The 71,689-nt window shown below is 42.0% G+C and overlaps 3 protein-coding genes, 1 long non-coding RNA gene and 1 pseudogene across 4 annotated transcripts; 1 reads left to right on the forward strand and 4 right to left on the reverse strand.

Moving 5' to 3' along the window:
* Positions 1-3,504: 3,504 nt before the first annotated feature.
* Positions 3,505-9,204, reverse strand: LOC115154683 (adenylosuccinate synthetase isozyme 2). Its single transcript, XM_029701163.1, has 13 exons — positions 8,941-9,204; positions 8,232-8,334; positions 8,066-8,134; positions 7,908-7,958; positions 7,741-7,807; positions 6,359-6,466; positions 6,172-6,253; positions 5,774-5,900; positions 5,519-5,673; positions 5,235-5,359; positions 4,980-5,077; positions 4,702-4,851; positions 3,505-4,596 (listed from the first exon to the last, which is right to left on the reverse strand). The coding sequence occupies exons 1-13, from the start codon at positions 9,163-9,165 to the stop codon at positions 4,544-4,546; spliced, it is 1,413 nt and encodes a 470-aa protein (XP_029557023.1). The 5' UTR covers positions 9,166-9,204; the 3' UTR covers positions 3,505-4,543.
* Positions 9,205-9,341: 137 nt separating this feature from the next.
* On the reverse strand, positions 9,342-26,962 carry LOC115154682 (EH domain-containing protein 1). The gene is made up of 5 exons (XM_029701162.1): positions 26,238-26,962; positions 17,843-17,940; positions 11,915-12,327; positions 11,612-11,776; positions 9,342-11,189 (listed from the first exon to the last, which is right to left on the reverse strand). The coding sequence occupies exons 1-5, from the start codon at positions 26,624-26,626 to the stop codon at positions 10,668-10,670; spliced, it is 1,587 nt and encodes a 528-aa protein (XP_029557022.1). The 5' UTR covers positions 26,627-26,962; the 3' UTR covers positions 9,342-10,667.
* A 13,515-nt stretch (positions 26,963-40,477) lies between these two features.
* LOC115154687 (uncharacterized) lies at positions 40,478-43,704 on the reverse strand. The gene is made up of 2 exons (XR_003867921.1): positions 43,655-43,704; positions 40,478-41,708 (listed from the first exon to the last, which is right to left on the reverse strand). It is a non-coding gene; the product is annotated as an uncharacterized LOC115154687 (long non-coding RNA).
* An 838-nt stretch (positions 43,705-44,542) lies between these two features.
* LOC115154684 (WD repeat-containing protein 74-like) lies at positions 44,543-50,606 on the reverse strand (annotated as a pseudogene).
* LOC115154686 (protein cornichon homolog 2) lies at positions 49,962-60,595 on the forward strand. The gene is made up of 8 exons (XM_029701164.1): positions 49,962-49,979; positions 51,948-52,117; positions 52,631-53,271; positions 55,623-55,691; positions 56,055-56,102; positions 58,108-58,220; positions 58,302-58,445; positions 58,651-60,595. Exons 3-8 carry the CDS (start codon positions 53,221-53,223, stop codon positions 58,676-58,678), a joined length of 453 nt encoding a protein of 150 aa, XP_029557024.1. The 5' UTR covers positions 49,962-49,979; positions 51,948-52,117; positions 52,631-53,220; the 3' UTR covers positions 58,679-60,595.
* The last annotated feature ends 11,094 nt before the right edge of the window (positions 60,596-71,689 follow it).

Consider the following 71,689-nt stretch of genomic DNA (forward strand, 5'->3'; position numbering starts at 1 on the left):
ATATGTCTTCATTTTTAACTCTACACTGTTAGAAATGGGCCTGTGAGTAAGCATTTCACTGTACTTCAAGTCAACATCTGTTGTATTTGACCCATGTGATCGCTACAATTTTATTTTGGTTTGATTCACCTGACTCCAGTAAGAATTGTGTTAAATGTTTCCATCAAAAACACTTGTAGAACCAAGATGACAAGTACATCAAACTGTCCCAGGAAGCACTGCATCTGAAATGAGACAGTAGCTGCTAGCTAGGCTGTCAACAAGGAGACCGTTTCACTTGTGTTGTTGAGGATAGAATAAAGCCACCCCAAACAACTATATACAGACACTCAGCAAATAAATAAAAATTAATGTTCTTCTTTAAGAACGTTCTGTGTTTGAGTGGTACAATCAATACATGCTAGACTAGTCTACAACAGTGTTGCCCAACCCTGGTCCTGGAGTACCCCCCAACAGTACACATTTTTATTGTAACCTTGGACAAGCACACCTGATTCAACCTGTCAACTAATCACCAAGCCCTCAATTAGTTGAATGAGGTGTGTTTGTCAAGGGCTACTACGAAACTGTGTACTGTTGGGAGTACTCCAAGACTATTCTCGAAGAGTGACTTATTTCCTAAAAGATAAAATAACAGAATAGTCAATGACAAAGTGAGAACCAATGTGCGAAGTAAGTGACTGTAAAAGTTATCCAGGCCCCCACCAAATCCTGATTCCCAGAATAAGGATAAAGTACTGTTACATAATGTGCCTGACATGCAAATAGCTAGAATGTCCCATAGCTTTATGCAATCATTAGGGTCAGGGTTATTAACCAAGTCAACCAAGAATCAGCTGGTAAATGTAAGTCTAAAAAGATCTACAAAACCCAGTAATGCAAAATAGAACAATCCAATGATGTAAAATCCAGATTACAACTTGTTGATTGACCTAATACTAGTTGAGGTACTAGCTGTCTATCCATTGAAGGCAGAGCACATGCTTGTTAGTTAATATAATGATTGGGGGCGTCAAGTAGCCTAGAGGTTAGAGCGTTGGACTAGTAACCAACGACATCAATATTCATAAATTGTAATATTCTCCTAGATGTATCTAGCTAACAGAAGATGGAATGGCTCTGTGTGGGTGGTGAGTGAATGGCAATATTCGCAAAACAAGCCTGCTGCTAGTTACCAAAACTGAATTAGCCTAGCTAGCTAGCTACTAGGTTAGGTAACAATTGAACGTTAGCTACTGTAGTAGGTAGCGTTACAGTAAAAACATTGGCACCACAAAAACGGTCTGGATACATAACTAAGCATGTGTTATACGGGTATCTTTTCGAACCATAGTGAGGTTTCAATACCAACAATATCTTACCGGTAAGTATATGGCTCGCTACTTATTTATCATTTTTATTTGATCACTCCACCAAATACAGTATAATACGAAGATAGGCTAAAACTGCTTCTCCAATATAATACCGCGTTCATAACAAATGGGAACTCGGAAATCTCCGACTTCAGTGCGTTCAAAACAATTAGTTTATTTTCACAGTTCCCATCTCCGACTGGGAAAATCGATTTTAACCGTGATCCAACTCAGGAACTCTATCTGGAGCTCCGACCTGAAGATCACCGACGTCATGATTTTACCTCGTATCTTTCCGAATACCCAGTTGTTTTGAGGGCGGCATTTTACCACAGATGGCACAATGAGACAGATATTTCACCGGATGTATAAATGTGAAGCATCCGCTTGGTGTTTCCACTCACTATCAAATATGGTAGTGAGAGGAAGCCCAGTGGTTGGCAGTGGGAGAAGATGGATTTTGGCCGACATTCTGCACATTTTCTCATCGATGAAACATTTGATCTCAATACAGTTCTGTTATTAAAAGTAAAATATGTTATGAACAGAGTGGACTAGGTTTTGTAAACTTTACTCTTTGCCACAGTTTTTAAAAAATCGCGTAGTTTAGAAGGATTGCACAGGCGAAGTTAGGTAATGCATACGCGCACTTCAGAGTAGGCGTTCCAGAGTAGGATCTTGCTAGCTCGTGTTTGGCTCTGCCCACCTCCTTGCTTGTTCTGCCCACTGTGACTAATTTGTTCCCATTGGAAACGACAGGCTAAAGTTTGTCTTGGATTAGTTATAAAGAGCCCAAATACAGTGCAGAGAATAGTCATGTGAATTCAGCCTAAATATATTCAAGGGATCAAATAATCTGTTCTGGATATTTTCTTTTCACATTGTCAAATGGTGGATCTTACCAGGACAGTGCAAGCAAAAACAATTCTAAGACTGTCAAAGACTGCACATGTAAAGTGTTGGTCCCATGTTTCATGAGCTGAAATAAAAGATCCCAGAAATGTTCCATATGCAGATGTTTATTTCTTTCAAATTTTTTGCACAAATGTGTTTACATCCCTGTTTGCGAGCATTTCTCCATTGCCAAGATAATACATCCACCTGACAGGTGTGGCATATCTAGAAGCTGATTAAACAGCATGATCATTACACAGGTGCACTTTGTGCTGGGGACAATAAAAGGCCACTCTAAAATATGCAGTTTTGTCACAACGCCACAGATGTCAAGTTGAGGGAGCATGGAATTGGCATGCTGACTGCAGGAATGTCCACCAGAATCATTGCCAGAGAATTGAATGTTAAGTTCTCTACCATAAGCCGCTTCCAACGTTATTTTAGAGGCGTGCATATTCACCAAACATGTTTGGGATGCTCTGGATTGACGTGTACGACAGCGTGTTCCAGTTCCCTACCAATATCCAGCAACTTTACACAGCTATTGAAGAGTGGGAAAACATTCCACAGGCCACAATCAACAACCTGTTCAACTCTGCGAAGGAGATGTGTCACGATGCATGAGGCAAATGGTCACACCAGATACTGACTGTGTTTCTGTGTCTGTATTCCCAATCATGTGAAATCCATAGATTAGGGCCTAATGAATTCATTTCAATTAACTGATTCTTATATGAACTGTAAATCTTTGAAATTGTTGCATGTTCCGTTTATAGTTTTGTTCAGTGTAGTTAACCAAATAGCTACCCAAACTATCTGCATTGACCCTTTTTGCACTAACTTTAACACATATGCTGCTGCTACTGTTTATTAGCGTTCCTGTTGACTAGTCACATGTACATATCTACCTCAATTAACTCGTACCCGTGCACATCGACTCAGTACTGGTACCCCATGTATATAGCCAAGTTATTGTTATTTACTGCTGCTCTTTAATTATTTGTTATTCTTATCTCTTTAGGTATTTTCTTATAACTGCATTGTTGGTTAAGGGCTTGTAAGTGTTTCACTGTTGTATTTGACGCATGTGACAAATAAAATGTTATTTGAATGCTCTGGAACACAGCCATAGTCTTGACAATTTACTTGTTTAGAGGCATATCATTGACTTATTGGATAGCAGGCCAATTACTCCAAATAGATTGAAAAGTAAACAAATACACATGATAGATACTATCGATGATAAAAAACAAACATAATAGCAATGACAGTATTTTATTGATAATTGTAGGGTTGTAACAGGTGAGAAGCATATACTGGTTCCTTTTTGAATTACACTGAATGAAATGTTATGGAAAATATTTGCAGTTTGTATATACATTATTAATGTGGAGTTCCATGGTTTTCTACATTTTCTAAATACCAGTGTGTGTTCGAGTGCAATCCCAAGTTCTTGATCTTGATGAATATGAAACTAAGGCTTTCAGACAGCATCTCAAATCATGCCTATAATTCATTCATACAACATGTCAGCTCATGGAAAGACCTAATTACGAGGCCTCTAAACATTGGTCTAGTATCAAGACCCTTAAAAGGGATACTTAGGGATTTTGGCAATGAGGCCCGTTATCTACTTCCCCAGAGTCAAATGAAGCAGATACCCATAGACTTCCTGTCACTGCGCTAATGCTAGTTAGCATTGGCTCGTGAAACTACCTCTAACACCCTTCATACCGGACAGAGACATAAAAATGGTATCCACTAGTTCATCAGACTCTGGGAAACTAGATAAAGGCCAAAATTCAGAAGTATACCTTAAAGCAAAGACTGTGCAAAACATTTACTACAAGGTGAGGTCATTTTAAAATTTAAAAGAAACCGAAAATGTATATATTACGAACTCCTACAGAGTTGTAAAAACATGTATTACTACAATAGTTCAATGAAATGGAATGAGAAGGTTGATGGAAGCCTGGGATGGTTACTAGCTACGGAGGATGAACACCATAATACACCAATAATGTCTTTCATATCAGAACTAAAGAAAGCTATGGAATGCAGGTTATGTATTACTGTTCATAAGAGTTGATGTGAAAGTGAACCTCAAAAGGTTACTTCACGTTTCATTAACAACGTTGCTGGTGATGCTTTTATTTTCTGCAGAACAGACTTTGGGACTTTAACCCAAGGTTTATAGTCATCTAAGTATTCATCAACAAAACATCATTATTGTCCGAAGCAGCTGTTGTGATGGCGAGAAACCCAAATGGACCATCAGTTACCAAACCCCCAACTGATCAGAACAGCTTGATCATACTCTCTCTGGATTTCCCAACTCCAACCCATTTCACTGAAAAGTGAAACAAAATTCACAGTGAATATATTATCAGCAATTATGAAAATAAGACTGTTTTAGAAAGGCTGCTTAATCCCCATACTTGATTTCTTGACTAACCTGGCACTTGCAAGAAGTCCTCGATGAAGCGGATGTAGCTTTGTGCCTGCGGGGGCAGCTCCTCAAAGCACCTCACATCCTCAGTGCTGCAGCACCATCCAGGTAACGTCTCATACTTCACAGACACCCGTGTCAGCACGTCCATATTGGCTACAGAGGGAGAGAGAGAATGAGATAGGAGTCTACCTAGCACACAGGTCAAGCCAAATCAAGTGTGTCTAATGGTAAAGCGAAAGGAACAAGATAAGATTAGTCCTCCCAGACAGGGAGAAATTTACCAGGAAAACTGGGAAGGGGCTCATCATCAACAGAGTAGGCTACACCGACTTTGATCTCTGGCAGCGTGTCCAGGATGTCAAGCTTGGTCAGAGCGATGCTGTGGGAGAGGAACAGTCGTGTCAAACATGATTATGGAATATGTAGACAGCAAATGAACATAGTGGAGGGTGAACACTGTGCTCCAATAATTACAATGCATACAGTATGGAACACATACAGAAAGAAGAACACAAGCAGGAGAGACTGAGCCTTACGCGGTGAAGCCGTTGACCATGTGGGCGTATCGGACCAGAATCAGGTCCAGCCAGCCACAGCGGCGCTGCCGGTCCGTCGTCACACCAAACTCCCTCCCTCTGGACTGCAACAAGTTGCCAACCTCCTGGACCAGAACAACAGCAGTCAGATCTGGGATTCACTAGAAAAAACTGAATGCAAATATGAAGTACTGGAAGAGATAGTATGTTTATGCCACAACAAATTCATACTGCAAGACTTAGCACACAACATTGATTCTGCACAACAAATTCTATCCACTCACATTGTCCTGCTCAGTGGGGAAAGCTCCTACGCCTACCCGGGTGGTATAGGCCTTGACCACACCATACACCCGCCCCACATAGGACGGGGGCACACCCAGGCCAGTGCACACTCCCCCAACAGTGCAGTTAGAGGACGTCACAAATGGGTAGGTGCCTGAAAAATACAAATTATTCCACTTCCTTCAAATTATATTCCAATGGCAAACAGCAGAGTAGCATAATAATTTTACCCTCTCAACCCCTTCTGTTCTCACCAAAGTCAATATCCAGGAGGGCTGCATTGGCTCCCTCCACCAGGATCTTCTTACTGGGCCCAGTGAGGGCCTTGTGCATGAAGTACACCCCATCTGTTACAAGCGGACGCAACCTCTCAGCATACTCCTGGAAAAGGACAATCAGTGACTAAACACATACTGGAGCACAGAGAAGCCTCTCAGCATCGTTTTACATTTTCTGTTCACTCCTGGAAGACTAACAAGAGCTGTGCTGCAAGGAATCAGCTCAATTGAGATGGTACCAACCTGCATAAAGAGACCCTTCAAAAACAAGACATAACTGGACTAGCATCCCTGACTGCATCCTGGGCAGGTGATGGATAAGTCTAATGTTTTATTTAAGTAAAGATATGTCATTCAAGCAATATTATTTTTACCTTCAGTTGCTGCAGCTCATTGTCAATGTCAACATTGAGGTTGGGGTACATAGTCAGGAAATGCTCTGCCAACACACGGAACCTGTGGAAGAAAAGGACATCCACTACCAATCAACATCAATGACTTAAATACAGTTAAGGCTTGAAAGTATCACCATGCATTCTTAAAAACAATTTTTATACTGACTTCTCCTCAAAGACGGTAAAATCAGACACAAGGTCACAGACTCTCAGTCCATTACGAGCAGCTTTGGAAGAATAGGCAGGTCCAATGCCCTTTTTGGTGGTTCCCAAACTGGAAAACAAACAAAAACAGATAGTGGACGTTCAGGAGTGGCACAGAAGGAATATACAATACTGCCTTGGCAGTAGCCCAGAAAGGCTACCATGACTTCATTTTTTAATAGCTGCAATCACAGACCATATTTATTTATTTGACATTTTGTAGGATCTCGTTTTCAAGTGTCCAAATGAAAAGAAAATAAACAATACTTTGTAACAAGAAAAATATACATTAACAGCATAAAACAGTTGCACTACATCTACTAATAGGCCTACAACTAATAAAAACGACCTACTTCTACAACTAATAAAGTACGCGGACGCACCTTCAAATGAGTGGATTTGGCTATTTCAGTCACACCCGTTGCTGACAGGTGTATAAATCAAGCACACAGCCATGCAATCTCCATAGACAAACATTGGCAGTAGAATGGCCTTACTGAAGAGCTCAGTGACTTTCAACATGGCACTATCATAGGATGCCACATTTCCAACAAGTCAGTTTGAGATACCCCAGTCAACTGTAAGTGCTGTTATTGTGAAGTGGAAACATCTAGGAGCAAAAATGGCTCAGCCGCGAAGTGGTAGGCCACACAAGCTCAATGAACAGGACCACAGAGTGCTGAAGCCGAGCAGCCGCATACAAGCCTAAGATCACCATGCGCAATGCCAAGCGTCAGCTGGAGTGGTGTAAAGCTTGCCGCCATTGGTCTCTGGAAACGCGTTCACTGGCGTGATGAATCACGCTTCATTTGGCAGTGCGACAGACAAATCAGGGTTTGGCGGATTCCAGGAGAACGCTACCTGCCCCAATGCATAGTGTCGACTGTGAAGTTTGGTGGAGAAGAAAATGGTTTGGGCTAGGCCCCTTAGTTACAGTGAAGAGAAATCTTAACATTACAGCATACAATGACATTCAAGACGATTCTGTGCTTCCAACTTTGTGGCAACAGTTTGGGGAATGTCCTTTCCTGTTTCAGCCCAACAATGCCCGCGTGCACAAAGTGAGGTCCATGGAGGCTGTTATAGCAGCAAAGGAGGGAGGGCAGCTCCATATTAATGCCCATGATCTTGGAATGAGATGCTTGATGAGCGGGTGTCCACATACTTTTGGTTATGTAGTGTATTTAAAAATCTCCACATGGTGATGTTTTTAATAGTATAGTAAAATTAAGAGGGCTCATCTTGACAAAAAGTCTCATAGATCAGCACTCATACTCGGACACGCTTTATAAATATGAGCCCAGATACTCATTATCACTTTCTCATACAGTAAAACCCACGCACTTCTTTCCCGCCTGTAGCTGTCTCTGTTGTTCCTGGATCCCATCAACAGCTTGGTGGAAGTTGAACACTATGAACAGATGAGGCAAAGAAAGAGAGTAAATTAATGGAATTACAAAACACTAAACCATAGGTTTGCAAAACATACAACCCGAGTCATACAGACTTACCAATGTGTGCACGGTCAGAAATCTTTAACCGCTCCTCCCATCCTTCCAGTCCTGGACAAAGACAACAACAAATTGCAGGTCTTGTTCCACTTCATTCATCCATCACCCTTTCATCCCTCTCATTGATCCTGCAAGCCTCTTCTTTTGCAAATACTTACCTTTGCCTTTCTGCAGGTTCTTTTCAGCCTCCTCAAAGAGCCCAGGCAGGTGTATCACAACCCCATTCCCTGTGAATAACCAGTTCAGTTAGGGATGACTTGAATAGCAATCCAAATAAGTGAAAGCAGCTTGGAGGCTGAAGTGCCAGTGAGAGGGTCAACCCACCAATAAATGAGACAGCTGTCTTGTTGAGCACGCCGCTGGGCAGCAGGTGAAAGTCATACTCCACAGAGTCCACCACCACTGTGTGGCCTGCGTTGTTGCCTCCCTGGATGAGACAATATTTACATAAAAACCAAGAGGCAGCACACAGCACAGTTCTGTTGATAATTAGCAGCCAACTGGTAGCGCATTATTTGAACGGCAACAAAACGGAAATGTAGTACAACATATGGACACGTAGCACACTACCATCCAACACATCCTAATGCCTTGGGCTTCTCTGTGTTGCAGCAGCCAGTGCCATTATCTATCTTGACTGCAAATAGGGCACTGATCACAAGGTCAAAGTTAGTCGAATGAAACCAATGTAGGTAGTGTTTTACTACGGGAGCCGAGAAGGATATCTCCAGTTCGTAACTACTATAGCTAGTAATCTCTAGATAACGACCCCCAACAAATGTGTTATCAGCTACCACACTAGATAGCAAGTTTAGCTATAGCGATCCACGGTACGGTTAGTTTGTAGGCTTGCATGATAATAGTGGCTAATAGGTAGATTACTAAATATTGTTATACACTAACTAGTGTTGGTTTTGTTTAGGCCTTGCTAACGCAGCCTAACGACTTCCGTATTTTTGTGAAGTTCAAATGCCTTGTGTGTTTGCTGGGTTAGCGAACATTAGGTTGCTAGTCAGAATAGCTAGCTACGTACCTGACACCTGCATACTAGGTCTGCGTCCATTGCTAGCAGGTCAACCACTTTCCCCTTTCCCTCGTCTCCCCATTGCGCACCGAGGACCACGGTTACTTTATTCCGAGGCTCCTTCGGAGTCCGCAGGGACTCGACCTGTCCATTCTCCCGAGGTCGCTTGAAAGCAGGCTCTCCGTTCAATGAGGCCGTTTCTTTGCCATTAGGCATTGTGCTGTCTGCTGCCATGCTGCTCTGTGCGATGCCGGAAGATGAAGTTAGCGGTTCTCTCTTAAAGGAAGTGTGCTTTTTCATACTGATCCTACTTCAATTGAAGCAGGCAGAAAGCTACTGAACTACGAATTTGGGCTTTTACTGGACAATGTTTGATCCAGTCTTATCAGAGCAGACAAAAATTGAAAATGTTTTATTTGAATAAACATTTTATTTCAAAAGAGACCAAAAACAATGTACATATTAACATTTGAGGGCTAGAGACACTTCTACATACAATACTTAAGCGACTTTGACATTGAAGGCTAGATGTGACTGCCAGGGATCAAACTGGGATTTTTAAGCTGGTACTGTCCCCCAAATCGTTAATGTGTTTATGGAAAATCAATTATCAGATATCTTGCCAATGCATACTGTACGCCCAACCCACCCCATTCCCTGGAACCAGTGAGTGGAAAGACAATATTTTGTTGTTGCAATCGAAAGCCCTATACTGGAAAGCCTCCGAATATGGGCTGGATATCTGAGATTAAAAAAAAACTGCACAAAGTTTAGCTTAAGCTAGATCACATACATGTTATTTTTTTTACATTATATATGGTTTACTGGAAAGTTCAGACAGATGTTCAAAAAGACACCAGGTAGTAGCTCGTCAAGGTCGTCCAAGACACTAGTCTGTCAGTGTTAAATCCGTGACAATATGAATGCATCTATAGTCCCCCTTCAAAAACTTGTTTTCAGACTAAGAATACTTTGCTTTATAATGGCGTTAGGAAAAGCTAAAGATACAAATGGTTTTGATTATAAATTATATCATATGATTATAAATCTGTAAGTAGAATAAACAATAAACAAACTTAAAGACTAGGTTTAAATAGAATGTTTATGAGTTACCCTTATTTCTTTGTAGTCGTTTGATTTGTTGAGTGACCTGTGACATGAGAAAAAAATGAAAAGTAATGGCCATACAATTAATTGAAGCACAATAAATTCAGCAGGTCCCAAAGTGGAGATTGAACTTGATACATGATAACTACAACAAAGGCATTTTGATAAAGATAATGGTAAGACAAATAAGTACTAAGGAAGATAAGGGATTAAGGTGAAGTTAAAGAGAAATTCCTATTTTTATCTTTGAATGGACTATGCTAATTATCATATAGTCAGTCTAACATTAATTTCACCTCAACACCATTCTCATAGCCCTACCCAGACCTCCTCCTTCATTGTCTCACATCAGATGGAATCGTTCTAACACGACATGAAGACGACTGTTGCGCCATTTGACGTAAGACTACACCCTAACCAGAATGATTCTTCTCAAAACACTCACTGTCACATTTACTTTGGCCAAAAATACACCTTTCCCTTTTAACTCATCCCTCTCACTCCGAAAAACCTCTAAGCCCCCATCTATTTATTCAGGCACATCCCTCCCACACACACAGGGATGTGCCTGAATAAATAGATAGGGGCTTAGAGAGAGATATATATATATATATGAAAGATTTCCAATTCTACAGTCCCCTTTTGGAGGGAGGGATAAGGTGTTCTGGCAGATCAGTGGGAAGCTCATGCCCCTCAAGCTTCACCTTGATCAAGTGATTGGCAAGGGCAAACTCTTCATCGTCCAGGTATCCATCCTTGTCTACATCGGCCAGCTTCCAGATCTTTCCCAGCACTGTGTTGGGCAGCTTGGACTTCACCATTTCCTTCTTGGCCAAGGCGCCTGACACTTTGCCGTTGACAGGAGACAGGGTGTAGAAGATCTCGTCGTAGGTGGGTTTGTCTCGTGCCACCACCCACTCCAGCTCATCAATGCCCTCGCCTGCACCCTCGCCGTAGCCGTGGCCGAAAGGCCCGTTCATGGTGCCCTCAAAGGCGCCACCCTGGACTGACTGGCTGGGCATGGCTGCCTCCTCCTGGCGGACGAGGGTCATGAGTTTGGCGATGTCGTTGGCTAGCATGTCCTCAACAGCCTCCAGCAGCTTGGGCTTCACCGCCTGGAACTTACTGAAGTCCTGGTTAGCCAAGATCTCCTGTGTATTTATAAAGGTGAAATGAGGTCAGGGGAGTTCTAGTCAAGGAAAGGTATCTGCAATGCTCATCACCACAACTACTGATATCACTACTTCGATGGCTACTTCGGTTAAAGGGATACTTCGGGATTGAACTCATGGACACCATTTTTATGTCTTTGCATCCAGTATGAAGGAAGTTAGAAGTAGTTTTGCAAGCCAAAGCTAACTAGCATTGGTGCAATGACTAAGTCTACGGTATCTACTAGCATGCTATCAGTCTCCATAGACTTCCAGTCATTGCACTAACACTAGTTAGCAACTTCTTTCAAACTGCACGCAGAGACATAAAAAAAGGTATCCACGAGTTCAGCTAACGCCGAAGTTCTCCTTTAACATAATTACTACCCCCACTGGAAAATAAAGAATGTATATTTGTGTACCTGCATCTTAGCTAGTTTGGGGAAGTCTCCGGGTGAGATCTGGTGCTCTTTCTCAATCCTCGTGTAGATCTCCCCCAGATTAGCAATCAGCTCCTTCTTCTTATTCTCCTTCCCAAACATGTTGGGCATCTCCTTCTTTAGAGAGCTGATAATGTAGGCGTGGACCTGGAGGGAGAAAGACTAAATTAATCATATCTGGACCTAAACACTGATACATTTTTGGCACAATGAGGGTTATACAGTAGAGTAATTGTTTCCAGAGATAAATATGAATAAACCCAACATTTAAGACCTAGGTCTCACCTTGGCGAGGCGAGCCCGCTTGATGAGGTCATTGAGCTTCCTCAGAGCAGCATTCCGAGGCAGCCCCTGGATGTCCTTGAAAAGGTCCTGTTCCTCTGCCTCAAAAAGCTTCCGGTTGTCTGCGACCAGGAGCGGCTGAGCCCAAAAAGAACCAATGTACACCCGGATCACCTCTGGCGTACCGACAATTTTACCAAGCGACCACATGAGGGCGCCATAGACCCTCATCAGCTGCTGTGTGCCAATCTGATCAGCCTTGTTCAGAACCACCCGCATCTTGTCCTCATGGTTCTTCAGGGAGCGTATCACCTCAGAGAACTCATCCGAAATGTCTAGCTTGTGGGCGTCGAAGAGTAGAATGATGCGGTCAACACGCTCTGCAAACCACTCCAGCACTGCAGCAAAGTCATAGCCTGACGAGAGGAAAGAGGAAAATGGTTTGTTCGTTTTGTCATAAGGGGTATGAAATCTTCTAAACATCCATAGGAATTAAACCCTTTTATCAGAAGTATAACATTTCAAATCAAATGAAAATGGTACGAGATGTGGTCAACAAATTACAGTCCAACAAGTTTATTGGATCTGTGATTATGTAAAGAGTGAAAACATGCAGATGAATCCACACCAACTTGATTTAGAATGTGTGAGCCACTCCTAGTAAGAGTGTGTATGTTTCTCTATGCATATCAATCAGCTCAGATTCCAGTGCCACTCCAGCTTATCTGGTCTCTATGGTCCCGCTCCACACGGCAGACACACAGACCCAGCTAGATACCAAAACAGGTATATTTCACAATGAGAGACAAAATGTGATTTTCCTCTGCTAGGAAAACCTTGACTAAAAACCCATCTTCCTTCTCCTCACAGTGTGACACCAACACTGCCCAGAGCAGAGCTTTGCTCTTTACCCATGACCGACAGAGCATAGAAATGGATAAAGTGGAATCCATTTCATGTCACGGGACACACCTAGTAAAGTCTTATGAAATGGATGTGATGATGCAAGCAAGTTTAGGACTCAAATTTCATCCTCATGTTCTAAAAAGACAAGCAGCGGGACTTATTCATAGTTGTTTTCTGGAGCACAATTTGCTTAACACTAAGCCTAGCTTATATTTCAGTTCAGAATAGTACAGGATTCATGTTTTCAAGCATGCAAAGAAAATCAACACTGAATGAGATCAAATGCTTTATGCATGACATTTGTCCCATCAAACAAGACATTCAGTAATGTTTTAAATGTATTAGGCTGGGACCATTCTATCCACTCTATTTCTAGGGGATGTCTTCTACCCACCTCCACATGCGGACATATCCCCCCTGAATGACAAACAGGAAAGAGCCTTTGGAGCATAAATTGTGCAGTGGAGACACTGGGCCCACAAAGAGACCTCTTCCTCACCTTAGAACAGTTATTTGTTCATTCTGAATTGTACTAGAGGGCAGCAGGGCACCACTCTGCCTTGGCACGTTGTGCTGGAGGTGGAGACAAAACAGTGATACTGAAAGTAGTTGTGGCCAATCCCTTTATTAGAAACTACAACGGCCACAGTTTTTAAAATCGGGGTTGGGATGTACGAGGCAGAGAACAGTCTGACTCAGCATTCTATTTAAACAGCGAGAAACAAAACATGTCCATCTCAATCATTAGCAACTGGGGAAAGTCCAGAGACAAGATTCAACAATGAGTGTCAATTAAGCAGTACAGTAGTTGGTTAGAATCATGTTATTCACTAGGATAATAAGCACAGAGTGTCCTAATATGTTGGCTGTAGTTTAGTTTATTAGGATCCCCATTAGCTACTGCAAATGCAGCAGCTGCTCTTCCTGGGGTCCACATAAAACGTACAAATACGTGACACAGAACAGATAGACACAAGAACTAGTAGTGAATCTAATCCCAGTGAAAGACTGAAAAGGCATTATTCCATCAGTCTAGTTTTTGTGATGATGTTGGCAGGATGTGTGATCTCTGCACCGATCCAATGAGGGCGTGACCTGGCAAAAAGTCAAGAGTCCACGAGAACAGCTCCTCTTTATCTCTACTCACTTTAAAAGAGGTATATGCTGGTAATAAAGAGGTAATAAAAGACCAGGATATCAAATCTACATGGAGGCAATAGAAGAAAAAACAGCAATGCCCATCACAATTCCTCCCATTTCATCTGAAGGTTAATTGTTACCACACCATATTTTAACCTAGTAACCAATCTCTGGTGAAATAAAGGCCAACTTGACTTAAAAAGGTGAGCGCAATCACAAGGGGGATGAAGGGACATGCCACCCAATCAACTTGTGTCAGCCTTGTCAGGCCTACCCAAAACAAAAAAGGCATCATCTATCATCTTAGTCAGTGATCCACCTGATACAGACAAGGTCAAGGGTCAACGCTGTTCCAAGTCAAAGGGATTCATAAAACGTATTCTCTTCTACTCCACTTCTCTCTCACAGCTTCCATGAACTAAAGAGTGGAATTGCCCCCAACCCTGATGGAAGCTAATTGGTTGGAGGTGAAATTGCATCTAAATGGAAGGTATTTTTCAGTTTTGCTTTCTCAGCACACCTTCCTTCACTTTTCTAAAAAAGAAATATCTGCTATGAACGCACGCATGGAATTGACAATGGACACCAAACCTACAAAGATGATTTCTAATTTCAAGGTAATGATAGAAAATGGGGAAGTACCTAGGGTGAGAATGAACACTGCATGCTGATCTGGCAGAGAATATCAGTGTCATAATCAGGCGCCTATGAAGCATACATCAGAATAGGAATTTGAGACCATCCTTGCAGGGCTCAGAAATAAGACATGCTTAGCTGCCTGTCCAATAGCAACAGGCCTGTTTGTATGCATCTGGGCACGTACACGGTAAGACATCAGGCACTGTTTTCAAAGACTGACAGTGGTTCACCGTCATCACTTCCTACAATGTGGTCCTCTTCCTGATTTATACTAGTTGTTCAGAGGTCATGAACCCCACTGCCTGGCCTTGTTTCATGAGAGTTCCACTACTGGTTCTTTGGTACATGGTAGTCCCACAAACGCAACTCTTTCCCCCCTGCCCCTAGGGAGAAACATTAGTAATGTCCTGGTTGATGAACTGGAGCCTGGGCAGTATGACACACCTCTCATAACCATCTCTTCTGTATCACTATGGGAAATAGTCAGCTTTCCACACCAACGGCCCATTCACACGGTATCCCCTCTCCAGTTAATGGAAAGGCTTAGAACAGAGGAAGGATCTATGAATATGTTCACGGAATGGGGAATTTTAATTCCACAATTCAATGGCTAATGACCTATTTGTTCGCAACATTTTGGAATCCTGTATGGCCTCAGGTTAAACGGTTAATTGTGTGTATGTACGTACGTGTAAACTAAACTTTATACGTTTCTGAAATAAAAACGGGCATAAAGCGCCAATGACATGACCACTCCTCCTTTAAGGTTAAGGAACCAGCCACGTTGCTTAAGCGGTCGTTTGTCACTGGTTAACCACATGGGTTCAAAGCTCTTCCAGCTCACGTGCTGACAGCAGACACAGCAACCCCTTTCATTACCAGCCTTAAATTTGCCAAGAATTGTCTGAGTGTGAGGGAATGCTATTGACACCCGGGAGAAAGCTTGGAGTCACCGAGGACCTTCAGCATGTATACAGTAAACAATGAAAAGGTCTGTCTAACTGAACCTTGCAAGATACGCTAGAGTAACAAGGACGTCGCCTCATTCACCTGCCTTCCCTTCACAGATGAAGTAGTAGCCTAGATTCACTGCTGTAACCCTCCCGGGGGAAACAGCAGTGTCCTTATAAGGAAAAGTCCAATAAACACCAAAAGTAAGGCAGCTAAATAGCGTACTCGTTTTTCCATAGTCAAGCAGGCCACAGTATTATGATTAACAGAAACGTAAAGCAGCCGTGGAGCGGACAGAGTCAGAAGACTTGAGATTATTAACTGCCCTTGCAAGGTCTGAGCCAGGGCAAATGGAGACGAGTATCACTGAGGCAGATAAAACACTACGATGGCCAACAAAGACATTCTGTTGACAGACCCTACTAGATGAATTCATAAATGAAAAAGAAAATGGTGGGAAATGAAGGGGAAAGTAGTTTGGAGTGGGATGAGAGAATTTGTGATCCAGTCACAGGGACAATGGGGAAGTATATTGCAGTGACCCTACATTGACTCTGGTGTGGGTTTCCTGTGCGTGAGTGTGCGTGCACTCCCTCGTGTGTGTGTGTGCGCGCGCGCACACTTGTCAGTGTGTAGTAGTGGTAGTGTGTTCTAGAGAGAGAACTACAACCAACCACCTCATTTTCCATCATTGAGTAATGACTGTAGCAGGGCTTCCCCTTTGTAATAAATGGCACTGAATTCTGACCACAATAAGTACTCTACAAAATGTTGTAACCTCAGTACTGCATCTGTATCATGGTGCAATATACTGTGTAGGAATGTCAATTCAAATCTTCCCCATTTGAGTTCGGTGGTCATGCATGTGATTTACTATAGCCCACAGTGGGTTATGAGAAGTCTTCATACCCCTCTCCAGTAAGTGCATGAAAGCCCAGTGTAATATCCCAGTCCCTGACTCCCATCTACAGTTAAGTGCTTTGTAAGTACGGTACAGCACACCCTCTTTCGATTCTCATTAATTCCCCTGGACTTCAAACTTCAAACGATCTCCTGCCTTCAGCACTCAAACATCAAAGAGTTCTAAACATGCCAAGTCTTTTATTTCACCACCGTTGTAGTAAAAACACTTTTTTTAAAATAAACAGCTATATAAAATGTTGTTTTTTTAAATGTTCTCACTTTCTCCCTACCATCACATCTCTTATGTCCCCAGGAAGTGTTTTTTCACCCTGAGGTGACCCAGTGGCGGTTGGGCGAGCCTTACTATTCACCCAGGATGCTCGCACCAGGGTAAAACAAATGAAGTGTAAACGCCTATGATTAGTGTAAATAACAACCTCTATTTTGTTCTTCAGTTAACTCCATTGTCTGGCTTGCTGTGGCTCATCTTTATTGACACTGCGCAGCTGATGGTCTGAGGCACACACACACACATCCCATCACGCTCGCTCTCAATCGCAACCACACTGGGGTGAAGGGTAGAGGGCAAAGAGTAAGACTCTCACTGACTTCTAAAAGTTTTTCAAACCTTTCCCTAGAGATCAATGTTTGCTTTGGATGAATTCAATGGTTCCAGGCTCAACATTGAGTTGAACTAGCAACCCTTGCCTAATGGCTGCGCCACACTGCTGCCCAGCCTGCCTAGGAGTCAGCGTTCTGTTTCCCCCTTACCCTCCATCTTCCGGCCCTGTCCCTCTCCGAGGCCCCCACCGTTTCCTGGCAGCCTTCCTCTCTGTCAGGTCATTTCTCTCAGAGTGGGACGGCACTCACACCCATTCTGTCGTCATGGTGTACGGCAGGGGGAGGTTCTGACATCTTCTCTTCACAGTACTCGCCAATACACTTGCTCTAGAACCATGCATGAGAGGCAGTGGTCTAACGCAGATCACGCAGGAATTCAGAATGTCAGAGGCTGTTCAGCAGTAATATAAAAACAGGACGGCTATAAACACGGGCCTCGTAATGCAGATCATTCACTGCCATTCCCCTGCTTCACTAGGATGTGCCAAATGTCTACAGCATTTATCTGCATTCTCAGGGACACAAAAACGTGCTAAATTAAATTGACCACATTACATGATCATTGGACTGGCCAACCTTGAAGTAGAACTTTAGTCCTTTTTTCAGTAAAAACAAAAATAAGAATAATCATGAGACAGAATCAAGGATCAAGATGGAGGAAGAGGGCAAAAGGAGAGTCATTGAGAGGGGGAAGAAGGATGCAGAAAGAAAACATGGGGAAGTCAAAAGAACCTTAATGGTACAATGAATAAAAGGCTGTTAACTACTAACCTCTGCTGATCCTCTGCTTTTCTCCAGACAGGATTCCTGGGGTATCAATAATGCTGATGCTCTCCAATACAGCGTTGGGCATCTGAGCACACACAAACCTGGGAGAAAGATACAGTGATGATGCCTAACTACACAATAACCGCAGTAATTAACCACAAAAGTGCCTTCAGATAGTATTCATACCCCTTGACTTATTCCACATTGTTACAGCCTGAATTCAAAATGTATTAAATCAATTTTCCCCTTATTGAAAATTAAATATAAAAATATAAAATGTACGTAAGTATTCACACCTGAGTCAATACATGTTAGAATCACGTTTGGCAGCGATTACAGCTGTGAGTCTTTCTTGGTAGGTCTCAAAGAGCTTTAAACACCTGGATTGTACAATATTTGCACATAATTCTTTTTCAAATTCTTCAAGCGCTATTAAGTTGGTTGTTGATCATTGCTAGACAGCCATTTAAGTCTTGCCATAGATTTTAAAGTCGATTTAAGTCAAAACTAACTAGGCCACTCAGGAACATTCAATGTCGTCTTGGTAAGCAACTCCAGTGTATATTTGGCCTTGTGTTTTCGGTTATTGTCCTGCTGAAAGGTGAATGTCTCCCAGATGTCTGTTGGAAAGCAGACTGCCAGGTTTTCCTGTAGGATTTTGCCGGTGCTTAATAAATATGGAGTGGTACTCAGTGATGTAATGGATTTGCCCCTAACATAACACTTTGTATTCAGGGCTAAAGTTAATTTCTTTGCCACATTTTCTGCTGTTTTACTTTGGTGCCTTATTGCAAACAGGATGCATGTTTTGGAATATTTATATTCTGTACAAGCTTCCTTTTCACTCAGTTATTCTGTACTCTGGCACACAGATCAGAGTGCTCTGAAATTGGAATCGATAGCCAGAGTGAATTTATGAACGCACCCCTAATGACTGCAATGTGTGACTGCGGCCCGCAATTCGAGGCATTCCTGCATCGGCATGAAAGCCCCGCCCCCACTCTCTACCTGGCATGAAAATATATGTTTCTTATCAAGTACACTGTGAAACTCTTGACTGGTAATGTCACAGATTCTTGCATTCACGTTTACTACAACCTTAAGCGAATTAAATGGAAGCAGTATGGCCAAAAATCTGGCCATTTTGAGCCTGTAATTGAACCCACAAATGCTGATGCTCCAGATACTTAACTAGTCTAAAAAGGCGGCCAGTTTTATTTCTTATTAAAATCAATTGCAAAAGGTTATTCTAATGATCAATTAGCCTTTTAAAATGATAAACTTGGATTAGCTAACACAACATGCCATAAACCGCATGATCATGACACAGGTTCACCTTGTGCTGGGGACAATAAAATGCCACTATAAAATGTGCAGTTGTCACAACACAATGCCACAGATGTCTCAAGTTGAGGGAAAGTGCTGGCATGCTGATCGCAGGAATGTCCACTAGAGCTGTCACCAGAGAATTGAATGTTAATTCGTTTTAGAGAATTTGGCAGTATGTCCAACCGGCCTCACAACCGCAGACCAGGTGTATGGCGTCGTGTGGGCGAGCGATTTGCTGATGTCAATGTTGTGAACAGAGTGCCCCATGGTGGCGGTGGGGTTATGGTATGGGTAGGCATACGCTACGGACAATGAACACAAGTGCATGTTATCAATGGCAATTTGAATGCACAAAAATACTGCAAACAGATCCTGAAACCCATTTCAAGACCCATTTTATTTTAAGGTATCTGTGACCAACAGATTCATATCTGTATTCCCAGTCATGAGAAATCCATAGATTAGGGCCTAACGAATTTCAATTGACTGATTTCCTCAAAAAACATAATTTTTTTTTGAATCTATGAAATGGTTGCACTTATATCTTTGTTCAGTATAGAATTGATATATATATATATATATACATACATACATACATACATACATACACACACACACACACACACACGGTTTGGAAGACAAGTAATTACTGGAAGCTTTGACGCAAACCTACATTCTCCAATACCTTACGTCTTGTTACGTCTTGTAAGAATAAGCCTGTATGTGATCTTTCCAGCTCCTCTAGAAATAGACTGTTTTTGGAGACCCTCCAATCAAGGCACAAAACCATATGCTACACTCAAGACAACGAGCATACCCAAATCATTTCAGTCCACTCTGTATGCTATAATACTATTTAGAGAGAGAGCTCAAAATCATATGTAGAAATGTTGGGCAGTTAACTAGTCCTTAACGCCAGACGCTGAATACATGATTCCTCTATGAACACCAGCATGAATTTGAAGTAGCTTTCATTTCCCCTCCACCCTCAGTACACTTGGTAGAGACATTGGTCGAGACAGACTTACAGATCTGCTGTCAGGCAATTAAAACGTAGCAGTCTTGTGTGAAGGGCCTTCAGTGGAGTGATAACACAACCTGTACATGATCTCACCACTCTGTTTTTCTTAGATTCAAATTAAGCTAATGGCAAAAGGCAGAGCATGATGGGAATCTTTTTTTCCATTCCTCTGTTCAATTTGTTTTTCCTTCCCTCTCCCCTCAATGTGACTGAGGGACAAGAATGTCCTTATTTTTTGGCAGAGGTCTTATCTTTCTAACTCCTTAACTCACATGATCTGAGTCCCTCAGCATATCTGGATGCAGGTGCATAACTCATGACTAAACTACTCCGTGTCACTCACAGCTATCATTCCCCAGTCCTGAAACATACTTCCCAGTTGCAGTCATACAAAAACACATTAACACCCCAATTTCAAACCTCCACATATCACACAGCCCAGAGACAGCCCAGAGGCTGCCAGAGGCACACCCTGCTTGGATGTTTCCCTCCGATTCTCCCCAGCCCCATCTATGTTGAGTCTCATCTGAGTCTCTACTACCTCCTCTTTTTTCCACATTTACTCTCATCCAGAATTCCTGGCATTCCCTTGGTCCGGTTGCCAACGCGTTCTGTTCGTGTGAGCTGCAAACTCAAAACCGAGAAATGGCCTCAGGTAGGCACAGACATGCACCACCCTGAAAGGTTCATCATGCATCTGGAGTAATGTTAGGAGGTTAAAAGGTTAGAGAGATGCAGAGTGGGGCTGGATAAAATGGCAAGGTTATGGATGACAGTGCATGATTGCCAAGAGTGAAAGGAAACACGTTAAGGTCACAATGAGCTGCCTGCTGTTTGAAGGAAAAAGGGAGAAACCGCTGAGTCAGTATGAGTTCTTTCTGCCAAGGCAGAGCTGGAGTAAAGAACTGACTCTGGTCTTTCTGCTCTGAAAGCCTGACCAGTCGACCCACCACAGACAAAAATGGCAGGGATTTTTATGCCATCGTAATCTTTGGGTAAATATATTTTCATGAAGGAAAAATGCTTTAGGCGTATACTTAAAACAACTAAAGCAGATAAAAAGTATGTAGAAGAGGATAATGGACCTTCATTTTTTTAAATATAATCTTTGAGAATTAAACATCAGCTAAATAAAAGCTAGACATTCAGGGAGAATTTAAAATTCCAAAAACCATGAATTTAGCATTATTGACTCATGTTTGAGCAAAAGATCATTAGCCATGGCAAAATGCATAGAATTGCAGGAAATTAGCTTTAAAAATTGCAACATTTTCTCTCAGCTGCATGCCAATCTGTAGAATTACAAGACATTTGCTTTAACTGCAAAAATGTCTCAGCTCAATGGAGAAAATTGTAGAATTTCAGGAAATTGGCTTAAAAAAAGCAAAAGAAATTAAGTCTCTACACTGTCAAGATGGGGGAATCAAATTCTCTAAAACGTAGCCGTGCCGACAGGCTGACTGCGTCAATTTTTATTTAACTAGGCAAGTCAGTTAAAAACTGTATTTGCAAGACAATATTTACTGGGTATTGTCTTAACTTTACATTTATGATTTAGAAAACAAATCTGGACAGCCCAAAAGCAGTGAGTTAGCCTATACACTGAAATGGTAAATTAACCGGGCAAAATGTTTCAGGCAGGGTGGTAACAGCCTCACACAGCCAAGTATAAACACAGCTGGTCAGAACTACTATTGGAGCCTTTCATCATTACTTCCCCGGGAGAGCATTACCACTCCCTCTTATTCTTAAAATCGCAGTCCACACTAAGTCAGTCATGATGGATGACATTCAATACAGAGGATCCCATTCCTGGAGTGGCTGTCAAATTGACCCCTTGAAAAAGGCAGGCTAGTGTCAGCTTAGTTCACACCAAAGGGAAACGCACAACTGATTGAAAATAGGTGTGCAGAACAGTGCTACAAATGCTGATGTGACACACCCACAACGTAGAGCAGAAAAGTCATACTATTTCACACAAGATCAGCATTATAACAAATACAGCATCAGCTTTTCATCAGAGACCCAAACACTTTATTTTCAATATGCACTACTGGAATGCACAGTCTGGGTAGTCACAAAATGTAGCTACAGTAGCACAGATCAATGTGTAACTAGTTTTACTTGTTCAAAGTGTAGGAAATAAATCCTGAATGGTTACTATAAAACAACTTGGTACTGGTGTTTGTCAGAGCAGTGGAGAAGGATGGAATTTAATACTAAAAGATGGAGAACATTGCACTGTCAAACTGTAGAGTGCTGCAAGTAAAATGACTCAGCAGAGCAATGGGTATGATCAAGCATAGTTTTGGTGAAGCAAAGGCTCATACCACAGACAACCACTACAGATTTATGAGTGTATGTTTCTGGCATCAGTTAAACATATAAACCCCAATAGTTGGTCAGGAACCACTGTAGAATCTCTGTCCAGGTATTCTCCATTAATGTGGAAATCAATGTAGCTATGAGAGCAATGTCAGTTAATAATTGATTTAACCAGACAGCCACTTCTGCAGTTTGTACCAGGAGAGGATGCCCTGCTCCTTGGCTTCTATGGGACCTCTGAGGGGAGGTGACATTCTACAATAAAAGTCCCCTACTTGCGTACAGTGTAATGATTAGAATACATATATTCTGAGGGTGAGCGCAAGGTTCAGGCTAGACTGTTCTTTCATACATAGGCTATGACAGCTATTTGCTTTTATGTAAAGAAGTTGATGTTAACAGGATGGATCTCTTCTCTATACCCCATTTCACTTTTTAAGCAAGATGACAATGGCATGAATAATATTCTTGACTCCCATGACAGGTCTGTATGGGAGCATTATAAAAGCATAGGAGATAGAAAAGCGGATTTGTTCATGCAGTAAACTTGTTAGCTTGACCAGTCTCAGTCAAAGGACATGGGCAGACCAGAGGGGGCTTTTCAAAGTTCAACACAAACTGACAGCCACTCCCCTCCCTCTCATACTGTCACACACTGAACATCTGATCCAAAGATAAGACAAATTTATAAAAAAGACAAATATGAATATACGGGGAAAAAAAGAAAAAAAAACAAGAGTTCATGGATCACTGATGATCCTCCGACAAAAAATAGGATTATCCTTGGACTAGGGATGTGCACAATTGTTCTTAGAGTTTAAACTGCCATTTGTTATCATTTAACGATAAAAATAAAATGATCATAAAATGACATGAATTCACAATTCATATATGTTCCGGCATATAACCGCTAGGGGGCAGTGCAGTTCAATCTACCAAACTCCTGGCTACTTACCAGTCAGCGCTCACCTTACTGCTGTCCCCCACCCACTCAGCAACTATGGTACTTAATGCCGTTTTAGGTTCTCTGCGGTGTCCCTCTCCATGTTGTCAGTATACGGGACATCATGTCCCACCTCTCATCAATGTGATGGTTTACTGCAGTGATGCATGACAGCGTGTTGAAACATCCAACAATCTGTTAACGCCACGTATGGTGTTTCAGGGCTCGCGCGTTGTACTCGCAAAATAATCATTGTACAATTTCTCCATCCAGGTGTCACTTTTTTTTTTTCGACGTGGCATCTTGTAGTCTGGTTCTAGATATGCCATCAGGGCAGTGAAGACTACATCAGGGTTGGAAATTAACGCCGGCCAAATGCGGGTAGATTTTGTCATTGGCGGGTCAGAATGTATATCCGTTTTTTGTTGTTTTATTTTTTTATCCTAAGTCCACATGTAGAAGTTGGTCGAATTGACAAGAAAGGCTAAGTGTGAATGTCCTCATATTTCTTGGCCAGTTACATCGTTTTGTTCACATGCTAGGTTGTTTCAATGTTAGCAGCAGATGGTTGCAGAAAACTCAAGCTAGGAAGACATCCGCAATCAGAGATTGTTTTCATCACAGAAAAGGCAGTGCCCAGTTACCCCGGTAACAGCCCATCCTTTAAAGGGACAGCTGAAAATGTGTGACTCTCCTAGGGCGTGTTCATTCACTCAGAGTGAGGGCTCTGTGCGTTTGTAAAATCTGAGCGTTGTCAGATTATCTTTTCATAAATTCAGAGCGTTTCACTCTTGGAGCATTCAGAGAGCACACTGGACGCTCTGGTCAGGTGTAGGGTTGAGCCAAGTGTTCTGACCTCAACGGCAGTCAAGCATCCAAGCTAACTGGCTAACTTGCTGGCTACTTCCAGACATAAATGAGAGAATACCTCACTGACTGTTTAACTTGACCAAGCAGAGCTGGTTAGGCTGTTTATGTTATCTAAAGCGTTGCCGACGAACTGTGCTGATGGCAACAATTGAATTCGTTTTTTTGCAGACGTTTACTGACACCGGTCATGTTCAAGAGGTGTTGCACGTTCGTAAATTCATCACTTATTCAGCACTCTGGACTTGAGTGCTCTGAAAATCAGAATAGATAGCCAGAGTGAATTTATGAATACCCCCCCCTAATGATTGCAATAATGTGACTGCAGCCCGCAATTCGGGGAGTTCCTGCATGTGGGTATTCCTGCATCTGCATGAACAAACCTCCTTGAGCATCATTGATTCCTGCATCAACGCCCCAACCGCACTACAATTTCCCCAGTTGTTAACAAGGATGACTTGCGGAGCGCTTTATATCCGTGGCAAATCATTTGAAAGATGCAGATCTCCTCATACTAACGTTAAAACATTGTTGCATTAGGCACTTGTTTAATTTTTCCTTTTATGATGACCAGTTAGTGGTAGTTGTGATAACTGCACTGTCATTTTAATTGTGTTAAAATATGAATTTCATATTTATTTTTACATAGAGTTAATGATTCCAATGTTGTTCACACCCCTACTTGACCTTTATCACAGAGGAGCTTGCTAACTAAGATAGCTAGCTATCCTCTAACAGTGCTAGCTCAGTAATGGACAAAATTAACCTAACGTTACTGCTTACATGCCGATTTTGTCCACCCACACCACACACGAGCAGGACACACAGGTTGAAATACCAAAACGAACTCTGAACCAACTATATTAATTTAAGGACAAGTCGAAAAGCATTAAACATTTATGGCAATTTAGCTAGCTTGCTGTTGCTAGCTAATTTGTCCTGGGATATAAACATCAGGTTGTTATTTTATCTGAAATACACAAGGTCCTCTACTCTGACAAACGTTTCTAGCAATCTCTCCTCCATCAGGCTTCTTCTTCTTTGGACTTTATAGGGCAGTTGGCAACCAACTTTAAGGTGCATTACAACCAACTGAACTGGAGTGTGGTCCTCAGTTCATCTTTCAATCACCCACTGGGGGTATATGCTTCTAAAAGCCAATGAGGAGATGGGAGAAGCGGGACTGATCGCTTCAAACGTCACAAATAGAACCAACGACTATTTTAATGCCTGGCTATGCAGACACGCACGAGCAGTGTGGGTGCAATGATTGAATAACATGCATGTGTACATTTATTTGGCAACGCTCACGACGGTGTGGTTAGCATGTTACAGTCCAAGAAACTTACACACTGTTCAGAGGCGAACTTGCTCTGGCAACCAAAACAGCCAACTACACCACCTAAAACGTGAATCGATTCTCAATTGCAGTATGTTCTATAAACATATAGCGCTCTACTTCATATCACAAATGTAAAATAAACACTTACTGTTAACAGTTGCAGTCAACAGTATTGTTCAGTGACAACATGTGGCTTCTGTCTTCAGTTTACACACAGGTGTTACAGCTAATTAGCACAGGTAGTCGACTGTAAGGCCGTCTGGGAATCCTAATCCTATAAAAAGGTGCAGTAATTTCATGTTTTTATATTTTTTTACTGATATGAAAGATACGTTCCTTATGTTTCCAAAACACTACCAAAAGCGATGCGTTTTAACTTTTAGAGCGAGCGCCGGGGCTCTAACATGCCAGGCCAGAAGATACCATCTTAAATAGGCGCTAAACATAGTTAGCGACAATGAATGGGCTAACTCAGCCCATTCTTTTAATTCCCTGGGGGATTCATTAAAACGTTCCCAGTTCATAGTTAGACAGCTTGCCATCTAGCTGGTTACACGCGACTGGGACTCACCTGTTAAGAAAGGCGTTGCCAAAAGCGTTGAGTTTTCTGAAGGGTTTCTTGGGGTCAACTACTAGAGCGTTGCCTGGTATCAGCCCGTCCTGCTCTCCATGCATGACCGCTATGAAGGAGTCGGTGGTCGGTTCGGGCCCTATCCGCATGCCGGGAAAATCTTGCTCCATAAGGTGCCGGATAAATGTGGTTTTACCCGTGGAGTATTGGCCAACCAATAGTACCATAGGCTTGTTGTCAAAGTCGGCATCTTCCAAAGCCGGTGAATGGAAATCGTGGAAGTGGTAGGTATCTTCCAAGGGAAAGAGTTTGGTCTTGTACAGCTTTTTCAGCCCCTCCGACACATTTTGGATTAGTTCTGGGTCCTTCTTGCCATTCCTTTTGAACATGGTGCCCGAATTCAGAACTATTGTAGGTTTGTCGTCTCAATGTAGTTGTTCAATGTAGTAAAGTTGATGATATCGCTGGCTAACGACTCTGTGGCTGTCCCGAATGCGGCAATACGTTTCAATGAGTAAATTTGTTAGCCTTCTCCCCTTGTTTAGCTAACTAATCCTCGAATTTAAACTACAAGGCTTGCTAGCAGCAGACCAAGAAACTCCCTTGAAGACACCCTCTCCTCCGTGCTTCTACAAACACAAATCCGGTGTCAAGCATTCCTAGTGGAACGTCAGAAGGCTAGTACATTTATGGGGGAAATGCAAGACGGGTTGGTTTCAAATTAAAAGCCCCGTCTCTACAAGTCTGATGAGTACATGCTTTATGAATTCGAAAGGGAAACCCCAACCATTCTGGTCTGACCTGTTAGTGACAGTTAATAAACTGTTATCGTTCACATTTATTACAACCTTGATTTGAGCAAATTACATTGAAGCAATGTAGCCTAATAATTCCCTAAATGTTTTTTTTCCTCCTGGGAAAAACATCTATGGAATTATTTAGGGACTTTTTTTGTGTTACACTTTCCCAAGGAGAATGTGCATTTTTTTTGCATTAAACACGTATGTTCTTGTGTGTCTCGCAATCTCAGTCAGTCATCTTCATGGAGTTTAGAGTTGAGGTTAAAATATTGACATTGTACACACACACACACACACACACACACACACACACACACACACACACACACACACACACACACACACACACACACACACACACACACACACACACACACACACACACACTAGCAGACAGTGATAAACTATTAAGTTTGAGGTGGAAAATCTGACAGCTGATATGAAAATATATGTTTCTTATCAAGTACACTGTAAAAGGTAATATCACTGATATTCCTGCAATGAAAAGGAGGGGGGTGATTCATGAAGGTGACTCATCTAGGGACTGGATTGTGAAAATGAAAGGAAGTTCATTGAGTTCTTTGGTGTTTTCCTGGTACACCGGGTATTTCTTATAATCTGTAGAAAGATTTGTGGAACTAAGACATTGGATAAGAGTGGGTAAAGGTGTGTGTGAGGGGAGAGTCTAATGATAGTAAATCTGGGACTCTTTTTGCGTTCACCATGTAATAGCCCCTCCCTGGCAGGTTTATGTTAAAACACGTCCACCCTGTGGTAGCACTCAATAAATACTAAGCTTCTACCAGACTAGACACCCTGTCTGTAAAATTCTTGAATTTATAGTTGATTTTTCCCCACTAACAGTCATCCACTTATAACAGGTATCATATTATTTCAATAATTAGAGAGTGATGTTTTCAATATTTATTTCCAAGGTTTGCAACAAACAAAAACGTATTGGCTTCAAGTAACTTACAAATGTATACTATGCAGGATATTATCAGTGGTCTCATAAATACATAATCGTTTTCGGATCATTTATCAAACATATCAATGAGCTAATTTTCTCTATCTTCACCTGTGTGTGCTCAGTAGGACAGACGCGGCAGTGGCCTACATAACTGACAGGCAGTCGTGTTGCAAACACTGGCTGTCAATTCATAGGTCATCACCATGCGTCCCATTCTTCTCTTAGCCCGACTCTGCATTCAAACCAACGTTTGGAGTGCATAAATACCTTCACCTGATGTTGTTATAGAGAACAAGGAGCTGATGTCTGTCGAATGATCTAGAGACTGTTCTTAACAATACATCTCATTACAAAATGCATCACAATGTGGGTAGAGCAAATGTAAATGAGTTCAACCAAAAGAGGAGAAACATCATAACGGGAATGAAATGGCCATAAACAAGGACAGTGATATTCTTCACATTGATTTTATGTCAGAGCTGGCTGGGGGTAACTCTCTGCAGGTAACAGCATCTCCACTGGAACACAGGCAACTTCCACATGGAGTTGCTGTTACAGCCAGCAAGCACCAGTTTTGTCCACAAGCTGTCCATAGCACACTGCCTCCTACAGGATAGAGATAATACTTCATTGCTACAAAGCTAATGTAGCTAGGCCCATAGATTGAGGTCGCACCTTCAGTTGTTTCTGGTTTGTGTATGATGTCTCACTTGGAAACACCTGAAACAGAAGTACATATAAGGTCAATGACAGGGAATGGTGGGGTTAAGTTACATGTGAGGAGCCTTCGATAGCAACTGACTTTAACCCCCCCATCTTTATGACCGGCTATACACGCCATCATAGCACACAATGCTCTAATAGACCTTGGCCCTTTGGCCATTCTGTCTAGATAACAGGGTTTTTATGGTGGCTCTCAATATAAGGATGTATTGTGGATTGTGAACACAAGCTGAGCATAATGGGCGTCTGCCTTCTCAACTATGTTCCCTTTTTCTCGTACTATTTTACCATAAAATGTATCTAGTGTTTGGTATACTGGTAATTTATCCCTGATGAAAGATTGTTACTCATTTCTTTATTTTATTTCTGACCCCTATCATGCTTAGCAGTCCCTCTCCTCCTTTGATATCTCTGTAGACTTTGCCTCGCAGTAAACCTCTCTATCTTGGGAAAAACAAAACAATAAAGCAATTAAAAATGGGTGGCACTGACCCAGTTGCCCCGTGTCTGACTCAGTCGCCCTTGTTGTCAGGCACACTCCCAAACACTGCCCTTTTCATATTTTCTATCTCTGGTCAATTTAATTGTTGTGTGTTGGCTGTGTGACTCAGTTGGTAGAACATGGTGCTTACAATGCCAAAGGTCATGGGTTTGATTCCCTCTGAGGATGTAAAATGTATGCACGCATGACCCTGGGTCACTTTGGATAAAAGTGTCTGATAAACGGTGTATTATTATTTCATATTAACAACTTTGGCAGGTGGTCTTCATGTTTTAACTCTGACCACTATATAACAGCAGACTGTATCAACAGTGACAAACACAATGAGACAGTTCTTGTTATGCAAAATACAACAAGTTTCCCTAATAATTCATTATTTAAATGATATGTGAAGGTTTGCAAAGTACCCAAGCACACTTATTTGAATTCAAACACTGCTCACCTACTTTTTTTCACCTTGGTTAACAAAAACTCTGAGCAAAAGCCAAACATGCTTTAGTTAGGGTTAGTTCAAATTCTTTGAAATACATAATTTAGAATATATTGCATGCCATTCTCCTGCCCTGTGTCACACACACACATACAGACATTGAATGATGGAAATGTAATTAAATCTGTTAAATATATGTCTCAAAATACTATCTTTGTAAGGAGCGGATTTTAAGCCATATGTGTTCCCTAAAATGCTGATCTACTCCAGCTGTCACTGCATATAACAGTGGAATGTGAAATAATGTTGATTATGTTTGTAGGCTTATGTGGCGAAACTTGTACCCTTATTTAAACAGCCTCTTGTTAGGACAGCAGTTGAAACATGCCTTTGAAACTGGAACCAGAAAAATCTTGCACTGAGGTTTGTAAGATAATGTTATGTTTTCCCTTTTAAGGCAAAGTGATTGTCTTCCCCACTGATGCTGAGAGTTTGTCTCAGGAACAGTGGTTGACATGGCATGGGACTAATGGGTCGCCACCTTACATGCTTTTGTGCATGCAAACATGAGATTCTCAGTTTTATGTTTTTAAGATTATTCTCCCTAAATAACAGGTCTTATGAATGTACAGCGTAGGAAGTTTGTCATGAATATGCGCTAACCCATTCAGACAGACAAACATACCACAGAGCAGTAGAGGAGAGTGAGTAAGTTGAGCCAAAGGGGTAAGTTGAGCCAACCTTTTTTTTAGGAAACACAAAATAATATAATTTCAGTAAATATTTAGGAAGAAGTCATCATAAGTTGAGCCAATGGCAAGTTGAGCAATTGTAAGTGTTTTCTTCCCAGGCGTAATGCAAGGCATTACCGCTGGAATATGAGGTAACAACAGCGCCTGGCCTATTTTAAAGTTTTTTTTAGTTTTTAAGTAGAAATTGTTTGTTAGGTGTTAAGCTTGTGTTAAAATATGCTTAAAATGATTAAAATCCCAAAAAGTGTTTGGGGAATAAAGATTGAAATGGTTTTAGTAAGGTAGTGGTTGTATTTCATTCAGTACAGACATTTGTAGGCGGGTTAACTTACCCTGTCCCAGCTCTACTTACCCCATGTTACATGAAATCTGATTATTTCCAGGGCTACACCTGAAATATATGTAGATATCTTTGATAGAAAGAATACTATATTTCCCTTGACATAGTGATGCTGAATGTAATAAAATTCTCAACTTACCCCATTCTCGCCTACTCACCTGCAGCCAGCCCAGTGGCCTTCACAGGACGAGGCCAAAGGTTTGGGAGCGGCAGCTTGTGAGGGGTGCGAGGATAGAAAGACAGAAAGAATGGAAGACCGGTCGGATGTAGCAGAAAAGTCTGAAAAGTTAGAAGACAGAACAGCGATGAGCAAAGACAAAGGCAGACTCAGTGAGAGGAAACTAACAAAGAAGAAGGAGTTAAGGGTGCATTTGTCAGCAATGCAATGGCAGAGAGAGTGCCCAGTTTAATAAAGATCAGGAGTTGGAGCCAGGTTAATTATTACACTCCCAGTCAATATTTAACAGGCTTGACGTCCTGCCCCTCAATCCAACATCCTGATTCCACAGAGACTCACACTCAAGGTAGGGCTACAGTGAAACACGCTCTTAATTCTCCTTTGTTCCATTCACAAACACACAGTCAACACACACCAACAGCTGAAAGTGCCAATGACAGCATAGCACACATTGTAAAATGCATTTGTAAATCCACCACTCTATTTTTCATCACCACTAATTGTATGATGATTTTACCTCAACATGACTTCTCATGAATGCACTTGACCTCATTGGCTCATCAGTGTGATCTCCATGTTATGTGGCAGCACTGATGTAGGTCAAACTAAAAAAATATAGTGAGTAGGTGCTGCACCTTTATCCATATCAGATTTCTCTACCAACTGAAACATTGCTCTAAGTGAAAATATTAATGTTTAAATGAAAACCACTGGTATAGTTGGCTAACATTGGCGGGGATTGTGTGGTTGAATTGGGCACATAGACTGGATAAAAATATACATTTTCTTTAGTTTTTTAACATGGAATCACTAGACTGGAGTACAAAAAACATCAAACTACATAGTGGGCGACAGCCGGTGGATTTTTTGACAGATAATTGATGCATACTGTGAAAGAAAGGCAAAGGGGCTGAAACAAATTCATGCACACACATGTTCGTTTTACTATCCTTGTGGGGACCAACAACTGATTCCCATTGAAAATCATATTTTCCCTAACCCTTAACCTGACCTTAACCTCAAAGCCTAATCCTAACCTTTAAGCCTAAAGTAGCCTTTTTCCTTGTGGTGAGCTGAGAAATAAAGGACTTCATGTCCCCACAAAGATAGTAAAACCAAACAAACACACACACACACACACACACATGCAGTTTAGTCATTTAGCAGATGCTCTTATCCAGAACGACTTACAGTTAGTGCATTCATCTTAAGATAGCTAGTTGGGACAATCACATCTCAATCATAGTAAGTACATTTTTCCTCAATAAAGTAGCTATCAGCAAAGTCAGTGCTAGTAGTAAAAATACACACACACACGCACACGCACACACACACACACACACACACACACACACACACACACACACACACACACACACACACACACAATCAGTCACTGGCTCTTGATTACTGGAAAAGGAAAGACGAAACTCAATGAGATTATGAGGTGCAGGAGCAAGCACAAGACTCTGGACTCTAAACACTGACCAAGGGAAACAGAATAATAAAACAAGGCATGATACAAATGCCTTTGAATAGTGTGTTAATGATTGATTAAAAACAGGGTTAAAGGGTACATGTTTTAATCAGTGTGGAGATATAAAACATATCTCAAGTAAAGAATATATATTATTTAATTTCTAAGAGCATAGAAAATGTCAGGAAAACAATGGACTCACTTCAATAGGGCTGAAGTCCTGAAGCAACAATGACAAGAAGCTACCATTTGGGGAATAGTATGTGGCTCATTCTATCTTGTTATTGATACCATAACCTAACCTAGTAGGCGTAAAAGAAACACCTGGAACTAAATCCCCTACATACTGGTCTTGACGAGAAAAATCTTCTGCACTGTTCAACTAACCAGTAAATTTGGAGGAGGAGTAAAGATGGAGTTTTGTCTTGTTATTGTCCAAAAGCGGAAGTCGGGTCACAGGCTCTCCTTCCATTTCCCCTGAAAACCGGAATATCCGGTTGTTGGGGACTTGGCAGAGGCTTTTGATACCATGTCTTGTTTTGAGTGCTTTGACTGATGTCACGTCTATGCTAATATGGCTAAAATTCACTAACTAGCAACTGTAACAATGTATTTGAGACACAACAAGTGCTGATTGTGCAAATGTATTTATGTTTTCAATAACATTGGAGACTAAATATACAGTGCCTTCAGAAAGTATTCACAACCCTTGACTTTTTCCACATATTGTAGTGTTACAGCCTGAATTTAAAATGGATTCAATTAAGATGCCGTGTCACTGGCCTACACACAATACCCCATGATGTCAGAGTGGAATTATGTTTTTAGAAATGTTTACAAATTAATAAAAAGCTGAAATGTCTTGAGTCAATTAGTATTCAACCCCTTTGTTATGGCAAGCCTAACAAATCACATAATAAGATGCATTGACTAAATAAGTCCAATGGTGACTTTAAAACAGTTACCGAGTTTATTAATGGCTGTGATAGAAGAAAACTGAGTATGGATCAACACTGTAGTTACTCCATAATATTAACCTAAATGACAGAGTGAAAAGAAGGAAGCCTGTACAGAATACAAATATTCCAAAACATGCATCTTGTTTGCAATAAGGCACTAAGGTACAGCTGCAAAACATGTGGCAAAGAAATGTAATTTACGTCCTGAACACAAAGCGTTAATGTTTGGGGCAAATCCAACCCATCGCTGAGTACAACTCTTCATATGAGACCCCCTCCAATAGGTTTTGCCAAACTAAAACATTTCTTCCTCCACCCTATGAGGTCCCATAGTCAAGTACTGTACATCAGCTGGAACAATGTTTTCCCTTTTGTGCCCTTTGTGCCTAAACTCTTTACCCTTTCTCATTTTTCCTCATTGTCGTCTATCAACAATCAGGTGACAAACGTCGTCATTCACGTTTTACTAGACACTTGACATGTTACAAAAGCCTGTGTTATTTCACTGGGCTTTATCCCTGAATGTAGTTTTTGAGCTAAAAGTAAACGCTGAGCAGCAATGGGACTTTCAGTTTGCAACTCACAAATAAAGAGAACTCATCTTTCTTTTAATTTTTTTCCCCCCGACTTGTCTTATCTTATCTAGAGCTCAAGGAATGGGTGTGTCTGTGTGGAGAGTCCAGTCTCAGAAGGAACCGAGCACAGGTATATCTATGACACACACTGCTCTCCATGAAACTAGAAAACTTGGAGCTGTCTTCAATACAACCACAATGCTTAAATATCAGAAGGTCAATTTGATGACATAAAACAGCATTAAACACAACAATGAAATTTGCAGTGAAATAAATGTACATTGTCAACCACAGTGAAAGGTGCACATGTGATTGTGCAATCATGGTGATTCCTCCAATTCTACACATTTTGCCATGGTGCGTAGAGAAAATGTTGCAGTTTTAAAGGCAGTTTTGTGGTGGAGAGAATATTTAGCAATTTTATAAATAACTTCATGCTATTCTAGTAATTTTGCCATGGGGTGGAAAGAGAAAGAATAGCAATTTTACAGCAAATTACCTGCAATTTTACACATTTTGCCATGACTTATGCCATGTTAATATGATATCTGAGTGAGTGAGTAACGGTCTGTAATTTGGCCATGATTACTACAAGGATTAGATAGCTGGCTAGACCAATTTACCAATCTAAAAATGTTTATCTGATATGGGCTAATTGAGTGACTGTCAGTGACTGACATAACAAGAAACAAACTGCTGCTGCAAATTTCGAAAATGCACCTAGTGTATTCTATTTTACTAACTCTCAAGAGTAAGTTCAGATCCGCCCCCCGCCATTACAACAATGAAATTATATATATGTCTATACAGTACCAGTCAAAAGTTTGGGCACACCTATTCATTCAAGGGTTTTTCTTTATTTTTACTATTTTCTACATTGTAGTGAAGACATCTAAACTATGAAATAACACATATGGAATCCTGCGGTATCCAAAAAAGTGTTAAACAAATCAAAATATATTTTATATTTATATCTTCAACGAAGCTTTTGCCTTGATGACAGCTTTGCACACTCTTGGCATTCTCTCAAACAGCTTCACCTGGAATGCTTTTCCAACAGTCTGGAAGGAGTTCCCACATATGCTGAGCACTTGTTGGCTGCTTTTCCTTCAATCTGCGGTGCAACTCATCCCAAACCATCATCCAATTGGGCTGAGGTCGGGTGATTGTGGAGGCCAGGTCATCTAATGCAGCACTCCATCACTCTCCTTCTTGGTCAAATAGCCCTTACACAGCCTGGAGATGTGTTGGGTCATTGTCCTGTTGAAAAACAAATGATAGTCCCACTAAGTGTAAACCAGATTGGATGGCATATCACTGCAGAATGCTGTGGTAGCCATGCAGGTTACGTGTGCCTTGAATTCTAAATAAATCACTGACAATGTCAACAGCAAAGCACCCCCACACCATCACACCTCCTCCTCCATGCTTCACGGTGGGAACCACACATGCAGAGATCATCCGTTCACCTACTCTGCGTCTCACAAAGACACGGCGGTTGGAACCAAAAATCTGGACAAATTTGGACTCGTCAAACGAATGGACAATTTCCACCGGTCTAATGTCCATTACTCATGTTCCTTGGCCCAAGCAAGTCTCTTCTTACTATTGGTGTCTTTTAGTAGTGGTTTCTTTGTAGAAATTCGACCAAGTAGACCTGATTCATGCAGTCCCCTCTGAACAGTTGATGTTGAGATGTGTCTGTTACTTGAACTCTGTGAAGTATTTATTTGGGCTGCAATTTCTAAGGCTGGTAACTCTAATGAACGTGTCCTCTACAGCAGAGGTAACTCTGGGTCTTCCTTTCCTGTGGCGGTCCTCATGAGAGCCAGTTTCATAATAACGCTTGATGGTTTTTGCGACTGCACTTGAAGAAACTTTCAAAGTTCTTCAAATTTTCCAGATTGACTGACCTTCATGTCTTAAAGTAATGCTGTTGTTTCTCTTTGCTTATTTGAGCTGTTCTTGCCATAATATGGACTTGGTATTTTACCAAATAGGGCTAGCTTCTGTATACCACCCCTACCTTCTCACAAGACAACTGATTAGCTCAAATGCATTAAGAAGGAAAGAAATTCCACAAATTAACTTTTAACAAGGCACACCTGTTAATTGAAATGCATTCCAAGTGACTACCTCATGAAGCTGGTTGAGAGAATGCCAAGAGTGTGCCAAGTTGTCATCAAGGCAAAGTGTGGCTACTTTGAAGAATCTCAAATATATTTTCATTTGTTTAACACTTTTTTTGGGTACTTCATGATTCATGATGTGTAATTTCATAGTTTTGATGACTTCACTATTATTCTACAATGTACAAAACAGTAAAAATAAAGAAAAACCCTTGAATGAGTAGGTATGTCCAAACCTTTGACTGGTACTGTATACTAAACATAAATATAAACACAACATGCAACAATTTCAAAGATTTTACTGAGTAACAATTTATATAAGAAAATCAGTCAATTTAAATAAATGAATTAGGCCCTAATCTATGGATTTCACATGACTGGAAATATAGATATACATCTGTTTGTCATAGATACCTTTAAAAAAAGGCAGGGGTGTGGGTCAGAAAACCTGGTTTACATTTACATCATTTAGCAGAGCGACTTACAAATTGGTGCATTCACCTTATGATATCCAGTGGAACAACCACTTTACAATAGTACATATATATTTTTTTTTTTTGGGGGGGGGGGGTTAGAAGGATTACTTTATCCTATCCCAGGTATTCCTTAAAGAGGTGGGGTTTCAGGTGTCTACGGAAGGTGGTGATTGACTCCGCTGTCCTGGCGTCGTGAGGGAGCTTGTTCCACCATTGGGGTGCCAGAGCAGCGAACAGTTTTGACTGGGCTGAGCGGGAACTGTGCTTCCGCAGAGGTAGGGGGGCCAGCAGGCCAGAGGTGGATGAACGCAGTGCCCTTGTTTGGGTGTAGGGCCTGATCAGAGCCTGAAGGTACGGAGGTGCTGTTCCCCTCACAGCTCCGTAGGCAAGCACCATGGTCTTGTAGCAGATGCGAGCTTCAACTAGATGTCAGTGGAGTGTGCGGAGGAGCGGGGTGACGTGAGAGAACTTGGGAAGGTTGAACACCAGACGGGGTGCGGCGTTCTGGATGAGTTGTAGGGGTTTAATGGCACAGGCAGGGAGCCCCGCAACCAGGGAGTTGCAGTAATCCAGACGGGAGATGACAAGTGCCTGGATTAGGACCTGCGCCGCTTCCTGTGTAAGGCAGGGTCATACTCTGCGAATGTTGTAGAGCATGAACCTACAGGATCGGGTCACCGCCTTGATGTTAGCTGAGAACGACAGGGTGTTGTCCAGGGTCACGCCGAGGCTCTAAGCACTCTGGGAGGAGGACACAATGGAGTTGTCCACCGTGATGGCGAGATCATGGAAAGGCCAGTCCTTCCCCGGGAGGAAGAGCTGCTCCGTCTTGCCGAGGTTCAGCTTGAGGTGGTGATCCGTCATCCACACTGATATGTCTGCCAGACATGCAGAGATGCGATTCGCCACCTGGTTATCAGAAGGGGGAAAGGAGAAAATTAATTGTGTGTCGTCTGCGTAGCAATGATAGGAGAGACCATGTGAGGATATGACAGAGCCAAGTGACTTGGTGTATAGCGAGAATAGGAGAGGGCCTAGAACTGAGCCCTGGGGGACACCAGTAGTGAGAGCACGTGGTGCGGAGACGGATTCTCGCCACGCCACCTGGTAGGAGCGTCCTGTCAGGTAGGACGCAATCCAAGAGTGAGCCGCGCCGGAGATACCCAACTCGGAGAGGGTGGAGAGGAGGATCTGATGGTTCACAGTATCAAAGGCAGCAGATAGGTCTAGAAGGATGAGAGCAGAGGAGAGAGAGTTAGCTTTAGCAGTGCAGAGAGCCTCCATGACACAGAGAAGAGCAGTCTCAGTTGAATGACCAGCCTTGAAACCTGACTGATTTGGATCAAGAAGGTAATTCTGAGAAAGATAGCAGGAGAGCTGGCCAAGGATGGCACGTTCAAGAGTTTTGGAGAGATAAGAATTTCCCTCATGCTGCACGACAGAGTTGATCAGGCTGTTGATTGTGGCCTGTGGAATGTTGTCCCACTCCTCTTCAATGGCTGTGTAAAGTTGCTGGATATTGGCTTGAACTGTACCATGCTGTCGTACACATCGATACAGAGCATCCCAAACATACTCAATGGGTGACATGTCTGGCGTGTATTCAGGCCATAGAAAAACTGGGACATTTTCAGCTTTCAGGAATTGTGTACAGATCCTTGCGACATGGGGCTGTGTATTATCATGCTGAAACATGAGATGGTGGCGACGGATGAAAGGCACGACAATGGGCCTCCAGATCTCGTCACAATATCTCTGTGCATTCAAATTGCCATCGATAAAATCCATTTGTGTTCGTTGTCCGTAGCCTATGCCTGCCCATTCCATAACCCCACCACCACCATGAAGCACTCTGTTCACAACGCTGACATCAACAAACCACTCACCCACACAATGCCATACATGCTGTCTGCCACCTGCCCGTTACAGCTGAAACCGGGATTCATCCGTGAAGAGCACACTTCTCCAGCGTGCCAGTGGCCATCGAAGGTGAGCATTTGCCCACTGAAGTCAGTTACGAACTGCAGAAAGATCAAGACCCTGGTGAGGACGATGAGCACGCAGATGAGCATCCCTGAGACAGTTTCTGACCATTTGTGCAGAAATTCTTCAGTTGTGCAGACACACAGTTTCATCAGCTGTCTGGTGGCTGGTCTCAGACGATCCTACAGGTGAAGAACCTGGATATGGAGGTCCTGGGCAGGCGTGGTCACACGTGGGCTGCGGTAGTGAGACTACTGCTAAATTCTCTAAAACGACTTTGGAGGCGGCTTATGGTAGAGAAATTAACATTCAATTATCTGGCAACAACTCTGGAGGACATTCCTGCAGTCAGCATGCCAATTGCACGCTCCCTCAAAACTTGAGACATCTGTGGCATTGTGTTGTGTGACACAACTGCACATTGTAGTGTCCTTTTATTGTCTCCAGCACAAGGTGCACCTGTGTAATGATCTAGCTGTTTAATCAGCTTCTTGATTTGCCACACCTGTCAGGTGGATGGATTATCTTGGCAAAGTAGAAATGCTCACTAACAGTGATGTAAACACATTTGTGCATTTTTTTGTGAGAAATAAGCCTTTTGTGGATATGGAAAATGGCTGGGATCTTTTATTTCAGCTCATGAAACATGGGACCAGCACTTTATATGTTGCGTTTATATTCTTGGTTAGTGTATATTATTTGTTTTTCGGCCATGGCTGCGGATCTGTAGGTAACCGCACCATTCCACCCCTCTGGAAAGATGTTTTACGTTAGCGTGTTACTTCTCCTCTTCTTTACCAACACATTGTTGTGGTCACCCTCCCTTCACATTTCTCACTGTCAATCATGAAGTTTCATCTGTGAAACGTCCATGCAGCATGTGCATGCCGACCATTTGTTCTCAATCAGTTTCATGGTGGTGTCACGTCCTGACCATAGAAAGATGTTATTTTCTATGTTAGAGTAGGTCAGGGCGTGACAGGTTTTTTTTGTTCTATGTTAGGTTCTAGTTTTGTATTTCTATGTTGGGTTTTGTTTGCGATGATCTCCAATTAGAGGCAGCTGGTCATCGTTGTCTCTAATTGGAGATCATACTTAAGTAGGGTTTTCTTTCCACCTGGGTTTGTGGGAGATTGTTTTTGAGTAGTGTATGTTTCACCTCTGCGTCACGGTTTATTGTTTATGTATCGCATAGTTTCATGCTGAAAATAAAATGTGGAACGACACACACGCTGCACTTTGGTCCGTCTCTTCCTACGACAACCGTGACAGGTGTTTTTTTTAAATTAGGTTACAGTGAGCAAATTTTTGAGCTGTGTTTTGTTTCAATCAAAGCACATATTTTTCCTAGTGGTGTGCTGTTGAGTTGTGGCAGTATGCACAATCATCCTAAAATCTCAAGAAATTGTTTGACTTACAGTAAAGTTATGCTATTATATTGGGTTCTGTTATGTACAATACTATCATTATGTGATCTTGCAGACATTGATTCAGCTTTAATCTAACTTTTTTGGACGAGCAGCATTCACCAGAGTAGCCTGTTCTCTATGAGTAGAGCCCAGACTGTGCGTAAGTAGAGAATCCCACACATGCGCAAAAGATTTGGGACCTTAAGACTGCAGGAAGAAAGGTCCAGCTAAGTCGGATCCGCAGCCTTTGTTTTTTTGGGTGCGGGTGCCCCCTAGCAGCCCTAAACCGGTCACTTATGCCCAGGGCCAGCCCCGCCCTAGGCTTACAAACATCAATTTCCACAAAACACACCACTGTTACTGAATTCACAATAATGAACATAGTGAAATTTACTCAAACTGACAAACACAAATCAGAAAACAAGTCCATGCTAAGTACACAACTTGAAAGACACCCATCATGTTGAGTGATTTTCATAATCAGTACACCCTCTAGTCCATTACAGCAGAGGACACAAAAACACAAGTAAGCCAACCAATGGTGCCAGATGCCACCTGTCTGTTTATTAGGGACGTTGCATTCTTTCTCACACACACACGTTCAGCGTTCATGAGAAATTGTTATAGCCCTGGGATATTGTACATTTAATACAATCTTTTTTTTGTGAGTTGTTGCCAAAATTTCAATCTGTACATGTTTAATGTTGGCTACATTTCAATGACGTTGATACAGAAAGGCATGCACACAGCACCAGAGTGGTTATAGTTTAATGGGAAACTTTGGCTAATGCATTTCCAGTACCGACTCAACGGGAAAACAATCAGCACAACCACAACACGGGCTTTGGCAGACCTCTAGACCTTCTGCGTTCCTCATAAAAAGAACAGTCTTCCTTAAGCTCTCCACTACTGGTCATTTGGAAACATTTTTGTTTTTAAGACAAGACTGATTTATTTAATCATCAAGAACCAGAATATACAAAACAGTGGTTGAAGCAACCAAATAACAATCCTGAGTCACCCAGACATAACTTAATAACCTAAAATAAAAAAACAGTATCTTGGGTACAAATGGTACAAACTTGTGTGAAATGCATACGGAACATGACCAAAGCCTTAAGATTTAAGATGGGGTAATTAACATTGCAGAAGCCAGCCCCCCAAATGGGGTCAAGCGTCTTTTATCATGGAGGCGTTGGAGGCGTTTTATCATGGAGGCGTTGGAGGCATTTTATCATGGAGGCCATCTGTTGTGTATGGTAGAAAATGACAAAATGATGTTATAATACTGTTTATGCACCCGAATGGTTGTTTTATGCAATAGAGTAGGGTTCTTCGAACTCTCTCTCCCTTTCTGAGTGAACTGAGAGGAGTCTTTAAAGCTTGGCCTGGCATCTGATTAAGTGATGGCTATAAAACCAACAGCCACATTCCATTGTGATTAGTGGTGCAGGAGAGGGAGATGTCTCCGGCCTGACTGAGCCTGCATTCCATAGATAAGATGTGGTGGTTGTGTCTTGCGATAGAGATAGCCTGGAGGAGTAGAGCAAACATTTTATTGTGTTAACAGATCAGCCTGGCAAAGGATTAACTACCAGCAGCAGTAAACAAAAAGGATTATTAATTTAGTCATTTTTTTTAATGTTAACAATAGTTCATTAGCCCTGTTTAAAACTTATCTTTGGTCTTCATTGAGTCTGAGAAGTCACCCTGAACACGTGGAGAAGGGTAGAGCCGTCTGCCTCTGAATCAGCTGGTCAGCAGTTAACTATGTAGAGAATGTGCTTAACTCATACGGATACAAAATAACAAAACTGATAAAATAGCATAGATTCTATTTGCACAGGTTTTTATTTTGTGTAAGAAACCAATAAATACGTTTATAAAAAGAGAGGACAGGCCTCTATGTTTTAGGACTCCGGTGCAATGTAATATCTTGGGGACAAACTAAATCAAATCAAATTTTATTTGTCACATGCTCCGAATTCAACAGGTGAAATGCTTATTTACAAGCCCTTAACTCTTTCTTGAACTGCATTGTTGGTTAAGAAAATATTTACTAAATAAACTAAAAGTAAAAATACAAAAATAAAAAGTAACATAAGAAAAATAACAAGGCTATATACAGGGGGTACCGGTACCGAGTCAATGTGCGGGGGAACAGGTTAGTTTGAGTTATTTTGTACATCTAGGTAGGGGTAAAGTGACCATGCATAATAATAAACAGCTAGTAGCAGCAGTGTAAAAACAACGGGGGGGGGGGGGGTCAATGTAAATAGTCCGGGTGGCCATTTGATGAATTGTTCAGTAGTCTTATGGCTTGGGGTTAGAAGCTGTTAAGGAGCCTTTTGGTCCTAGACTTGGCGCTTTTCAGTCTCCTGAGGAGGAGAAGGTGCTGTCGTGCCCTCTTCACGACTGTCTTGGTGTGTTTGGACCATGATAGTTTGTTAGTGATGTGGACACCAAGGAACTTGAAGCTCTCAACCTGCTCCACTACAGCCCCATCGATGTTAATGGGGGCCAGTTCTTTGATGTCCTCCCTATAGGCTGTCTCATTGTTGTCAGTGATCACTGTTGTATCATCAGCAAACTTAAATGAGGGTGTTGGAGTCGTGTTTGGCCACGCAGTTGTGGGTGAACAGGGAGTATAGGAGGGTACGAAGCACGCACCCCTGAGGGGCCCCAGTGTTGAGGATCAGCAGTCTTGCTCACATGAGCTACCGAGAGTGTGATCACACAGTCGTCCGGAATGGCTGGTGATCTAATGAATGCTTCAGTGTTGCTTGCCTCGAAGTGAGTATAAAAAGACATTTAGCTCGTCTGGTAGGCTCGCGTCACTGGGCAGCTCGTGGCTGGGTTTCCCTTTGTAGTTTGTAATAGTTTTCATGCCCTGCCACATCCGACGAGCGTCAGAGCTGGTGTAGTAGGATTCAATCTTAGTCCTGTATTGACACTTTGCCTGTTTGATGGTTCATCTGAGGGCGTAGCGGGATTTCTTATAAGCGTCCGGATTAGTGTCCCGATCCTTGAAAGCGGCAGCTCTAGCCTTTAGCTCGCTGCGGATGTTCCCTGTAATCCATGGCTTCTGGTTGGGATATGTACGTACGGTCACTGTGGGGACGATGTCGTCGATGCACTTATTGATGAAGCAGTATACTCCTCAATGCCATTGGATGAATCCCGGAACATGTTCCATTCTGTGCTAGCAAAACAGTCCTGTAGCGTAGCATCCGTGTCATCTGACCACTTCCTTATTGAGCGAGTCACAGGTACTTCCTGCTTTAGTTTTTGCTTGTAAGCAGGAATCAGGATAGAACTATGGTCAGATTTGCCAAATGGAGGGCGAGAGAGAGCTTTGTATGTATCCCTCTGGTTGCACATGTGACATGCTGGTCGAAATTTGGTCAAACAGATTTAAGTTTGCCTGCATTAAAGTCCCCGGCCACTAGGAGCGCCGCTTCTGGATGAGCATTTTTTTGTTTACTTATGGCCTTATATAGATCGTTGAGTGTGGTCTTAGTGCCAGCATCGGTTTGGGGTGGTAAATAGACAGCTACGAATAATATAGATGAGAACTCTGTTGGTAGATAGAGTACCTCATGATAAGCTGCAGACCACACTATCTCAGGCGAGCAGTACCTCAAGACTTCTTTAATATTAGAAATCGTGCACCAGCTGTTATTTACAAAGACACCTCCCCGCCCCTCGTCTTACCAGATGTAGCTTCTCTGTCCTGCCGACGCATGGAATACCCAGCCAGCTCTATAGTATCCGTGTCATCGTTCAGCCACGACTTGGTGAAACATAAGATAGTACAGTTTTTAATGTCACGTTGGTAGGATATTCTTAAATCGGAGATCATCCATTTTATTTTCCAGTGATTGCACGTTGGCCAATAGTATGGATGGTAGTGGAAGTTTACTCACTCACCTACGAATTCTCAGAAGGAAGTCCGACCTCCACCCCTTTTTTCTTCACGCAAATGACGGTGTTTGGGCCTGGTCTCGAGAATGCAGTATATCCTTTGCGTCGGATTCGTTAAAGAAAAAAAATCTTTGTCCAGTTCGAGGTGAGGATGTCTAGAAGCTCTTTTCGGTCATAAGAGATGGTAGCAGCAACATTATGTACAAAATAATACAAAAATAAGTTACAAACAACAAAACAGCACAGTTGGTTAGGAGCCCGTAAAATGGCAGCCATCCCCTCCGGTGCCATTATTTAAAGCATACATAAAGCACAAGCTCTTCAAGGTGAAGTTGAACGCGTCATGTAGACAGCGTTGGAGGAGTACATACTCCGCACATTATGCCTTCACTTCAGCTTCCTTTGATTCACCGTTTCTGTTTGTTTTGTTTCCACTTGTTCTTCCTCATCAGCTGGGCGCTTCATAGGGTGGTTAACCTCATCAGCTGGGCGCTTAATAGGGTGGTTAATCCCCTCATCAGCTGGGCGCTTCACAGGGTGGTCAACCTCCACATCAGCTGGGCGCTTCACAGGGTGGTCAACCTCCACATCAGCTGGGCGCTTCACAGGGTGGTCAACCTCATCACAGCTTCTTCTGCATCCTTAGCTGCATCCAGTCCCTCTCCATCCTCCTCTTCCTTCTCATCCTCAGGGGTTTCTTCAGAATCATCTAAACAATTGGTCTTCTCTGCACCATGTGTGTGTGTGTTCCATTGCTGTTGGCTGGTGCGTCCCGACTGCCATTCTCCTTCACCTCCTCTTTCTTCTCTTTGAGCTCCTTTCTGAAATCTCGGTGGTTGTGGTCATGTCTACTGTGGTATCAGCCATATTTAGTTTAATATAAGGGTATAATATGTTTCAGAAATAAATACAGTGTTTGATGCCTCTTCTTAGTCTTCTTCTTCAACAACAGCTTCCTGTTCTTCTGTTGCTCTTTTCTTCGCCTTCTCTTTTATCATCCCATAGTGTTCCACACCTCATCCAGTTCTCCTCCGTCTTCTTTTACTTCCTCCACATCTCCGTTCACTCCTGTACTGCCCAGCTGAAATAGAGGAGAACAACTGTAAACATGCGTCATTCTGCAGCATTATGCTGAAAAAATCACATTTAAAAAAATATTTTAACAGCAAATGACAGTTAACATTGTTGTTTGACATTCTTGTTATGTCAATTTAAATGAACTACTCTATCATAGTGTATAATAGTGTAATGAATAAGTAAATATATGCATGTCAGGTGTTATGAAATCCCTCTAACAGCTCTGTAATATCACAACATTATAAACTAGCGAGTCTCAATTTGTATTGCACTTCACAAAGTCTAAAACATAGGCTGATTCATTGCACTTAATTCTCCCCTACCTCAAGATCTCTGCTGGACAGAAGCACACAGTTGAGTCGTGACTTCAGATACACCTGAAAGGGAGACGAAGAGAAAGAACCTCAAACTTTTACTGAACACAATTATTCAAAACTGTGTAGGAGGCTTCACTAATGATGGATTATGTAGCTGGCTTCAAGTGTGCGGAGAGTGTAAGTGTGTGTCTGTGTGTGTGTGTACCTTGTTCTGTAGAGAGCGGTCCTCCAGGCTGTGTACACTCAGAAAGTGATCCAAACCACAAGAAGCCACCAGAGGGAGAGAAGGGTGGGACTGAAGCCCCCGCACCCCTCCTGCCAGCCCCTTTAAACACCCACACACTAGGCCTGCAGCGAATGGAGAGAACAAGAGGAGGAGGAGGGATTAGAGAAAAAGAGACTGTAGTCAAGGGGAGAGGATCTCACAGAACAAAGGCACGCAAAATGCTCTCGCACACACAAAAAAAGCTTAAATCGGACTATCAGAAGATAATTATTGCTGCTACAGGCAAAACAATTAAGTTAAACAGAAGCTTCAAAGAGCACATATAGCAAATGCATCTCTAATGTAGCACAATGGCAAATACAGTTGAAGTCGGAAGTCTACATACACTTAGATTGGAGTCATTAAAACTCGTTTTTCAACCACTCCACAAATTTCTTGTTAAACTATAGTTTTGGCAAGTCAGTTAGAACATCTACTTTGTGCATGACTAGTAATGTTTCCAATATTTTTTTTTACAGACAGATTATTTCACTTATAATTCACTGTATCACAATTTCATGAAGATCAGAAGTTTACATACACTAATTTGATTGTGCCTTTAAACAGCATAGAAAATTCCAGAAAATGATGTCATGGCTTTAGAAGCTTCTGATAGGCTTATTGACATAATTTGAGTCAATTGGAGATGTACCTGTGGATGTATTTCAAGGCCTACCTTCAAACTCAGTGCCTCTTTGCTTGACATCATGGGAAAATCAAAAGAAATCAGCCAAGACCTCTGAAAAATAATTGTAAACCTCCACAAGTCTGGTTCATCATTGGGAGCAATTTCCAAACGCCTGAAGGTACCACGTTCATCTGTACAAACAATAGTACGCAAGTATAAACACCATGAGACCATGCAGCCGTCATACCGCTCAGGAAGGAGACGAGATGAACATACTTTGGTGTGAAAAGTGCAAAATCAATCCGAGAACAACAGCAAAGGACCTTGTGAAGATGCTGGAGGATACAGGTACAAAAGTGTCTATATCCACAGTTAAACGAGTCCTATATCAACATAACCTGAAAGGCCGCTCAGCAAGGAAGAAGCCACTGCTCCAAAACCGGCAGAAAAAAGACAGACTACGGTTTGCAACTGCACATGGGGACAAAGATCATACTTTTTGGAGAAATGTCCTCTGGTCTGATGAAACAAATATAGAACTGTTTGGCCATAATGACCATCGTTATGTTTGGAGGAAAAAGGGGGAGGCTTGCAAGCCGTAGAACACCCTCCCAACCGTGAAGCACGGGGGTGGCAGCATCATGTTGTGCAGGAGGGACTGGTGCACTTCACCAAATAGATGGCATCATGAGGAAAGAACATTATGTGGATATATTGAAGCAGCATCTCAAGACATCAGTCAGGAAGTTAAAGCTTGGTTGCAAATGGGTCTTCCAAATGGACAATGACCGCAAGCATACTTCCAAAGTTGTGGCAAAATGGCTTAAGGAACAACAAAGTCAAGGTATTGGAGTGGCCATCACAAAGCCCTGACCTCAATCCTATAAAAAAATGTGGGCAGAACTGAAAAAGCCTGTGCGAGCAAGGAGGCCTACAAACCTGACTCAGTTACACCAGCTCTGTCAGGAGGAATGGGCCACAATTCACCCAACTTATTGTGGGAAGCTTGTGGAAGGCTACCCGAAACGTTTGACCCAAGTTAAACAATTTAAAGGCAATGCTACCAAATACTAATTGAGTGTATGTAAACTTGACTCACTGGGAATGTGATGAAAGAAATAAAAGCTGAAATAAATAATTCAGTCTACTATTATTCTGACATTCCACATTCTTAAAATAAAGTGGTAATCCTAACTGACCTAAGACGAGACATTTTTACTCAGATTAAATGTCAGGAATTGTGAAAAACTGAGTTTAAATGTATTTGGCTAAGGTGTATGTAAACTTCCGACTTGAACTGCACATACATGGACAGTTGGTAGAGCATGGTGTGTGCAACGCCAGGGTTGTGGGTTCGATTCCCATTGGGGGCCAGTACAATTATTATTTTTTTTAAATGTATGAAATGTATGCATTCACTCGCTCTGTAAGTCGCTCTGGATAAGAGCGTCTGACTAAAAATGTAAAAAATGTAAATGTAAAAAGATAAAGCTGACATGGAAAAGTACTGAAGCAGATCACTAAGCAACTGCACAATCATTACAACAAGCGGAAAGAGACCGACTCCCACATTCCCCTTTCCACAGACCTAAGATGGCGAGTTGGCCATGTGTTGCCCACTGTAACACTGTCTTGGTTGGCAGGCAGGGAGAGGGCTGTGGGGGGGTACTCCCCAAACTGCCTCTAGAAAAGGACACCTCTGGGGAGAGGCTGGACCATACACTCACACCTAACAGCGGGGGAAAAAACTATTAAATCAGTAAAAAATAGGTTGCTTTTGTTACGTTGTTAGATAAATGAATGAGGCAAAGAGACGTGAGTCAAGTTAAGATGTTTAATGGTTTGCTTATGTAGCAATGATACAAACCATACATCAGGGTACTTGAACTTGACCAATTAAGTGATAATGGCCGAGGAGCCGGTGTTTGGAGGATATATTGGCACGGGTGTTGTTAAGCTCAAGACGAAGTCGAGGGCATTATCACTTTTATACAATGGATTACCAACATACTCAAATTATGATTGACATATTTTCATTAAAAACATTATTTTGATGAATTTATTCATACTATTTTATCCTTCCACAAGACAGAGTCCCGGGTTGCTACCCAAGCCAGCTGGTCGTTCGTTCTGTCGGTTGCTAGAGAGTCAAACCAGTTGTTCAGTCTTTTTGTTCTGTATCTATGGACGATACCCAGTCGTTCGTTGTAAATGTTCCATTTCCATACTGGCTGGCAACGTTCTTATGCCTTGCTTGCTAGCTAGCCAACTACGGCTAACTTACAGTCACGTCAAACAGTGAAGCCAGAATAACAACAGTAGCTGCATTTACATTTGTTTAAGCTGTTTTCTAGTGACATTTATTTTGATACATCCATAACAATGAGCTAATGAGGCGCAATTTCACCTGGCATAGAAAATGTGCTCTCTCCTCAGGACACTGTCGTTCAAAGGAGCGAGCCAACAACCCTTCTAACACAGTTACTTCAAAAAGGAGATGCTTTTTATAGTGGAGATCAAGTTTAGAAGTTGCTTGGCTCGGCTGATGTGACAGTGGACTGCGCAGTCAGATGGAACAGAGTAAATAGGCATCATAGCTTTAGCCGGTGGTAACTTGTGGAATAGACACCGGCTGGAATGCGCTTTTAACCAATCAACATTCAGGATTAGAACCACCCGTTGTATAAAATGAATGAACCCTTTACGGGACAGTTTCATCCCCCAAAAATGGACTGAGCGGAGCCAAACCCAGTGTGCCAAAATGTACTGCGCTGGCCTGGTTGCGTATCTAACAAAACGCGTCAAACTCCTGCCGAATGTATCGTTTGAGTACAGGGAAAGACTCCAAGGCTGAGGAGACCAGCAGACCCAGTCTAAGAACAGGGCTTGTACAGGGAAAGACAAGACAGACAGACCTGGTGTTGACCTGTGCAGGTGTCTATCTTGTCGGAGTCTGCGATGAAGGCCATGTCTCTAACCCACTCTGGCACCCGCAGGTCCAGCCAGTCATTACGCACCTACAGCTTCTTTATGCTGCGTCAATGCACCAACACCAAAACATAACATACTATGTAGACGTTCCCACTGTAATTCCTTGAAATGTAGTTGTTAGACTTACATTCTTGGAGGTGAAGGCTGTTCTCTTTCCCTCCTGTAGGCACTTGGTTGCGCTGCGAGGGATTCTGTAACATCCGACAAACATTCTTCCCAACATTTATTTCAACCTAGATATAGGGACAGGGGTTATGTTCAAGAAAATGTCAGTCAACGTCAATCATTCATAAGTATATAGTATCCATCTGCAATGTAACAACCTCTGGGAAGCCCGAGTGGTATTCTGGCAAAATCAATCAAATGTTATTTATAAAGCCTTTTTTTACATCAGCAGATGTCACAAAGTGCTGTACAGAAACCCAGCCTAAAACCCCAAACAGCGAGCAATGCAGATGTAGACGCACGGTGCAGGAGTTGTTCATTCACTGTGTCTGTATTGCCCTCCTTCCAGACCCTCTGCAGTCCCGTCTCCACACACGTGATCCGAGCACTGCAGAGACACACAGGGAGAGAGTCGTCCAGTAGTATCCTCAACACATGACCACGGAGCTGCTGGTGTGTAATGACAGTGTGCTGGAACAACAGCTCCTGTACCGTGTTATGACCAGTGTCTTTATCTACACCACTATACCGGTCTGTGACGGCGAGTCCTGTGAACCTGCCCTGGTTGCTCTCCCCACACCGTCTGGTCTCAGTAATGATGCCCTTCTCTGTGCTGAACCTCTTCACTGTGCCATTCACAGTCCCCACCTACACCTCGAGCAGACAAGACAGGTAAGTAACACAATGGCCCAACAACCACAATGCAAACATTCAGACCTATGTGCACTCTAAACACATCAATGACCAACAGATCAGACATCATCAAGGGCTCCATTACTCTCTAGAGCCCCCATACACACCTCAGTCTCCTGTGGCTCTCCCCAGCCCAGGACACACACTTTCTGGTCCCGACTGTGGCAGTTCATCTCACAGAAGTTGAATGCATGTTTTTTGGATAGGCTCACACCTAATGAAACAAACACACAGTGTAAATGATTGCCATTTAAATATCCTGATAGTGTACATGGCCATCATTCCTTAAACAATCGGTGTTGCATTAGGGAAAAGTACTGTCAAGCTAGGGAAGTTAGCTAGCAAACACGTGGGTTGCTAGATAGTTAGCTCTAACAAATAGCACACACACAACAAAATGACAGCATGGCTAATTTACCGAGTTACATCATTTTTACCTTTCAATATCCCTGTTTCTGATCCAACCCATACTGAACAAACTTGACTTATGTCTTCCATGAACAAGAAAGACACGATTGTCAAGAAAACAACAACAAACGTTCTAACACGTCATGGCGTGTCCAAAATGTCATCCGTAGGGATACACTACTCACCGGAATTCTGTTACGACCTACATTTTCATATATAAAATATGCAGCAGATGGTGCTCTTGAGCTTTAAATTTTATATCAGTCCAAGCTATCCAAAATCCACAGGCATTATTGCACACAAATAATATCAGTCAGACTGATATTTAAGGGCCATACAGTACATACATACTGTGCACAGAAAAAACCCACAAGACACCAACAAAGAACAAATTCATGTTGTTGTTGTTTCTACATTATGTAAGATTCCATTACTTCATTTTCAAAATGTGTTTTTGTTTAATTTCCTTGTTATATGATTTTTTTCTCACACATTTTCCCATTTGTAATCATTGAGGTAGAGTAGGGGACAGGCAGAGGAGAAGATGGCTAATCAATCAGAGGAGAGTTCGTGAGTCTTCAGGTCACCCTGGGGAATTTACCAGAGATTAGCTGTTGGGACGGATTTAGTGGGTGACAAAAGACGGGCCAGGGATGGGGATTAGGGGGAAACAGCATGGGCACTTTAAAATCAAAAGCCAAAGATTTGTGGGAATTAAAAAAGTGTGGAAATCCTCCCAAGAGAAGAGGGCCAGAGATACTGAAAATGTTAGGGTAGAAAGGGATGAGAGTGAAAACAGCAGGCCCACAGAAAGAGAGAGGTAGCTTGGAGAGAACAGAGAAGGGAGGGGAAAAAAGTAAGGGAAATAATCCCATAATTACAAGAAAAGAGTGAAAGCCTTTTCATCTTTCTCAAAATGACTGAAGAATAGGACACCAGTGTCATGACAAAGGGGGAAGAAGGAGTGAGAGCGAGAGAGAGCAAGAGATGAAGAGAGAGAAGGAGACATAAAGAGAGAGAGAGCGAGAAAGAGAGAGAGAGGAGACAAAGGGAGAGCAAGCGAGAAAGGGAGCAGAGGGAGGGATAGATAGAGACAAACAAGGGAAGCTGGAAAAAAGATTCAAAGCTTGCCCTGCCCCCTCATCCATATCTGGGGGACAAGGGAATACGGCAACAGATACAAGCCAGGGAGAGAGGGACCGAGAGAGAGAGAGACCTAGAGAGAGAGAGACTGTTGAATGAACTTGGCCATTATATTCTAGGGAGATACAAACATTGTAATAGACAGTCAGAAAGAGAAGAAGAAGAAGAGACTGAGGAGAACAGAAGTCTTTCTTCAAAATCGTTCCATTCTTTTTTAGAGGAAGAGAAGAGAAAGAGGAGGGGGGGGGGCGAGAGAAATAATTAATTAACTCAGACTTCAAAGGGCTGTGGAGATGTTTTTCCTTTCTTGAGAAAAATAATCGGACCAAAATAACAAAAAGCGTCTTAACATCTAACATTGTTGATTCTCTAAATGTAGTTTTTTCACCCTGCAAGTGAGCACTGAAAAGCATATGTGTGAAGAAATCTCATGGACGCGACTGAGATGGACAGAGAAAGGCAAGACAGAAAATTCTGACATGGTGTCAACCCATATTGACAGAGACAAAGTGTGGAGAGGAAGGAGTGGGATATTCAGTGAGAGACGCATCTACCCCCAGACACAGGTACACTCTGATCAATATTAAGATCAATCGAAATATCCATTGTCATCATCACAGATTATATTTATCCTGATACATCATTCATCAGTCTTTATTGCTTCTCGATTTCAGCATGGAGTGCCTAAGAATGATATCATATTGCAGTTTGTTTATATTCTACTCTATACATTACAACACCGTTCATCAAATCATTTTAAGCTATTATTGTTAAAGTGATCACTTGATTGTAAGCTAATAATCTTTGCTCATTTTGCTATTCTAAATTATCACTAATAGCTATCATTGTATGAATATTTGTTTAATTGTACATGTATGAATTGCTGTTATTGGATGAAAAGCAAAATCCTTCCTCTTTACATGAATGGAAAATGATTATATGACTCTAAAAGTATAAACAGTCATCTCTTCCTTAACAGCATATCCGCTCTGTAAAACCATTGAAATATCAGAATTGAATAAAAAACATCTCTTTTGAATAATATCTAATACCATTTACCACCATTTTTCCTATTACAGATGTTTAATAACAATTATATTGTTCTTGAAATATGTGCCATCTTCAGTGGCAAAGTGGACATTATAAACGGGAGAGGGGACAGACACGTTAAGTACACAAAAATCCCTGTCTGTCAGAATCAGAGGAGGCTGGGACCAGAGGAGAGAGCATTGCTCAGCTGTAGTTGTTCTCCCTGAACAACTGTGCCTGTCGACCGCTTTATGTGTGAAAAGCCTTTGCACAGTGAAGGAGAAAAGCTTTTGCACAGACACGTGAAAAGGGAAGAGGAACTCAAGAAGAAGGACCAACTGTGTAACCTAGATAAGCTGAAATAGAAAGACCACAGCAGACTGGAGAGCAGAGCAGGATTTCTTTCTTCCAGAACTTCTGCTCCTCACTTGGACAATAAGGGCTCTCAATACAACTTGAGAGGGGGGGCAGTCAGAGTGTCAGGGGGAGGGAGAGAGGAAGAACAGACAATAACCTCCTGAGAGAAAGGAGGGATAGTCCGCAATAGAGAGAGGAGGGGAAAGTTCCCCCTCTCTCGACCCATCTCATCGTCAGGCTGGCTGGTGCAGCCACGGCGTTCACCTTCGCGGCCTTCTGCTACATGCTCACCTTAGTGCTGTGTGCTGCACTCATCTTCTTCGTCATCTGGCAGGTGAGTTGAGCTCACACCCACACTCACTCACCTAAACCATGTTTTTAGACTCTGGGTGATGGTGGTTCTCACCTAAACCATGTTTTTAGACTCTGGGTGATGGTGGTTCTCACCTAAACCATGTTTTTAGACTCTGGGTGATGGTGGTTCTCACCTAAACCATGTTTTTAGACTCTGGGTGATGGTGGTTCTCACCTAAACCATGCTTTTAGACTCTGGGTGATGGTGGTTCTCACCTAAACCATGTTTCTAAACTGGGGGATGGTGGTTCAGCAACATTCTGTGCATTGTGACTCATACCTTAAATAAAGAATTGGTTGGTCTGTAACCAAGGTGAAATACTCTAAGAAATATATATAATTCCGGGTGATGAGTGTAGCGTAGTGTAGCGTAGCCATTGGTTGATGTGAATGTGTGTCCATGTGCCCATGTGTGACTCATTATTTTTGTTATTAATATCAGTACTGTAAGTCTGTGTGTGTGTGTGTGTGTGATACCCAAAACCGGAAGTCTATTATTAATATGAGCTAGTCTCCCGATGGGCTCCCGAGTGGCGCAGCGGTCTAAGGCACTGCACCTCAGTGCTAGAGGAGTCACTACAGACCCTGGTTCCATTCCAGGCTGCATCACAACCGGCCATGATTGGGAGTCCCATAGGGCGGTGCACAATTAGCCCAGCGTCGTCGGGTTTGGCCGGGGCAGGCCGTCATTGTTAATAAGAATTTTTTCATAACTGGCTTGACTAGTTAAATAAAAGTTTAAATAAATAAACAAATACAAAATAAAATAAAATAGTCAAAGCTAGTCATAAAGGTGTCTCAATAGAGCGTTGGGCCACCAGAACAGCTTCAATGCGCCTTGTCATAGATTCTAGAACACTACTGGAAGGATGCAGCACCATTCTTCCACAAGAAATTCCATAATTTTGTGTTCTGTTGATGGTGGTGGAAAACGCTGTCTCAGGCTCCGCAAATGGGCATTTTTATACGATGGGCATTTAAAAACAAAAAGCAGGAACCATACCTTTGCGGAAGCATCTGCTTTCAATATACTTTGTATCCCTCATTAACTCAAGTGTTTCCTTTATTTTGGCAGTTACCTGTATATTTGTGTACCAGCTTACTGACGAATGATTAATGGAATTTGTACAGGCGTCACTGGAGACCTCTGCACAATCAGTATTCTACATGTCTAAAGCCTCAGACACAGACTGCACAATAGCCAGAGCCCATCTCTCTCAGCTATAGCCTTCTGTCTAGGGCAGGGATAGGCAACCATGTACCTGGAGAGTCACAGGTACTGCAGGATTTTGTTCCAACTAGGCCCCCCACCTGACCACCTGGTTTCCAGGTCGGTTAAATAAAACAAACATGAAGTGCCTGCGTCTCTCCGGGACCAGGTTTGCCTACCTCCCTAGACGGAGACATTGTTCATTTGAAATGCAACACAGCATTATCAGATCAATACAAAAGACTGGCTTGAAATAACTAAAGTATTGACTAATGAACTGACTAGTGGGTGAGAATGCACTGCATATGAGTCAGTCAATGTGTGAGTATGTGTCTGTGTTTGCGAGAGAGATGGGGGAGGGAGTCTCTGTCTGTCTGTCTGTCTGTCTGTCTGTCTGTCTGTCTGTCTGTCTGTCTGTCTGTCTGTCTGTCTGTCTGTCTGTCTGTCTGTCTGTCTGTCTGTCTGTCTGTCTGTCTGTCTGTCTGTCTGTCTGTCTGTCTGTGAAGAGAAGGTGAAAAGGGGGAGAGAGAGAGTCTGTGTATGTGTCAGCAACAAGCCATGTTATTGAGAATGCTTATCAAATTATAATTTTGTTCCACCCCTTCCCCCCATCTGCCTCCATCCATGGTCCCCCCCCCAATCTCTGTGTGGCTCTCAACCAATGACACGGCTTGTTCACTTTTATAGTAACCATGGTGCCCGCTAAGGGATCATCGGATCACCATGGAAACTGCATCTGTTTACAACAGAGAAGAGCATGAAACAGAGAAGGGGGAGTGACATAGATCGATAAAGGTATTGTTGAGAGTAAAAGACAGATGTGGAGATGGAGATTGGTCTCTGAAAGGGAAAGATGGATGTCACAGATAGAGAAGAATGTTGAGAGGCGGAAAGGGATGCTTAGATGGAGATCTCAGAGAGCGAGAACGAGAGTCAGAGTATGTGAAAGGTGCGAAAGGATGATTGGAGGTATGGGGATGGAAAACTGAAGATGATAAGAAATATTGAGGAAATATTGAGGTATGTGATTGGATTGAATGAGAATAACACAGTGAAAGAACACATTTAGATATATCCAATGGCAGAACATTTACCCATATACACTGTACATGTCTTTTTAGATTATTGCGTTTGACGAGCTGCGCACAGACTTCAAGAACCCAATCGATCAGAGCAACCCCACCAGAGCGGTAAGGCCCCCTGCCTTATGGGAGGGATTGGAGTTCTGTGAAGTGTGACCCAGTTCTATCCGTGTCCACCTACAGTCACTGCCACTCAGCTGTGAAGAGCAGAGCACCGTAGACAGACAGGCACACATAGACCATGGACACTTATTCAAGTAGAACATTTTTGTTTATTTTGATTGGTTTATTTATCATTTTTATCAATGTAACGTACCTTCTATTTTGCCAAGTATATTTTTGCTATACTGTACAGAAGAACATTCTCAAACAGAGCCAACAGTAGGGAAGTGCGATTACTACTTTTGTGAGGATGTTTGGAAAAAATATTAGCTAGATATCTGACTCTCCTTTCTCTCTGTTCACTTTCAGAGGGAAAGAATTCTGAATATTGAAAGAATCTGCAACTTGCTGCGGAAGGTGAGTGAGTGGCTCCCAGCCCACGTATACACGCACACACACGCACACACACACACACACACGCACGCACAGATCGCTCACCTAGTGGTGGAGTGGAGGATGAGAGTGACAGAAGGGCATCAGAGAACCTTGAAAAAATATCTATGCATCTATTTTGAGGACTGAGATTGATCTCCCCTCCTTCCTGTAGCCCACCTCCTCAATCTCGCTTACTCTTTCTCACTCACTCACAACAGTCACACACACACCAGTCACACACACACACACACACACACACACACACACACACACACACACACACACACACACACACACACACACACACACACACACACACACACACACACAAACACACACACATACACACACACCAGCCTGGTCTCATAGACTAGATGTAACATAATAAATGTAAATCCGGGACACTCAAATGAGTATCATAAGGTGAATGCACCAATTTGTAAGTCGCTCTGGATAAGAGCGTCTGCTAAATGACTTAAATGTAAATGTAAATGAGTATGATATGTTGCGTTTGGTATGGTAAGGGACGGAAAAGTACCCAATTGTCATACTTGAGAAAGTATAGATACCTTAATAGAAAGTTGCTCAAGTAAAAGTCAGCCGGTAAAATACTACTTCAGTAAAAGTCTAAAAGTATTTGTTTTAAATATACTTAAGTATATCTTAGCAATTACATTTACTTTTGATACTTAAGTATAAATAATTTAAAATTCCTTATATTAAGCAAAGCAGAAGGCACCATTTTCTTGTTTATAAAACATATGGACAGCCAGGGGCACACTCCCTCACGCAGACATTATTTAAAAAATATGCATTTGTGTTTAGTGAGTCCACCAGGCCAGAGGCAGTAGGGATGACCACGTGTTTCTTGATATGTGCGTGAATTTGACAATTTTCCTATCCTGCAAAGCATTCAAAATGTAACTTTTGGTTGTCAGGGAAAATGTATGAAGTAAAAAGTACAATATTTTCTTCAGGAATGTAGTGAAGTAAAAGTAAAGATATAAATAGTAAAAAAATATAAATAGTAAAAAATATAAATAGTAAAGTACAGATACCCCAAACATCAACTTAAGTAAAAATACTTTATAGTACTACTTAAGTACTTTACATCACTGGGTATGGTTACATAAGACAGATGGGAACTTGTAACATGAATGTATAACACAAACGTCTAGCACTAGGGAACCCGAATGTCTAGCAACCCAAAGATTGCGAGTTCGAATCTCATCACGGCAGTTGAGGCTGCTGAGGGGAACACGGCTCATAATAATAGCTGGAACGGCGTGAATGGATGGCATCAAACACATGTAAACCATGTGTTTGATGTATTTGATATCATTCCACCGATTAGCTTTAACTACTTAATACTTTTGAGCTACTTTGCAATTACTTAACATTTTAGCTAACCCTTCACCTAACCATAACCCTACCCTTAACCTTTTTAGCTAACCCATCCCCTAACCCTAACCCTTTAACCTAACTCCTAAACTTAACCCCTAACCCTAACACCTAGCTTAGATAACATTAGCCAGCTAACTAATGTTAGCCACCTAGCTAGAATTAGTAACATATCATACATTTTGCAAATTCGTAACATATTGTACGCAATGGGTGATGGAAATCCACAAATGAATACATACCATACGAAACGTAATATATCATAGTAAATGTAGTGTCTCGGATTTACGTACAGAATAATACGAAATGCTCTGTGACCAGGTTGCACACACACTATAATTAACTGGCTTTCCATGCTGCCACCCCGCCCTCATTTCCTCTGTCAATTTATGGCAAGCTGTAGAGCCAATGAGGGGAGACTGAAGGAGGTAACACCTGAAGGAGGGAACAATAACTAAACTCTATCACTCTCATTCATATGAAAATTGCAGCTTTTTCAAAGCATTTTGTCCTGAAGTGTTTATGATAATGACAGAGTTTGCATTTGTGTGGCCATGTGCACCCTAATGGTCTGTATTATTCCTAGCTGGTGGTCCCAGAGTACTCCATCCATGGGCTGTTCTGCCTGATGTTCATGTGTGCTGGAGAGTGGGTCACCCTGGGCCTAAATATCCCCCTGCTCTTCTACCATCTTTGGAGGTACACAACACAACCAACTTCCAGCATTCTATCACAAGGCTTTTTAGTTGTATCTGTTGTAAGAACACTCTCTCTCGTCAGGTTTTTCCATCGGCCAGCAGATGGGTCAGAGGTCATGTATGATCCTGTCAGTGTGATGAATGCTGACATCCTGAACTACTGTCAGAAGGAGTCTTGGTGTAAGCTGGGCTTCTACCTGCTCTCCTTCTTCTACTACCTGTACAGGTGAGGTCCTATTAATAAAGCCATCTCTCATCTGTCCAGCCGGTTCATTGGTGAATGTTGATCTGTATGAATGGGAGCCTCCCCTTCTTGCTGCACAATAACCGCTGTCAGTTGTTATTGCTTGTTATTGCTTGGCAATGTCACATTCCTTCTAACACTGGTATCCTCCTGTTCTCTTTTCTGCCTCTCTCTCTGTCCTTGACAGTATGGTCTATGCCTTGGTGAGTTTCTAAACACAGAATAGAAGACCAAGAGGAGATTGAAAGACAGAAAAAGAGAACGAGCAAGACTAAGACTGGGTGATGTCACTCACCCCTCTTTCTCACCACCCATTACTCCATCATCACAGACCATGATTTGCTCTCCTCAAATCTTTGGATGGAGGGACGAACCTTGGAGGACATTGTGAGGAAATAAGGCAAAGCAAAGAGACGTTGTTGAGCCTGGTCAAGACTGCAATCCATCGAGAAGAGGACGAGCAAGACATAGAAGAGCCACAAAGGAGGAGGAATGAAATAAAGAAGAGAAAGAGAGAACACATCTCAACTAGTATACGTGTTGCCTTGATCTGACCACATAGCAGGTCTCCTCTGTTATTCTTAGCGATACAGTCACTCAACTGTGAATTTATAAACTTTGTGTTGCCTAAGTCCTAACGTAGATGTTGCAGATTCATATCCTTCCATTCCAATAAACCTTTTTAGAAAAGAAAATACAAAATGCACAAAACGTATTTAGTTCTTCTACCGATTTGGTATTTCGATAATTCAGTAGTTGTGGCAGATCATTTTCTGAGGATATGAATAGTTGTTTAATCAGATAAATACACCATTCAATGGTACTATTTCGAACCAGAGTGATAGTAATTGTGTATACAAATATAAAATGTATGAACTCATAAATTACATGCGATGGGCATAAGCTTCTGTGAAGGATCGTGGACACCCTGGAGCAGTGTTTGAGTCTAGGTCCATCCCAGTCAAGGCACTATCTCCCAGACCCCAGTCCCCAGCCAGGGAAAACAGGCACCTTTCATTCCAACAAAACATTATTCAGGATTGAAGGGGATGTTTTTGCTCTGGGTGACTTGGTACTTGGGTGTGTAGGTATTCTGTGTTTGTCTGTTCTGTTCTAGGCAGGAAGGGCTGATTTCACCTAGACTTTCCAAAGAGCTCTGCGCTCCGTGATTCTAGATCATGGAAACCTCATTCAAGAAAAGCAATTTTAAATTCACAACAACAGCAATGTGATCATAGCCTAGGAGAGATGATTGCACATGGGATCGTATTTCCTCTGTGGAATAATACTGTGCGACACAAGTAGCAGACGAGGCTGCTGAAGAGGATGCTGATAGATCGGTTTGCTATGATGACTCTGTCAAGCGCAGTAACCGTCTCACATAGAACACTACGGTTGGACTTACATAACCGTTCTCACTCAAGTGTTACAGTGAATGTTGGCAGACACTTGACTCTTGGTTCATTTCAAAGCCGTGACTTAGCTGGTGCTGCCCTCATCATCATGTAACCATAGCTCTGTGTGTAGCTCATTGATAATGATCACATTGTGTGATTTTAAAATCAATAGAGAAATGGGTACTACTGGAACTTGAAAAATACTGTGTGATCATTTGTTTACCGTAAACTGACCATAATTGTAGTAATTAATTGTTTACGACAAGTCTGATAGGGTTCATGTTGGCATCTGAACACAGCGCCCTGCATTATAGTGGAGTCACTCACATTTGAGTAATGTGTCAGTATTGTTCAGCTAGGTTTCTTGTGCCAAGACATACAGTATGTTCTGTTCATCATGACAGTTCCCTCCAAAACAGGACAACAACCCTTCAACCCTGACAACAATGTGAGTAAATCACAGACAATCGCTAAAGCACAAAATGGGGGATGTCACAAAGGAGGGGAAATATAGCTAGGTTGACCATCAATGAATGTCATAATGCAGTTTATCAGAATGAGTTAATTAATATACAGTATATTGAAGAATAACTATTTGATACTGTCTTTTACACATCTCTCATCACTGTGTGCTATATTTGTTGGTGTGCTAGTTTGTATTCATTATAATACAATATGATATACAGTACACAAACAGCAATTCACATATTCTAATAAAATAGCAATGTGTTACAATATTATGTGGTACAACTATTATGTTACTATATACAGTATCAGTCAAAAGTTTGGACACACCTACTCATTCAAGGGCTTTTCTTTATTTTTACTATTTTCTACATTGTGGAATAATAGTGAAGACATCAACACTATGAAACAACACATGTGGAATCACATAGTAGCCAAAACAGTGTTAAACAAATCAAAATTGATGTTATATTTGAGATTCTTCAAAGTAGCCACCTTTTGCCTTGATGACAGTTTTGCACACTCTTGGCAGTCGCTCAACCAGCTTCATGAGCTGGAATGAGCGAGGGTTGGTATACATAAGATAGCCCTATTTGGTAAAATACCAAGTCCGTATTATGGCAAGAACAGCTCAAATAAGAAAAGAGAAACACCAGTCCATCATTACTTTGAGACATGAAGGACAGTCGATTTGGAACATTTCAAGAACTTTGAAAGTTTCTTCAAGTGCAGTCGCAAAAACCATCAAGCGCTATGATGAAACTGGCTCTCATGAGGACCACCACAGGAATGGAAGACCCAGAGTTACCTCTGCTGCAGAGGATACGTTCAATAGAGTTACCAGCCTCAGAAATTGCAGCCCAAATAAATGCTTCAGAGAGTTCAAGTAACAGACACATATCAACATCAACTGTTCAGAGGAGACTGCGTGAATCAGGCATTCATCAAATCAAATAAGTTTATTTGTCACGTGCGCCGAATACAACAGGTACAGTTGTTACAGTTGTTACAGTTACAGTGAAATGCTTACTTACAGGCTCTAACCAATAGTGCAAAAAAGGTATTAGGTGAACAATAGGTAAGTAAAGAAATAAAACAACAGTAAAAAGACAGGCTATATACAGTAGCGAGGATATAAAAGTAGTGAGGCTACATACAGACACCGGTTAGTCAGGCTGATTGAGGTAGTATGTACATGTAGATATGGTTAAAGTGACCATGCATATATGATGAACAGAGAGTAGCAGTAACGTAAAAGAGGGGTTAGCGGGTGGTGGGTGGCGGGACACAAAGCAGATAGCCAATGTGCGGGAGCACTGGTTGGTCGGCCCAAATGAGGTAGTATGTACATGAATGTTTAGTTAAAGTGACTGTGCATATATGATAAACAGAGAGTAGCAGCAGTGTAAAAAGAGGGGTGGGGGGGACACACACAATGCAAATAGTCCGGGTAGCCATGTGATTACCTGTTCAGGAGTCTTATGGCTTGGGGGTAAAAACTGTTGAGAAGCTTTTTTTGTCCTAGACTTGGCACTCCGGTAACACTTGCCATGCGGTAGTAGAGAGAACAGTCTATGACTGGGGTGGCTGGGGTCTTTGACAATTTTTATGGTCTTCCTGACACCGCCTGGTGTAGAGGTCCTGGATGGCAGGCAGCTTAGCCCCAGTGATGTACTGGACCGTACGCACTACCCTGTGTAGCACCTTCATGGTCGAATTGCTGCAAAGAAACCACTACTAAAAGGACACCAATAAGAAGAAGATACTTGCTTGGGCCAAGAAACACGAATAATGGACATTAGACCGGTGGAAATCTGTCCTTTGGTCTGATGAGTCCACATTTTAGATTTTTGGTTCCAACCGGCATATCTTTGTGAGACACAGAATAGGTGAACGGATGATCTCTGCATGTGTAGTTCTCACTGTGAAGCATGGAGGAGGAGGTGTGGGGGTATGGAGGTGCTTTGCTGGTGCATTTTGCAGTGATACGCCATCCCATCTGGATTGCGCTTAGTGGGACTATCATTTGTTTTTCAACAGGACAATGACCCAACACACCTTCAGGCTGTGTAAGGGCTATTTGACCAAGAAGGAGAGTGATGGAGTGCTACATCAGATGATCGGCCTCCACAATCACCCGACCTCAACCCAATCGAGATGGTTTGGGATGAGTTGGACCGCAGAGTGAAGGAAAAGCAGCCAACAAGTGCTCAGCATATGTGGGACGTCTTCAAAACTGTTGGGAAAGCATTCCAGATTAAGCTGGTTGAGAGAATGCCAAGAGAGTGCAAAGCTGTCATCAAGGCAAAGGGTGGCTACTTTGAAGAATCTGAAATATATTTTGATTTGTTAAACACTTTTTTGGTCACTTCATGTCTCAAAGTAATGATGGACTGTCGTTTCTCTTTTCTTATTTGAGCTGTTCTTGCCATAATATGGACTTGGTCTTTTACCAAATAGGGCTAGCTTCTGTATACCACCTCTACCTTGTCACAACACAACTGATTGGCTCAAACACATTAAGAAGGAAAGAAATTCCACAAATGAACTTTTAACAAGGCACACCTGTTAATTTAAATGCATTCCAGGTGACTACCTCATGAAGCAGGTTGAGAGAATGCCAAGAGTGTGCAAAACTGTCATCAAGGCAAAAGGTGGCTACTTTGAAGAATCTCAAATACACTGCTCAAAAAAATAAAGGGAACACTTAAACAACACAATGTAACTCCAAGTCAATCACACTTCTGTGAAATCAAACTGCCCACTTAGGAAGCAACACTGATTGACAAATTTCACATGCTGTTGTGCAAATGGAATAGACAACAGGTGGAAATTATAGGCAATTAGCAAGACACCCCCAATAAAGGAGTGGTCCTGCAGGTGGCGACCACAGACCACTTCTCAGTTCCTATGCTTCCTGGCTGATGTTTTGGTCACTTTTGAATGCTGGTGGTGCTTTCACTCTAGTGGTAGCATGAGACGGAGTCTACAACCCACACAAGTGGCTCAGGTAGTGCAGCTCATCCAGGATGGCACATCAATACGAGCTGTGGCAAGAAGGTTTGCCGTGTCTGTCAGCGTAGTGTCCAGAGCATGGAGGCGCTACCAGGAGACAGGCCAGTACATCAGGAGACGTGGAGGAGGCCGTAGGAGGGCAACAACCCAGCAGCAGGACTGCTACCTCCGCCTTTGTGCAAGGAGGAGCAGGAGGAGCACTGCCAGAGCCCTGCAAAATGACCTCCAGCAGGCCACAAATGTGCATGTGTCTGCTCAAATGGTCAGAAATAGACTCCACGAGGGTGGTATGAGAGCCCGACGTCCACAGGTGGGGGTTGTGCTTACAGCCCAACACCGTGCAGGACGTTTGGCATTTGCCAGAGAACACCAAGATTGGCAAATTCGCCACTGGCGCCCTGTGCTCTTCACAGATGAAAGCAGGTTCACACTGAGCCCATGTGACATGTGACAGTCTGGAGACGCCGTGGAGAACGTTCTGCTGCCTGCAACATCCTCCAGCATGACCGGTTTGGCGGTGGGTCAGTCATGGTGTGGGGTGGCATTTCTTTGGGGGGCTACACAGCCCTCCATGTGCTCGCCAGAAGTAGCCTGACTGCCATTAGGTACCGAGATGAGATCCTCAGACCCCTTGTGAGACCATATGCTGGTGCGGTTGGCCCTGGGTTCCTCCTAACGCAAGACAATGTTAGACCTCATGTGGCTGGAGTGTGTCAGCAGTTCCTGCAAGAGGAAGGCATTGATGCTATGGACTGGCCCGCCCGTTCCCCAGACCTGAATCCAATTGAGCACATCTGGGACATCATGTCTCGCTCCATCCACCAATGTCTGTTGTCTGTAGCTTGTGAGGTGTGGAAACACTTTGTTGTTTTTATGGATTTTGTCTTGTTGCTTTTTGTTCTATGTTGCTCTGTCTGTATGCTACATCTTGCTTGTCCTATGTTGCTCTGTCTATATGCTATGTCTTGCTTGTCCTATGTTACTCTGCGTGTGCTCACTGTTCTATGATTGTCTATATTGTAATTGTTTTTAATAACCTGTCCAGGGACTGCGGTTGAAAATTAGCCGGCTGGCTAAAACCGGCACTTTTACTGAAACGTTGTTTAATGTGCACTATCCCTGTAAAAATAAAATAAACTCAAACTCAAACACCACAGACTGTCCAGGAGTTGGCGGATGCTTTAGTCCAGGTCTGGGAGGAGATCCCTCAGGAGACCATCCGCCACCTCATCAGGAGCATGCCCAGGCGTTGTAGGGAGGTCATACAGGCACGTGGAGGCCACACACACTACTGAGCCTCATTTTGACTTGTTTTAAGGACATTACATCAAAGTTGGATCAGCCTGTAGTGTGGTTTTCCACTTTAATTTTGAGTGTGACTCCAAATCCAGACCTCCATGAGTTGATATATTGGATTTCCATTGATTATTTTTGTGTGATTTTGTTGTCAGCACATTCAACTATGTAAAGAAAAACGTATTTAAAAAGATTATTTCATTCATTCAGATCTAGGATGTGTTATTTTAGTGTTCCCTTTATTTTTTTGAGCAGTGTATAAAATCTATTTTGATTTGTTTAACACTGTTTTGGCTACTATGTGATTCCATATGTGTTATTTCATAGTTTTGATGTCTTCACTATTATTCCACAATGTAGAAAATAGTAAAAATAAAGAAAAACCCTTGAATGAGTAGGTGTGTCCGAACTTTTGACTGGTACTGTTAATTTGTTAATAATTTGATTCGGTGATCCGGTAGTGGTGCACTGGGTGTTCAAAGTTAAAAATGCAAGTGATGGAAATTCAATGTTTGATTTTGTCTCAGCTGTAAGTAACAGGTGATCAAGGGAAAATTGGAAGAAGAGAAAGGGAAAGTATAGTGCAGTGGAAGCAGCCAATACCTTGTGTGTGGTTAAAGGTTACACAGGTTTGAATTCTGAAAGCCATACCTTTGTTATGTCTCTATCCCAAGAAATTCCATCTGCTATGGACTGGAGGGAACATAGAGTGCAGGGCAAACACCATGAGAAGAATACAATAAACAACAGCCCAGGATTGTACATCTACGAGAGAGCAAGTGTGATGGAGGAAGTGAGTGTGTTAATTATGGGGGTTGGAGGGGCTGGGGGCAGAGTGGGTGAGGGAGAGTTGGAGCGGTAGAGACAGACAACCTGACATAGAGTGAATCTCATTCTCCGGTGTCACCATGGCAACCAAATTGAGTTAGGGTGAGTCAGTAGGAAACTATCTTTTCCTCTATTGCTCTCACTCAAAACTCTGCTAAGCGTGTGCTAAAGCTTGGAGAAGAAATTCACTATGGAGACACACAGAACACTAAAGTGGAATGGTAGAAGTAGAGGTATATACATGATATAGCAAATAGATTATCAAATCGTATCCTTATTAAACTCAGACACAGCAAAACATCTCTCTACATCACACACACACACACACACAAGTCGTATTATATACACAACACATGTGTACGTAAGGATTCACATAAATGCAACATCCCCCCCTTCTCAGATACTAATACCACATCTTTAATTCATTCTATGGCTCTTCCTTTTTTTTGCCCCCCTCTGCAATAATCATTTTTTCAACTCTGTCACTGCACTCTCTCCCTTCTCTCTGCCTCCAGGGAGATGTTTCCATGGAAACTGGTTACAATAAATATGTTTGAAACATAAAGTACGTGATTGGCATATGCACATGCACGCACACACACACGCACACACACACACACACACACACACACACACACACACACACACACACACACACACACACACACACACACACACACACACACACACACACACACACACACACACACACACACACACACACACACACACACACACACACACACACACACACAGAATAATACCCAGAACAAATTAAAAATACTCTGTTCGTTTATGCACTAGGATGTCTACTTGGTGCATATACTGTACTCGCCTCCTTATGAAGTGTAAGCAAGAAATCAAGCAATGTTAGGACTCAGACATAGTGTGTCCACGCATGCAGGGAATAGTGCAAGTAATTGGTGGTATGTAACACCCACTGATGTATAGTTGGCAAAGAGGCTAATTAATACTTTACGAAATTCTTGGGTTTCTAGAAGTGAACCCATCACCTATATTTGGAAGTCATTTCCACAAGCTAAGGTAGAGAGTCAGAGAGCAGGGAGGGGCATTGGAGAGAGATATGAATTATACATTAGAGAAGATTTCAGATAATTATACCTGGCCAGAAATAAGAAAATACCTTAGCTGGAAGGGAAGGAGAGATGGGGAAATGGATAGAGTGATGAAATACTGTGGATTAGGAGAAAAAGAGGGTGACGTGGAGATAGCTGGGTGAGCGAGACAGGGGAATCTGGATGGGATTATTAAACAACTGGGCATGGACTGCAAAGACAAACGAGAGTATTAAATACTGTCCATTTGGGTTGTGTCAGTTGAGGATCTGTCATGACGTGACAGCCTATATTTAGACTGCATGCAATCTACGAGCATGCATGTGTGAGATGAATGGACTGTACTGGTGGATGCAAGACTCAGTAAACTGAATATGTACGTGTGTCATGTAGTATGTCCCAGTGAGTCTATATGGCTGGAGACAAGCCTGGCTCTCTGAATAAGAAATGCATCCTATGCATAACATCTGCGTATCATCCTTTTTTTGGGCAGCGGTAAGGCTATGGCTAACTCACAAATAGATTTCCCCAATCTGCAGCCAAATCTGCAACATACAATTGAAGAAGCAATACTTCTACACTGGAGCTTATTTTCTACTAAATCTTACAGTAAAAGGCACACTGATATGCCAATAAAGGTATAGGCGAATCAACACAATGTATACCTTCCCCTCTTCTCTCTCTCCAAGGGTACTCTCTCTCTCTATTTCTCTCTCACTGTATTTCTCTCTCTCTCAAACACACACACCTGATTTGTTTTGATGCCCAACTTGCACCCTAAAATGCATCCTGAAGAGAGCCCAGATCCATATATGAACAGGTTGTATGTGTCGCAGTTCATGACAAACATAGTTGAAAACAACAAAAGACATGTCTTCCCTCGCTCTTAGTCTCATCTCTTTGCTGCTGTGTTATGCTGTGAAATATAACACTGAAACAGCTGGGGAACAGGGAACACGTGTTGGTGTAAAGAATGCTACAGATTCTGTTTTTGAGCGATGCACAAACACATGACTATTAATATTCAAGAATACTATAACACTTTCTGACAAAAATGTACTAGAACTAAATTAACCATGCAAACAGAGTGGTACGGGATTTAAGCCCCAAGCAAACAAAGAATGTACACATGGATGTTCACGCTGAAGCACATAGCACCTTCGGGAAACACGGTGTCATGGCAACGGGAACGGGCATCTGCAAGCGTTAGTGTTGCAATCTGAAAGGAAACGGATGGAGGATGGGACAGGGTGGGGCTAGGGGTGGATAGAAGTGTCGTTATTGACTGAGCTATCAAGGAGAAAGGGAAGGAGGGAGAAAGAAAGAGGGGAAAATGGGATGTGCTGTTGTGTTACACATCCCACTGGGCACACCGGTTGAATCTACGTCGTTTCCACATCATTCAAATGAAATCACGTTGAACCAACATCGAATAGACGTTGAATTGACATCTGTGCACAGTGGGATAATTCTAAAAGGTCAGAGTGTTATGCCTAGGGCTAACAAATATTGAGGAAAAGAACGACAAAGTAAAAAGGACTGGGTCTAGAAAACTGTCCTGAGACATACATTTGTTTCATTTAATTATCTTAGAAAGCAATGAAGCACAGTGCCTCATCATTTACAGAAAAATATATTTTCAATAAAAATGTATATACATTTTACTCAATCAAGGAAAAGCAGATCTGTAAGACATCAGATATCTTATATTTGTAAATTGTGTATAAAATCTATGACAAAGTGTATTATCAGTGAACCACCTTCAAACAGTAGCCTACTAAAAATGTTTCAGGGTGGTCTCTGGTTTTATAATTGCCCCATGTCATCCATTCTAGCAGAGTTAGGTGCCCATTTTGGTGCATAATATCACAGTAGGACTGAGTTCCACTATATAATTAGCTGGCACTCAATCCTGACAATGCTCTCTCTTTGTACTCTACCTGACACTGATGAATACATATTATCAGCACTTACAGAATCAACACTGAATACACACCCACACACTGTGACTCTCTCTCTCTCTCTCTCACACTCACACACACACACACACACACACACACACACACACACACACACACACACACACTTTCTGCCAATGTGCACACAGGTGATTTTCTATAGAAATAGTGACCTAGAACAATAGTATATGACAATGAAGACGCTACTTGACTGACACCTGGTGGTAGACACTGCACAATTAAGCGCATCATACGTGGTTTCTAATACGCATCGACAAATCAGTGTTAATCGTAATAATACACAGTATTAAGTTGAAGTTAAAATATCATTAATAGAAATATGGTCCACTTTTGGAATTAAAATAGAAAAAAACTTGCTTTGACGTCACATTACTCACCTAAAAAAAGCTGCACAAGGAAAGGTATATTCATGGTTGCCATGTTCGCAGCTTTCCTCAAAAATTTTATATTTGGAAAACAATGTAGTTTTTCGGCTACTACTATATTGTACCACGGCCAACATGGGATTTCTCATATATATACACACTACCGTTCAGAAAGTTAGGGTCACTTAGAAATGTCCTTGTTTTTGAAAGAAAAGCACATTTTTTGTCCATTAAAATAACATCAAATTGATCAGTAATACAGTGTAGACATTGTTAATGTTGTAAATGACTATTGTAGCTGGAAACGGATGATTGTTAATGGAATATCGTAAGCGTACGTAAGCGTACAGAGGCCCATTATCAGCAACCATCGCTCCTGTGATCCAATGGCACGTTGTGTTAGCTAATCCAAGTTTATCATTTTAAAAGGCTAATTGATCATTAGAAAACCCTTTTGCAATTATGTTAGCACAGCTGAAAACTGTTATTCTGATTAAAGAAGCAATCAAACTGGCCTTCTTTAGACTAGTTGAGTATCTGGAGCATCAGCATTTGTGGGTTTGATTACAGGCTCAAAATGGACAGAAACAAAGACCTTTCTTCTGAAACTCGTCAGTCTATTCTTGTTCTGAGAAATGAAGGCTATTCCATGCGAGAAATTGCCAAGAAACTGAAGATCTCGTACAACGCTGTGTACTACTCCCTTCACAGGACAGTGCAAACTGGCTCTAACCAGAATAGAAAGAGGAGTGGGAGGCCCCGGTGCATAACTGAGAAAGAAGACAAGTACATTAGAGTGTTTAGTTTGAGAAACAGACTCCTCACAAGTCCTCAACTGGCAGTTTCATTAAATAGTACCCGCAAAGCACCAGTCTCAACGTCAACAGTGAAGAGGTGACTCCGGGATGCTGGCCTTCTAGGCAGAGTTCCTCTGTCCAATGTCTATGCTCTTTTGCCCATCTTATCTTTTCTTTTTATTGGTCAGTCTGAGATATGGCTTTTTCTTTGCAACTCTGCCTAGAAGGCCAGCATCCTGGAGTCGCCTCTTCACTGTTGACGTTGAGACTGGTGTTTTGCGGGTACTATTTAATGACAATGTCTACACTGTATTTCTGATCAATTTGAAGTTATTTTAATGGACAACAAATTTGCTTTTCTTTCAAAAACAAGGACATTTCTAAGTGACCCCAAACTTTTGAACGATAGTGTTTTTATACAGTATCAGTAAAACGTTTGGAAACGCCTAATCAGTCAAGGATTTTTCTTTATTTTGACTATTTTATAAAGTGTAGAATAATAGTGAAGAAATCAAAACTATGACAAAAACACATATGGAATCATGTTGTAAGCAAGAAAGTGTTAAACAAACCAAAATATTTTTTCCATTTTAGATTCTGCAAAAATAGCCAGCCTTTGCCTTGATGACAGCTTTGCACACTTTTGGCATTCACTCAACAAGCTTCACCTAGAATGCTTTTCCAACAGTCTTGAAAGAGTTCCCACATATTCTGAGCACTTGTTGACTGCTTTTCCTTCACTCTACGGGCCAGCTCATTCCAAACCATCTCAATTGGGTTGAGGTTGGGTGATTGTGGAGGCCGGTCATCTGATGCAACACTCCATCACTCTCATTCTTAGTCAAATAGCCTTTGCACAGCCTAGAGGTGTGTTGGGTCATTGTCCTGTTGAAAAACAAATGATAGCCCCACTGTGCGCAAACCAGATGGGATGGCCTATTGCTGCAGAATCTTGGGGTATCCATGCTGGTTAAGTGTGCCTTGAATTCTAAATAAATTACTGACAGTCTCACCAGCAAAGCACCCCCACACCTCCTCCTCCCGTGCTTCACGGTGGGAACCACACATGCAGAGATCATCTGTTCACCTACTCTGCATCTCACAAAGACACGACGGTTGGAACAAAAAATCTCAAATTTGATACATCAGACCAAAAGACTGACTTGCATTGCAGTTTCAACCGCCGTGTGTCTTTGTGAGACGCAGAGTGGGTGAACGGATGATCTACGCATGTGTGGTTCCCACTGTGAAGCATGGAGGAGGAGGTGTGATGGCGTGTGGGTGCTTTGCTGGTGACACTGTCAGTGATTTATTTAGAATTCAAGGCACACTTAACCAGCATGGCTACCACAGCATTCTGCAGCGATACACCATCCCATCTGGTTTGCTCATAGTGGGACTATCATTTGTTTTTCAACAGGACAATGACCCAACACACCCCCAGGCTGTGTAAGGGCTATTTGACCAAGAAGGAGAGTAATGGAGTGTTGCAGCAGATGACCTGGCCTGCACAATCACCCGACCACAGTACCAGTCAAAAGTTTGGACACACCTACTCATTCAAGAGTGTGCAAAGCTGTAGGGTGGCTACTTTGAGGAATCTAAAATCTAAAATATATTTTGATTTGTTTTAATACTTTTTTGGTTAATACGTGATTCCAAATGTGTTATTTCATAGTTTTGATGTCGTCGCTATTATTTTACAATGTAGAAAATAGTACAAATAAAGAAAAACCCTTGAATGAGTACGTGTCCAAACTTTTGACTGGTAGTGCATATTATTAAAGAAATGTAAATTATTTTGTAGTTTGTGTTGATATTGTAACCTTTTTCTTCACCCTTTTGGAATTGACTTTTTATTTTTAAAATGTTTCACCCCCGTCCAGTGGGTGGCGACAATACAATTTTTTTGTGTGTAGTTCGCCATAAAACTTGAAGAAAAATGGGTCCGTTTTACCGGTTGCATCCATTTCCGGTTTGAGAAACGTTTCAAAACTCTGGTCGAAGA

The sequence above is a fragment of the Salmo trutta genome, chromosome 19 (assembly GCF_901001165.1).
Source record: "Salmo trutta chromosome 19, fSalTru1.1, whole genome shotgun sequence".
NCBI lineage: Eukaryota > Metazoa > Chordata > Actinopteri > Salmoniformes > Salmonidae > Salmo > Salmo trutta.

Excerpts from the sequence above, each read along its gene's own strand:
- LOC115154683 (XM_029701163.1), bottom strand. The coding sequence starts at position 9,165 with ATGGCAGCAGACAGCACAATGCCTAATGGCAAAGAAACGGCCTCATTG. Across the intron at positions 7,959-8,065 it reads GAACCTGCAGAAAGGCAAAG|GACTGGAAGGATGGGAGGAG; the intron begins GTAAGTATTTGC and ends GTCTTTGTCCAG. Across the intron at positions 4,852-4,979 it reads GCCCCTTCCCAGTTTTCCTG|CCAATATGGACGTGCTGACA; the intron begins GTAAATTTCTCC and ends CTCCCTCTGTAG.
- LOC115154682 (XM_029701162.1), bottom strand. The coding sequence starts at position 26,626 with ATGTTCAAAAGGAATGGCAAGAAGGACCCAGAACTAATCCAAAATGTG. Across the intron at positions 11,777-11,914 it reads AGCGGGCTCGCCTCGCCAAG|GTCCACGCCTACATTATCAG; the intron begins GTGAGACCTAGG and ends TTCTCCCTCCAG. Across the intron at positions 11,190-11,611 it reads CCAAACTAGCTAAGATGCAG|GAGATCTTGGCTAACCAGGA; the intron begins GTACACAAATAT and ends ATAAATACACAG.
- LOC115154686 (XM_029701164.1), top strand. The coding sequence starts at position 53,221 with ATGCTCACCTTAGTGCTGTGTGCTGCACTCATCTTCTTCGTCATCTGG. Across the intron at positions 58,221-58,301 it reads CTCTTCTACCATCTTTGGAG|GTTTTTCCATCGGCCAGCAG; the intron begins GTACACAACACA and ends CTCTCTCGTCAG. Across the intron at positions 58,446-58,650 it reads TTCTTCTACTACCTGTACAG|TATGGTCTATGCCTTGGTGA; the intron begins GTGAGGTCCTAT and ends TGTCCTTGACAG.